General features: G+C 45.9%; 1 protein-coding gene across 1 annotated transcript; it reads left to right on the forward strand.

Annotated features, from left to right (window-relative positions):
- The first annotated feature begins 29,834 nt into the window (after positions 1 to 29,834).
- Positions 29,835 to 58,135, forward strand: NHP2 (NHP2 ribonucleoprotein). The gene is made up of 4 exons (XM_069244466.1): positions 29,835 to 30,066; positions 30,566 to 30,635; positions 32,608 to 32,713; positions 57,813 to 58,135. The coding sequence occupies exons 1-4, from the start codon at positions 29,916 to 29,918 to the stop codon at positions 57,936 to 57,938; spliced, it is 453 nt and encodes a 150-aa protein (XP_069100567.1). The 5' UTR covers positions 29,835 to 29,915; the 3' UTR covers positions 57,939 to 58,135.
- Positions 58,136 to 64,049: the final 5,914 nt, after the last annotated feature.

The following is a 64,049-nucleotide window of genomic DNA, read 5'->3' on the forward strand; positions in this document are numbered from 1 at the left end:
AGGCCATTGCTGCCTTTGTGCAGGGGTGTGAGATGGCCACATCCAGTGCTTAATTTGCGCCAGTGGTTTCCAGTGTGGGGCACCGGCACTCATTTGTGAGGGCTGGTACCTATTTTTCTGCCTCAAGCATCTCCTGTGAGCAAATGACACATATGGGAAAGACGGCGGAAGAGAAAAACTAAAAAGCGTCACAAAAGGAGAAAACAGAAAGCTGCAAGAGTGAGCTGAAGGGGCACGGAGTGGCTGTAAATGGATTATAGAGGCCCGAGATGACTTCAGGGTTATGCTGCATCAGTATTCTGTGCTCGCACATTTAATTGCAGCAGCCGCGACTTTCGGAGGAGGACTTTGGGCACTGGCACGTTTTTATTTACAAATTAATTAATCAATCCCACAGCCTTTTGAAATCAGTAGTGGCTCGTGGGGCACGGAAGGGGCAGGCGGTGCGCGGAGGGGGTTAGAGGGGAATAAACATTAAATAATTTGTTGTTTTTTTTAAAGCACTTACCTGAACCCCACCGCTCCGCTCCTCCGTCTCCTCTGCTTTGTCGCAGCAGGCACAGGCTCCCAGCCTGCCCTGTGACCAATCCTGACACTGCTCAGGCCAGCATCAGGCTTGGCTGGGAGCGCCCAGCCAGGGAGCTCACAGGCAGACTGGGAACAAGTGCATGCTCTCTCCAGCCCAGCAACTGTGTTGCTAGGCTGGAGAGACCCTACTGAACATGTGTGTTTGGCGCCCCCGAGACGGCCAGCCAAACACACATGCGCTCTGAGGGGGAATGCTGTGCACTCCCCCTCACTGCTCGTCACCCCCGTGGCCCAGCCCCTTTACAAGAAAACGATCATAAGCACAGTTTATTATCATTTTCTTGTAAAGGTTTTGCAGTGCTGGTGGGGGAGAGGCGACGCTCTTCCGCCCTAATGGAGGAGCCGCCTCTGTTTGAAATGTAATCACCTTCTAGTGGAAGAGAAGGTAGTTTGATGTCTTCAGCCAAGGGGATAATATAATAGGTGTTTAGCCCTAGGCGAGAGAGGCTGGTGAACAGTCCAAGCCTCTCCATCTGTCCCATTAACAACCTACAGCAGCACCCGCCGTCCACCAGGGATGTAAGCAGATCTTGGCCCATCCTCTTGCGGGGGATCATGTCCTAGGATTGCTAAACGTATACATCTTTGTATGATGTTATATTCAGAGTTTATAATAATGTGTAAAAAGCAGTGCCACCTGAATTGTAGAATGTAGGGAAAGAACTGGAAATTAGAATGTTATGATGTGAACAGTAAGTGACAGCAGGGCGTTTGGAAGCAGCACTGTCAAGTTCCTGTATTCAACAGCTTATATGGTTAAATTGACCTCTTAGAAGAAGTGCTCTTTCAAATGACAGTTGTGTACAGACTCCTGGAGTGCATGGCATGGTTTGTGATCTTCAGATATATGACCACTGCAGCCATCCTCATTCAGATTGCAAGGCCCCAGAGGACGGAGGTTTTAGCAGAGAAACCATGCTGTGACTGGTTGTCCTTTCATTGTTAGGTGTTTGCAATTAACGACAATCACCTGAAAGCGACTAGCTAGTGAAAAGAAAAACAGTTCTCTTTACCCAATACCTCAGTGGTCTCTAAACTGTGGGTCTCTTTCCACCCTTGAGAGCATAAAGGGGTTTTCAATGGGAGCGAGTCGCTGACAAGAAGTCAAACATTTGATATTTTATATATATTGATTTACAAAAAAAAAATTTTTCCTCAGAAAAAAGGTAAGGTGCTGGAAGTTGGGCTGAAGAAATATTTCTATAAAGAGTGCCAGGTAAGCAGTGGCAGCAGCTGAAAAGAAGGAGGGGGCTTCAAAAAGTTTGGATGAATAGTGTGGAGTCACACCCATGGAGTAAGGGTGGTATCACAGCTTAAATAAGAGGATGGCTAGTGGCAGGGAAAGGAGCCCCTATGTTTGACTTTGGATAAGAAGGGGGCACCAGTATGGCAAGAGGATGGAGGTGTGAAGAGAGGGTGGAGAAATCTGTGAAGGTGCCTGACATAGGGCATAGCTTTTTGCTGGATGCCAGCATCGGGTCAGAAGGATAGGGTACTGTCAAAGTCAGCAATACAAAGATGGGGCAGAGGAGGCGGACATTGGCATGGCACAGATGTTGGGGATGGGCAAGAACCTGGGACAAAGGCTGGGAGAGTGGCATCAGCATGAGAGTAGAGCAATAGGGCATTAAGGAGAGTACTACGGTAATAGGACATTGGAGGGGGGCATCGGTATAGGGAAGATATGGAATGGAAAATCCTGTGCATGCCTCTGCTCTCAGAGCATAGCATACTGTACTCTTATGCCTGTCTACCTCAGTCACTCTTATTGTATCTCTGCAAATGCCAACATTTCATTTCAAGAGAGCACAACCTCTTCTTCTTCAAAACCCTATCACCGCAACCTAACATTACCTAATCCGTTCTAGGTTACCTATCTGATAGACTTATAGCCACAGTTTCCTTACCTTTGAATATTCCCCAGGCATCAGACTGAATCCAGAAATTGTTCTGGAGAGGTACCCCTGCACGCCTGTAGGTGGCATCATCGGCGTCGCCCACGCGGGAAGTGACTTGTGTGGTACCTATAAGAGGCACCATCCCAGTGCGCTGATATCAGTTCTTTTCTTTCGGCACCTGTCAAAGAAGATCCGGACAGAGTCTTTTTTGAGTGCCCCTTTAAAATCTTTTTGTCAAGATTTTTTCGACTGTTGCCCAGAGCGAGTTGACAAATCGAGGTTCCAAAAAAGAAGAAGCCTATACAGGTCAGTGGCATTCTTCACGGCTAAGTAGCTCTATCTCGAAAGTCGTACTAATGCCAAAACGTATTTTATCAACACTAATACCACTCAAGGCCTACATGAGTGATCATACTGGTAGAATAACCCTAGGTTATAGGGGATTCTGGCTGCTGGTCTGGGAAGGGGACGGTGTCCTTTGTAGTCACACAGTGGTCAAAAGGCCCATCGTGTGCAGGTGCACCTATGAGAGACCGCTCCTAGCCACCTTTCCAGATAGGGATCCTTAGCCCCGAAGAATGTCCCTGACCTGTATAGGCTTTTTGTAGGGGCAGAAACATTTTAGCTAATTGAGACGGGCTGAGCCATTAACCTCAGCAGTACCGTCACACCCTGTTTTTAGACATACCTGTGGACACCACTATTAAAGGTGATATACCAGTTGTCCACAAGGTATTTTTAATTAATCTTGATCCTGCTTCTTTCCAATAGCTTTTATTTAAGAACTCCCTTCTGCCAGGTCCACCAGGAGGTTGAGTTTGTCCTGGTGGCATCATCCTACCAGGGTGGGGAGAGGTCGCTGATGAAGAAGCATGACACGAATAAGTGTGTGAAGCTTCTTCTTCCATAAGGAAAAACTTCCTTTGAGTTCCGTTAGGACAGTAATCCTGTTCACCCCTACTTAGAATCTCGATCTGTTGACCTACTCTGGGCAACAGTCTAGTATGTTTATGAGCTACCATGCCTGATGTGATAGTGATATTGTGACTTTGGAGGACATATGGTGGCCTAAACAACCTCCCCCTCTCTCTCAAGGGTTAAAGATATTTTTTGAGTCCTCTCCTGGTGCGTATGGAATGTCCACTAGGAAAGCTAGGTTTAAGTTGTGTGGCACCAGTCACTGACAGATGTCAGTGACAGATCCACATTTGGTGTGCCTCTGGTGCTTGGAGGGCAAACACCACACCAAGACCTGCGTTGGCTGCTGCACCATTCACCCTAAGGACTTTAGGGAGCAGTAACTCAAGCTTCTTGCAACTCGACGGCGCGAAGGTCAAGATCTTAGTCGAGAGGAAGGTCCCAAGATTGTATGCGAGGCCACACCAGGCACTCCTCGTCACATTTGTAGTCGTCAAGGAAATCGGGTTAGTCCCACAAGCACAAGAAGCTTAAGAGGTTGAAGAGATCTTTGACTTCATCACATCAGTCTAAGCCATCTGACAAGACGAGGGCGCATCGGCATCCGAGGCCTAGCTCTGTGGTGGACCCTGCACCTGAGGTGTCTCCATGCCTCCCAGAGTTTCTGGGAGCCAGAGCAACCCCCACCCAAGTTACATGAATTCTTTAAGGCCATGCACCTCATATTTGGGCGGCCCATTCCTGCTGGTGTGCCATGGGCCTCACGGGCTCAGTAGGGGCCCCTACTGGTCTTCCTGCTGGCAGGTTCGCCCCCCCGGCACCAGGCGGGCCCCTTGTACCCGTTGATGGATCGATCCAGAGAGGTGCCAGTTGAGACGCCTTTATTTTTTATTATTTTTTTATTAATAAGGTCGCAACATTCAACCCACCAATGCATAAGAAAATCACACCACCTTCTACACAGTACATTACTCTGAATCCGCTCTATAATCTCTTCTTCGTTGGTTTACGTCCCGGGGGATAAGCAGTCCAAGTGGACCCTAGAGCTATGCCTCCGGGAAGTTATCTCAACTAATGTTCCACAAACATTATTCCTATAAGTGTTCCAGGATGACCAAATTCTGTCCCAATGTTGTGGGCAACCCCATCCGTGATATACCATTCTTTCAGCCACCATGCACCAGTCCATATCTTTTTTCCATTCAATTAATCTAGGTTCATCTGCAGCACACCAGCATTTGGCAATGTTCCCCTTTCCAATGGTTAACCCAGTGTTGCCCAAATCTGGGCCCCATGCATGAGAGTCAAGTCCCCCCTAATATTCAGAAGACACCACTTCGGCAAAGAGGCAATGGCAGAACCCAACACACTCTTTATACAGTTGTTCAAGACCACTTGCCAGTAGGTCTGGATTTGTGGACATCCCCAAATTACATGGTAGAAAGTGCCTATCTGGTGACAATCTCTCATTTAGTTAGTTGTTGAAGTTCTCCCTATTTTTTGTAAAATCGTTGGGGAGTAGTAGGTGCGGTGCAGTATGTTCAATTGTATAAATCAAAGTCTAGATGTGATAGCAACTTACTAAGGGGAGGCCATGGCTTCCTCCCAGTCAGTGTAGTCCATGTCTCCCAGATCCTTAGTTCACTTGTCATGGAGCTGTAATAGGGTATCAGGTGAGTTAAAAAAGATTTTTCGGTATATTAAGTAGATAGCTTTACCTGGTATATATTCTTCAAGCAGATGATCTTCTAGGGGCAATGAATCAGGGAGTTCCGTGGCCTTGGGAATGATTGTGGTAAGTGCATGGTGTACCTGTAGAAATCTGAATAATTCTGTGGGGGCCATCTGATATTCCTGTCTCAATTCATCAAATGAGAGGCTCCCCTCTTGGGTCCATATATCTCCCGCCTTGGAAATATCCATGAGGTCCCACCAGGCAAAACCAGAAAGTTCTTCTAGGAAGCTGAGTTTCTCTGTGTCCCATAAGAGTGTAGCTAGTGTTATTTTCCCAGACCATCCTAAAAATCCATTGGCCCTATGCCAGACTATACCCGTTGTGGCTTTTGGGCCTTGGAATTTCAGGCGTTGTGGGGACCATAAAGAGCTTTCTGGTAGCCCCCTTGTTGGAGGTTAAGATGGTCCATGCAATATGATGGGTCTTCAGTTGAACCATAGGCCCAGTTGTTGATAGTGGACAATTGAGCAGCCCAATAATATTTCTGAATGTCCAGTAAAACCACCCCGCCCCCTACCAGCCACGTCGGACTTTCGATTGCCCTATCCGAGCCAGACCTCCATTTCACAACAGTAATCCTACTTCTTTATTTATAGCCTTGAAATATGTGAAAGAGACCGGGTATGGTGTATTCTGCAACACATAGAGGAAGCAGGGCAGCGACATCATTTTTAACAATGCCGCTCTGTCTAATGTTGTCAGGGGGAGTGTTCTTCAGTGTTGGATGTCACGCTGTAATCTGTCTGAGGAAGGTCATAGGTTTGTGTCGTAGAAGGAAGATTGGCCTCTTGTAATAAAAATCCCTAGATAGCGGAAACCATTGGTCACAATCGTCTTTCAAGGGGGGCAATCGTGGTTTCCCCCCTTGAAAGACATAAATTTGGGATTTTCCCCAATTGATGGCATAGCCCGACAGGCACCTATGGATGTTAAACATTTGCATCAATCAGAGTAGCGTAAGTTCTGAGACTGAGATATACAATAAGATGTCATCAGCATATAGGGAGATCCTGTCTTCCCAATGCTCAGTCCACTGGTTCCTGTCTCATTGAGGTCACCAGGGGCACTAATGTTAAGGCAAATATTGACAGGAACAGCCTTGTCTTGTGCCACAATGGAGTTGGAAAACATGTGATCGTCCCATTTACTTTCACCTGAGCCAGGGGTTCAGTAAACAGTAACCGTACCCAGGTGATGAATTCTGGGCTGAACCCCAATTTACGTAGCACCTCAAACATACAGTGCCACTCAATTGAGTCAAAGGCCATGCGGGCATCAAGGGCGAATAGAGCTGTATTCTCCCGATTCTGTGAGGCCTTACTAAGGACATTATGTACATGTCTCAGTTTAAAGTTGTACTACGATGAGGCATAAAGCCGATTGGTACTGGTGGACCAAAGTGTGGATGACTTTCAAAAGGTGGGTTGCTAGGACTTTGGTGAATACCTTGGCTTAGACATTAAGGAGTGAGATGGACGAATAGGATGCCACATACTCTGGAGGCTTCCTGGACTAGGGTATCACCGCAATTGTTGCCAATCTTTGGTCCTCCGGCATTGCTTACTTTCTAGAAACATTTCCAGAAGAGGAGGGGACAGTTTCTGCCCCAGTTGTTTATAAAACTCAGTTGAAATCCCATTAAGGCTTATCTCTTTACTTGAGGACAAATTCCTGATTGATATAGCTGTCTCCGCAGCTGTGATGTCCTCTTCTATGAGCTTCTTATCCTCTAAAGATAGTGTCTGCATATGAATGTCTGTCAGAAGCTCCCTGGCAAACTCCACTGAGGTGGTCCCAGCGAGGTGTATAGTGTTGCATAATAGGAAGCAAATGCGTCCGCTATTTGTTGATCTTCGTGAACTAAATCCCTGTGTTGTGCGCGTACCCCCAACACGCAGTTTCTGGATTGTCCCCTTTATCTAGCCAGGCCAGTAATACACTGGCCGTGTCATCCACTTCATATAGGTGATGTTGCATAGCCCTATTTTGGAGTTGCTTCATCTGTCACCAGTTTTGTATTGTTGCTGTTTTAGATGAAGCCTGTGGAGGAGGTTGTCCGTCACTCCCTGCCCTATAGTCTCTTCCAAAACGTGGAGCTCCTTCTCTAACATATCTATCAGTCCATGTTTTTCTTTTATGTATTCAGCTATGAGGGCTATTGCTTGCACTCTGATAACCACTTTATAAGCCTCCCATAGCGCCTGGGCAGAGTCTACCGACTTCTTGTTTTCAGTGAAGTAATATTGGCCTTTCGGAGCTCCTTTTTAATTTTGGGTTGAGTCAGGTACCAATGATCTAGTGGGATTGGCTGCTGTTGTGGGGACTGCTGGGTTCCCATCTTTGCTAATATGGGAGAGTTGTCTGAAATCTTCCCCGCCAAGTGTTACACCTCTGTAATGTGTGGGAGGTGACCTGCAGGGGTAAGGATGTAGACTAGGCATGATAGGCTACTGTGTGCTCTGGAGTGAAAAGGGAATTGCTTTTCATGAGGGTGATGTGCCCGGCAGACCTCTCGCATCCCAATCGCCCCCAAGAAATCTGCTAGGAGTGTGTGTTTGTTTCTGACCTCCTGGGCAGGTGCTGATCCTGTTCGTCACTTAGGGCCAAGTTAAAGTCGCCCCCTAGAAGTAAGTAGCCAGCGAGTAGCTTAAAGAGTAATGTCTCTAGGTCCACTAGGGCTGCATCATGGAGGTGGGGAGGGACATATATGGAGCGAATATTTATTTCCCAGGTTCTAGAGAGGACCACAAAGGGACCATGTAAATCAGTCCACATCTTGTGGGGCATGAATGGAAAGCACTTCCTAAGGAGAATCTCCACTCCTCTGGATCCCGTAGTGTATTGCGTGTGTGCCATCAATTTGTATCCCCACCTATTCAGGGCTTTACATGTATTGCCTTTTAAATGGGTCTCTTGCAGTAGAGCAATATCAGGGGTCTGCTGTTTAATATATTGAAGCACCACTCTATGCTTAATTCGTCGCCCAGATCATTGACATTCCAAGATAGGAAGGTCATCAGATGGAGGTTGTCAGTCATGTCTGGGTTAATGTGGTGGTCTGTAGCCCACCGGCCTCCCCCGGAGCCAGGCTATTTTAACTGGGGTCCTAATATGGGGTTCATGGTATGTGCGGTGAGGTGCAATAAGTGTGGTCGGAGTTGTACTCAATCTGTGGTGTAGAAACAATAAAAACAAGCAACTTTCCCTAATAAATCCCCTGCCTCCCTGAATAGTGGGTCATAAACCACCCACCACCCCAACTGCACAGAGTTCATGCCACCGTATAACCTACTATATATAACCAAACTCGAACAATGGGGATTGGTGGACAATCCAGAGAATAGCATCCTGGTCTCTAGTTCAAAATACGTGCAATAATTGTTTGTGTGGGTGCTCAGGGCTTCGGAGGAGTTACCAGGAACTCTATGTGCTCTTTCAGCTGAGAAATATTTTGTGACACCCTTGAGTTGCAGCTTGTTGATGATTATGTCCTCAACAAACAGGTCGACATCAGGGACCTTGGCACATTCAAGTACCCCGACCAAGCGGATATTGTTGCGCTTAGCCCATCCTTCAAAGTCTTCCAATTTAGCTTCTAGTGCGTGTATTGTGGTGCATAGCTCTTTGCCTTGATGTTTTAGACAAGTTGTGTCAACCTGCAGGGAGGTCACTGAGTCCTCAGTCACTTTCATCTGTTCAGTGATGTTGCACAGATCAGCCCTCACCAGAGTGAGTTCCGTGGTGACTGAATCTATTTTGAGTTCTAGGGAGGCCCTTCAGGCCAGCAGAGCAGGAATGTCTGTGCCTTGAACTTCCTTCAGGCAGGCCGCAATCTCCCCATTTCGCCACAGAGCCTACCTGTGTTGCTGTTTGTCACCACCTCACTGCACCGGGCTAAGGCTCTTAGTGAGTTTGCTCCTGACCTCGGTCACTCAGTCTGGCCCGTCCGGGTCGTTGTTCTGTATGCTCCGCTACCAGGTAGGTCTCCGTCATGCCAGCTGTTTTCACTGCTGGTCCCCAGACGGCCGCTGTTGTTGCTTCCAATGAGGCCAGTACGCCCCGCCCACCCTAATGGTTCACTCTCTGCTGCCACTTCCATGCCTTTGCCCCTCCTCGCGACACCGCTGCTCTCACCTCAGAAGGAAAGGGAGGGGGGGGAGTCTATTCCGCTCTGGAGCCATTTGTTAGGCTGTGTCTCAAGGTGAAGTCGGACACTTGGGTGGACTCTTGGCTCACACGGCTCTGACTCCACGTGGGTCGCCGTCTCCCTCCCAACAGTCGTCAAAGCCCGCAGTTGGGGCATTGGTGCCCTGGCAGTGCCAGGCGACTTTATGGAGGAGCCCGGGCTGCAAGAGGCGAATATTGGGATGATGCTGGGAGATGGGAGCTGCTCTACGAAGCATCCATGTTCAGCATCGGCTGGCCACACCCCCACCAGTTGAGCCACCTTGGCCTTCCCTAACACCCAATCCAGTGTTGACACCCCCAGCGGCACCATCTCCATTGTCATCTCCAACTCTGACATAGAGACGGACCGGTGTCATCTGACACCAGCGCTGATGGGGGGTAGACCTCTCATGTCAAAGCCAATGCCCTATTTTTTCAATAGGCCTGGGTTGGGTGATGATTTGGAGGGGTCTGTGGACCCTTATGGATACCAGTTAGAAGATCTCGAGGACAACTGTTATGAGCATCTGACGGATGCCAGTCAGCTAGACACCTTCCCAGACACTGGTGTGGTCTTTCTCTCTACCGTAGCTATGGAGGAGAGTGCATCATTTGCACTGGTGGTGTGAAGAGTGGCTGAGGTCCTAGACCAACGCTACCTTCAGTGGCAGTCAAGACAAATGTCTTGGCGGAGGTGCTTCAACTGGGAGTTGCCCCCACCAAACCATTACTCTCATTCAATGAAGCAGTTACTGACATTCTATTCGGGCCTGGTCCAAGCCCTGCACAGAGGCACCTCTGCATGGGACAATTGTCTGCTGCCATGGCGTCACCCCAGGGGTTCCCCAGTTTCCTCACCCTGCACCCCAACCCGGAGAGCTTGGTGGTCCAAGCCTCCACCTCCAAGGTTAACCTCAGCATATTCCCTACCACTCCACCAGATAGAGAATTCAAAAGGCTGGATACCTTTGGGAACAAGATGTTCTCTTCCGCCCAGCTGGCACTGAGGTCAGTGAACACCACATGCCTTTTGAGCTGATACTCCCATATTATTTGGGACTAGGTTGTGCAAGTGCTGCCCATGGTCTCAGAGGACGCCGAAGCCATACTTTCAAGTAGTTGTTGATGGAAGAAATGCAGCTACGTTCACAATACATTGCGGGCTTGACACAACTGACTTGCTGGTAGAGCGATTCCATCGTTGGTGGAGCTTTTACACCACGCCTGGCTCAGAACAATTGGCTGCTCGAGGGATGTCCAAGCTTTGCTCATGGACATACCCTATGATGACTCTTGGATGATTGGAGAGAAGTCAGAATCAGTGTTCAAGTGCTTTAAGGACAGCAGAGCTACAGCAAGGTCCTTGGGCCTTTCCATGGCCCCTTGCCAACCCTAGTCTGCCTTCCACCCCTTTCATGGCCACAGCAGGGACGTCCGACTGAGTCTTTACATGATGGCTAGCAAACCGTGCAATCTTTTTGTGGCAGAGAACTTAATACCCACAGACCAGGTGGGACAGGAAGCCAAAAGTTGAGCCAGTCCACCAACCCTCAGGCAGCCGCAGGCTCCAAATGCCTTCAGTATGCCCTCTGACCATTATCGGCATTCAGTGGGGGCAGGATACACCATTACCTGCACCATGGAGGTGAATAACATCAGATCGTTGGGTTTTGCAGTTCATCCAAAAGGGGCTCCTGCCTCCCCTATGTGACCACCCCTCCATTCATGCCACCTATGTACAACAAGCTGATAGAGGACCACTTCTCCTTGCTCCGTCAGGAAGTGTTAGCGCTCTTGGCCAAGGGAGATATAGAGAAGGTGCCTGCTTCAGAAGCATGTCATGGTTGCTATTCCTGCTGCTTTACGTGCCCAAGAAGGATGGAGGCCTTTGTCCAATTTTAGACTTGTGCCTACTCAATCTCTTCCTGAAAAAGGAGAAATTCAGTATGCTCACACTCACGCAAATCCTGTCTACCCTGGACCCAGGAGATTGAATAATATCACTGAGCTTTCAGGATGCATATTTTCATCCCCCATACTGTCTGCCAACAGGTGTTACCTGCGGTTCATGGTAGGCCAAGAACATTTTCAGTTTGCTGGACTTCCCTTCAGCCTTAATAGTGCCCCTCAGGTGTTCACGAAAGTGATGGCGGTGGTCGCAGTTCATCTGTGGAGGTCAGGAATTCCAGTCTTTCCCTACCTCAACAATCACTGTTGAAGGCGGGCTCAACCCAGGCAGTCATCTCCCACCTTCAGACTACAGCAAACCTTCTGCACTCGCTGGGGTTCACTATCAATGTGCCGAAGTCACACCTGACTCCTTCTTAAATGCTTTCTTTCTTCAGAGCTGTTCTGGACACTGTGCAGTTTTTGGCCTATCCTCCCAAGCGGCGAGCCTAGGATATTTAGGATGTGATACGGATGCTTCTTCCTCTGTCCTAGATTTCAGTGAGACTGGCTCTGAGGCTCATGGGCCTCATGGCCTACTCCATTCTTCTTGTGACACATGCCCCTTGGCATATGTGGGTTCTGCAGTGGAACCTGAAGTTCAGCATCAGGGAAATCTCTCTGACTTGGTCCAGATCTCGGAGAGAATTACAAAAGACCTGCAGTGGTGGCTAATGACCCATGATTGGGTCAGTGGCAGAGTTGTCTTCCTTCCCCAACCAGACTCTTCTCCCTTCCCCAACCAGAGCTAACTGTGGTGACAGATGTGTCACTTTGGGCTGGGGTGGCCATCTGGTAGAGGTGGAGATCAGAAGACTCTTCTCTCTGTCGGAATCTGGACTCCATATAAACCTACTGGAGCTCTGAGCAATCCGGCTGCCATTGAAGGCCTTTCTTCTTTCAGTTAGGGAAAGGCTTGTACAGATGTTCACAAACAACACCACTGCCATATGGTATTGCAACAAACAGGGCATGTTGGGACACGGACCCTTTAGCAACAGAAGAGGCACTGCGCCTCTGAACATGATTGAAACATCAGGGCAAAACCCTGGTGGTTCAACATCTTGCGGACTCTCTGAACACCAAGGCGGTCAAACCCAGCAGTCACTGCTTAATAGATTACGAATGGTGTCTCCATCCAGAGGTGACGCAAGGTCTCTTCCAAAAATGAGGACAGACTTGTTTGGATCTGTTTGTCTCCATTTAGAATGCGTAATGTCAGCAGTTTTGACCGCTGGATTTTCCAAAGCAGCTCTCACTCTGAGACGCTTTTCGTCTTGAGAGAAGCTCAGGGATCCTATAATCTTTTCCACCAATACCACTCCTGCCTACGGTTCCCAAGTAGATCAGGAACAACAGGGCCTGAGTCATGTGACTCTGGATTGGGCATGAAGAGTCTCGTATCCTAAGATGTTGAGCATGAGCATGGGTCCTCCATACAGGCTGCCTCTTTGGGAGGATCTTCTGTTGCAGTAACAGCCAGGGTCCTGCACCAGAACCCGAAAACTCTTTGCCTTTATGCGTGAAGATTGAGCGGTGACAGTTGACAACTTTCAGCTTTCTGCCTGAAGTCTGCAATGTTGCCTTGAAAGTCAGGCGAACCTCCACCAAGAAGGTATAGACCTGCTGTTGGAGCAAGTTTGTAGCATGGTATACAAATAAACAAGTTGAGCCTCTATCTGCATCCCTTTCCCCGATTTGTTTGTTCCTTCTTATCCTAGCCCAGCAGGGCTCCACTTTGGGCACACTGAAAGGTTTCTTGTCTGCCATATCAGCATTTTTGCGGTTGCCAGATCAGCAATCCCTTTTCAAATCCCCTATTGTAAATAGGTTTCTCAAAGATATTCAGTGCATTTCCACCAGCTCCTTTCATTATGCCGCAGTAGGACCTCAACTTAGTTCTCACATTTTTGATGTGTGCTCCCTTAGAGCTGCTACACAATTGTCCTTTCAGGCTCCTTACCATAAAAACGGCCTACCCAGTGACAATAAAATCTGCCTCGAGGATCAGTGAGCTACAAGCAGTCATCACAGCTTTCACACCTTTCCATCTACTCAAACTGGTCCTTTGGATTAGAACATCCTACAGTAGGTGGTGACTCCCTTCCATGTAGGCCAGTCCAACCTTTGCCTACCTTTTACGCTCCTCCTCACCCCTCCAAAGAACAAGAAAGACTCCATCTGCTCCACACAAAAAGAGCATAGTTGTTCTACCTTGACTGCACAAAAGGGTTCCAGGTGGATGATCAACTCTTTGTGGGGTACGTTGGGCCACAAAAGGAAAGGCGGTGCAGAAATGAACATCTCATGATGGCTAGTGCTCTGCATCAAAATCTGCTACACATTGGCCAAAAAGCAACCTCCTATGCGTTTGCAGCTCATTCTACCAGAGCCAAGGAAACAACAACTGCATTAGATTGCGGAGTACCTGTCCTGGATACTGTCAGGCAGCAACCCAGGCTTATTTGCGCACACGTTTACAAAGCACTACTGCCTGGACAGTCAGGTCTGGTGTGACGGTCACTATGTCCATTCGGTCCTACACAGCATTTTAGTCTAATCTGTATTGCAGCCCCACCTCCGAGGGCAGTATTAGTTGAGAATATATTTTAAGGTGAAGAATCTGCGACTAGAAGTCTGTATCAGATGAATCAGTATTTTTCGTACTGCCTTATCTGGTAGAGACTCTGTCTATCTGCAGATATCTTACCGACCCACCCGTCCTCTCTGTTATGGGAATGGATTTCAGAGTAAAGAGTTGCTTCCCTTTTAAGAAACCTAGGGCCAAATTTAAAAAAGAAGGGGTGCTGCATCCAATGCAGTGCCACTTTTCTTGCGCCCCTTAGCGCCTCCCTAATGCCACCCTGTTTGAGCTGTAATTAACATATGGCGCACTATGGCGGTAGTTAGGGAACTAGCATCAACATTTTTGATGCTAGTTTGGCGCTTTACAGGGATTAGCGCCCAAAATGTTGATGCTAATTGTAGGAAAGTCCTCCTTTTTGCCCTGGTCACCCCCACACTTTTTCAACAGATACTGGTGGTTACTGACTCTTGGCTGTGCCATGGGTACTGCTTACCAGCCCCAGAGCCAGTGCTCTGTGTAAAGTGGATATGCAAATTAGGATAATTATAATTGGCAATATTAATCTACCTATAAGTTCCTAGTATATGGTAGGGCATGTAGGTTTAGGGACCCCAGCATAGGTAGTGCACTGCTGAGGTGCCCAGTGTCATTTTTGAAGGCAGGCCTGTCTTGCTGGCTGCTTTTAAACTAAGGTTATATGCACATTTGACTTTGGAATTAAAATGACTTCCAAAGTCTTAAACTACCTTATTTTTAAATATAAGTCACCCTTAGGGGGTGACCTATGTGCCTCTAGAGTTATATGCCATGTACCTATAAGCAGGGACCTTATAAAATTGTTTTATAAGCCCTGGTGAGGTAAAATAACCACATTTGTTTTCCCTCACTGTAGTGAATGGCCTCTATAGGCTAAAATGGGGAGACTTTATTTTAATTAACAAGGTCCCCCTAAATGTCAGATACCTCAGGCCTGGTATTAAATTAATTGTTATAATATATCCCACAACTTACAATTGTTGGATTTAATATAACTAGATCAGGTAAAGAGTTTTAAAGTCTACCTGAAAAGTTGCCAACTTCAGCTCTGTAGTGCCGTTTTCCGATTGGCCAGCCTCTGGCAGCCTGGCCAGGCTGCCTTGATGAGGTGTGAAGTGGCCTGGGCTGGGGGAGGAGAACTACCTCAGCAGATGGGGAAGCAGAAAGGGGGGGGCTGCCAAACTGGTCTTCAAAGGCAGAGAAGGATATTTAGAGCAACCCAGCACCTCCCTCACATCCTGAAACCCCAGACAATTAGGTGCCCTCTTGATTAGATTAAGTGAGGGCAGGAAAGGGGTGTGTTTAGGATTTTTAGCCACACCAGTGGGTGGGCTCAGCCAGATGTAACCTCTAAAAATCACTTTCAGCCATAATGGATTTTTTTAAGAATGTTGCTTCCTGGGATTGATTTTTGCCACACTCCCCAGGAAGTGGTCATCACAAGGGGAAGGACCCTGCATCTGATTGGAGAACCAAGACCCCCCTGTTTTTCACCAAGGAGCAAGGATCGCTATGGCAGAGCTGCAGCCACACCTCAGATCCCTACCAGGAAGAACATTAGAAGAAGAAGGACTGTTCTTCCGGGCCGCTGACCTGCATCTGGACACTGCACTCTGAAGGACTGCACCAGCTGCACACTTGGGCTTCACCACAAGAAGGACTTTGCCTGGCTTCAACTGGTTCAAGGAGGGACTCCCTGTTTGCTACAGGTGAAAAATTGCTAACAAGAGTCCCCTGCCTTAACTCCTGAAGAAACTGACCAGCTGACCACTGTCTAGTGGCCAATTTGGGGTTTGGGCCAAGTGCATTCTGAGAGTTTTAGTCTGCACCCTCAAAGAGCAACTCAGAGCTTCTGGAACCTTGGGGTGAGCTGTGGAGTCCAAAAGAACCTTAAAAGACCTTCTGGAAGAAGATCCACAAGTTTGGAGAAGATTGGAGAACTTTTTGGAAAAACCTCTAAAAAGGGACCTACCCACAGCGGCAACTCTAGCTGGCTTGCCTTAACCACGGCCCGGCCTGACTTGCAGGTTCTCCAAATCTACAAAAAAATGACTATGTCCAAATGTAGACAGTTGACCGGGACCTCCCGCACAGTGTATCCGAAGAGGGCACCAGGGACGTCGGATCAAGATTCAGGTTTGTCTCGGTCGAAGGATTTTCATCTCGAAAAATCATCTAAGTCCGAATGTAGAAATCTTCACCTAGGGCTCCCGCGACACGCATCCGAGGAAGGGCTCCAGGGAGGTTGGATCGGACTGGCGACTTCATCCCACTGAAGAAAATCTTCAAGAAAACGACTAAGGCCGAAGGTCAACTTTTGACCGAGGCCTCCTGCTTGCTGGAGCCGAACAGGGCTCCATCGCGGTCAGCCTTAAAATTTGACTTTGCCACGGTCGAGCTGCGACCAGATGACCAGATTGGCGCTATTTGTTTTTAAGCACTAAAAAACACTAAGGGGGTAATTATGAACATTGGCAGTCTGGACCACCATGCTGGTGGTGGCGGATATTACCGCCACTGGCATGGCGGTCCGGGCTGCCATATAGTGTTCATGGTGTGACCACCACAGGCGGAACTCCGCCACTGCCAGGCTACTGCCGCCAGGCAGCCTGACGAGGGTGGAGTTGCTTATCTGACAGGGCAGCGCTGCAAGCAGCGCTGTCCCCCGGGTAAAGAACCTGTGTCCACCAGCCTTTCCCTGGCGGTGTCCCCTGCCAGGAAAAGGCTGGCAGAATGGGGGCCCTGGGGCCCCCTTGCACAGCCCCTTCGCTAATGTCACTGCCCAATTTACGGACAGTGATATGCGCTACGGGTGCTGCTTCACCCGCCGCACTGCGACACTGACGACGGCTACATGTGGAGCTGTCAGCAATGGCCAGGCCCAGGATTCCACTGGGCCGGCTGGCCGAAAAACTGTTTCCGCCCGCCAGCCCAGCGGAATGTTCTTTATTGGGGTCTTCAACGGGCTGGCGTTCTGTTTTTAGACCGCCAGCATGAACCCGGCGGGGTCCATAATGCGGGCCTAAATCTTTCAAAATGCATATCTCTGGTTCACCTTATCTTATTTTATTCATTTTGGTGTCATTTGTAAGCTAAAAATATTTCCTATATTTGTAAATTGGTTTTGGATTTTTAAACTGTTTCCTGTGTTTTATTTCATTACTGTTTTGTGATACTTGAATGCTTTCCACTTTGTCTCCTAAGTTAAGCCTTGTCGCTAGTTGACAAGCTACCAATGGTTGAGCGGGGGTTAATTTATTGAGACCTAACTGAACCTCGTGGGGGTAAGTGGCCTATTGCTAAGTGTAGGTAATTCCCTGCTCTTACAATAATCCACTTTCCAACACTAATCCTGCAAAGCACATTGAGGCCCATTGAAAACAATGTGTTAAAAATGCAGCTAGAAGTGGCGCAAGGACATCTTTTAGATTTCATTGCACCATTTTTGCATGCCCCCCTAACAGGAAAACGTTCCCTTGCATACATTATGCATGAAGCAGGAGTTACAAAGCACGCATTGCACCACTTTGTAAATATGGTGCGGCGTTTTTGCCATAATTTCACCACATTAGCGTAAAAAAATATGCTAATGTGGCGATATATGGTGCTAGGCCCTTCTCAAATATGGGCCCTAGTTCTAACACACCAGTGGTCAGTGTTCTTTGTGGCCCTCCGCATCAGATGTGGAAAGTTGTGAAATGAAATTGACATCAGCGAGATGGGGTTGAGCCTATATATGCACCGTGCTTGTCACTGCGCAGGGCACTACTCACGAAACAATTCTGAATTCACTCTGATGCCTTCAAAATATTCTGAGGTGAGGATTCTGTGGTAGATAAGAGTGTCTACCAGATAAGGCATTACCAAAGGTAGGTAACTTGTTAATTCATGCCACCAACCATATGGATGAACTTTTGTAGTCCCACTAATGATCGCACCTAACTCCTTAATGCATGGAATGATTTCTTTGAGAGCACAAAACAAATCCAAATAACCAACAGTAACTACTGGATTAACCACAAACCTAAGGGTCTTGAGTAGAAGGCTACTGGCTATAAACCACTTCAAAAGCCTCATCAGGTGTAGTAAGTGCTACTTAAATGCAATTACAATACAATCCATCAAGCTGCACTCCACTGGTGAGACCAAGAAGACTGAAAATGTGCTGTGACTATTGAAAGAAACATGCTCACCTAGCATAAATCTGTGTCCAAGATTGGTTTATTGACGAGATACGGCTGCATGCGGCTTCCCTTCACCAGCCAGTCCGAGCAACTGCCAGGAAAGGGAACCCTGCGCACACCGACACTCTAAATTCCACATTCCGAGTCAAACCATTACTACACATCTTTCCTCTTTAAACAACAACAAAAAACAAAACACCACCCCAAAAGAAATACAAAAATAAATGATAATAATATAAAGATAACACTAAACAATGTGAGATGAACATTAGGAACAACACCATATATAGAGAAATATCATCTTACATAGTCCCCCCAAATAGACAAGAGTTCTGCGATTCCTTTGAGTTCTTCATAATAACGTATAGTTTTCATCTTCTCTCTCTCCTAAACAACAAGCACGCCTTTCATCAACTCTACCATCCACATTATTATGAATCAACAATTCATCATCCATTAACATATAACTACTACAGCCATATTCCTCACTACTGCTCTGAACATTTGCAAAACAATCTTTCTCTCTCACCTGTATAGAATGTGCATCACTATATTTAGCCACTTTCCTCAAGTTCCACTTTTCACCATTCTCCAACACTACAAAGAAACAATGCACCTCTTTTACTTTGAACGGGCCACAAAACTTCTTCCACATACCTACCTTGACTTTAATTTTCACCCAATCACCTTTCTGGATCCTGTTAGGATTACTCACCCCAGACCAACCATTGTTGTTTTTGTTATACTTTCTTTCCACGTCCCCATTCTCAACACCATCCTTTCCAGCAAGTAAACAATTGTCCAACACAGTCCTCATCCATGCCGGAAACACTCTTGTCCCAGCCTTTCTTCCTCTCATTAATTCGTAAGGGACTTCACCCGTCACTCTGTTCCTCGTAGTGCGATACGCCCAAACCATGTCCGATACCATTGATTCAACACTGTTACCGCTAACCAAAGCCATTTGAATCGCCCCCTTTACCAAACGATTTGCCCTCTCCACAATACCATTGGCACGGGGATTATACAAACCTGTGCGAGAGTGCTTGATTCCTGCCTTCAACAAGAAATCTTTCATTTCTGTTGAAACCAATTGGGTACCATTATCCGTGATAATCTTGTAAGGATAGCCCTCATCCCTAAAAATTGTTTCCAAAACTTTGATAGTAGATCTTGTGGTAATCTCCTTCATAAATTTCACCACCAACCACTTGGAATAGACATCCACCAACACCATTGCAAACCTCGATGGACCGCCCATTTGTGCTATTGGTCCTATAAAATCAACACACACACTATGCACACCGTACCAGGATTCTCAATAACACCACCAAAGGATTGATTGGCGATCTTCAACCTTTTCTCACTGTCCTTGCACACCCTGCACTTCTCCACCCAAGTTTCAACGTCACCGTCCATGCCTGGCCACCAAAAATGTTCTCTCAACCTTTTCTTAGTTAATGTCTGACCCAAATATCCTTCATGTGTTAACCTGAACAAGTCCAAGCGCAGACACAACGGAGAAATACATTTTTTACCTCTCATTAATATCTCCTCACACAGAGTTAGTTTATCCAATACCTTCAAATAAGGTCTCGCAGATGTGCTTACACAACTCTCCATTTTAGCACCGCACTTCACTAAATCAACTACTTCACCCAAAACTACATCATCCTTTAAACTTGTCAACCACTTATCCTGCGAAAGGGCCCCCGCATACTCTCAAAAACATCTTCAACACTTGAGACAACAACATCTACTCTAACACTCTCTACATCTGTTTCACTCAAATCCTGAACCGGCAACCGAGACAAACAATCAGCTTGCACATTACGCTAACCCGAAATGTGTTCCACCACATACATGTGTTCTTGCAATCTTTAGGCCAATCTAGTTAACCTAGCTGAACCTTTTCCCGCACCACCAGGTGCTAACACCTTCACTAATGGTTTATGATCTGTGCGTAGTACAATTGTTGTTCCCCAGATAAAGGTGCGAAAGTACTCCAACGCCCAAGCAGCTGCCAAAGCGTCTCTCTCAATGACAGAATAATTTCTTTCACTGGGGGATAGAGTTCTGGGAACAAACGCTACTGTCTTTTCTCCACCAGCATGATGTTGGGATAGTACAGCACCCAAACCTACAGCACTTGCATCCACCCTGATGATAGATCTACGAGTCACATCAAAAGGCACCAGGACACCAGCAGTGTACAATTCATTTTTCATAGAATTGAAACATCTACCTTGTTCAACACCCCAAAGGAAACTTATGTTTTTCTTCAGTAATTTTCTCAAAACATCCGTTTTATCTGCAAATTTCTGAATGAATTTCGAATAGTACTCTATAAGGCCCATAAACAACCTCAACTGATCTTTGTTGTTTGGTGGAGGAGCATCTCTGATGGATCTTAACAAATCTTTCTTTGGTTTCACACCCTCCTTTGATAGAGTATGTCCCAAATATTCAACCTCGTCCACCAAAAACTTACACTTCTCTTTCTTGAGGGTTAGTCCCGCAGATTTAAGTTTATCCAATACACATTTTAATGCAACATTATGGCCATGTATGGTGTCTCCAAAAACAAGAATATCATCTTGAAAGAATACAACAATTTTTACCCCTTTAAACCCAACTGACATCATCCTCTGGAATACACTTGCAGCCGAAGACAATCCAAAAGGCATCCTGTTGAATTGGAAAGTCCCTTCCGAAGTTATAAAGGCTGTGAGTTTTCTTGAATCTGGATGCGACTTAATTTGATGATATGCACTTTTGAGGTCAAGTTTGCTAAAAGAAATCCCCCCTTCAACAACAACAACATCTCATTGATATTTGGTAGAGGAAAGGTATCTGCTACGATGTTGTGTTTGACACTGCGTAATTCCACACAGAATCTCAGACTTCCATCTGGTTTCTTTGTAATGACCACCTGAGAGATCCACTCAGAGCTTTCTATGGGCTCAATAATACCTTTGGAAATCTTATCATCAATCAGTTGCTTTACTTCCCCTCTAACTGTTAAGAGGAATTTCCTTAATGCATGTTGCACTGGGACTGCATTCTCTTTCAACACAATTTTATGCATGTAACCTTTCAAAGTTCCAATGTTTTCAGAAAAAAATTCACTCGCCCCTTCAATGATATCGTTAATGGACATATCCTCAACCAGCATAACTTGAGATGGGGTTCTCGGATTGATCACTATGTGAAGGTCATACTGGTGTTGCCACTCCAAAATGGGTGGCCCTGACTCAGCCACATACACTTTGCCTTCAACCGATCTGCCTGTAAACATTGTGTCCGCTAGCATATAGCCCATGATGTCAATTTGCTCTCCTTGGTACCCCCAGGATTTATGTCCTTAGGCAGTAATGTAACACCCAGCCATTTCCGATCCACCATACTCTTGGGTACGATGGTATACAAAGATCCTGAATCCACCATAAGCTGGACCATTTTACCATCAATCAAGAACTTTGCCTTGGTTCGAGAACATCTCCCCACACTGGTGTTTTGTACGCACAAAATCTTGTCTTCTTCAGATTCTTCATGAGTGTCCAGATTGAACTGATCTTACACCATTGCTGCTTTGCTCGGAGACGCTCTACATACTTTAGCAAAATGGCCTTTCTTTCCACACTTCATGCACTCCTTTTCCCACACAACACAACCCTTGAAGTCAGCACTGTGCGCAGTGCTCCCACACCTGAAACATCTTAGAGTTGGACTTGTGAGTGCGCACTGATTTGTCACGACTCCTAGGGTATCCTCCCTCAAGTGATTTTTTTTTGTTTTCGATAACAGTGACATCACTGTTACACACGTCCTTCTTCGTCATTTTTTTCATATAATACTCAGATTGCTCAACTACCTTAGCAATCTCAATTGCATCACTAAGGGAAGGATTCTTCGTTGCCCATAAATGTTCCTGTATCTTCTTGCTTTTGCACTGGACAATGAGTTGATCTCTAATCATCTCGTCTGTCATGCTTCCAAACTGACATTTAGTGGAGAGTTGTCTCAAACGTGAAACAAAGTCATCAATGGACTCATCCCTTATCTGAGGTTGTGTATAAAATTTATACCTACACATCACAACACTAGTTTCCTTTGAAAACCTTTTTTTAAGCCTGGGTTTAGCTTCAAGAAACACATCTTCGATGTGTGTCCCATCTTCATTTAGAAATTCGGGTAAGTACTTAAACACATGTTGGCCTTCTTTATCTAACACAGTCATTAGAATAGCTTTGTTTCTCGTAGGTCTAAATTCTTGGCCATCCAAAGCTTCCAAGTAATTCTCGAACATATCAATCCACTCTTCCCATTCAATGTCAGGTGAGCCCACCTCTTGTAAGAACATTGGTGGCGCTATAATAGCTGAATTGTTCATTTTTGTAAACCAGTGTATGGGAACCAATTTGTAAAAGAAGGGAAAGAAACACACAAAAAAAACAACTAAAAAAACACAGTAATCCTTATATATTAATAATATATATCTTCCTACACATGCCAAAGCACAATAGTCCTCTTTCTATGTTGCTGGCAAAAGAAGTACTCAGAAAACGTAGCCCTTCCTCAGTTTCGTTGTTCCACAGCGTGTAGTCCTATTTCTGTTTTCAGAGCTCCTGAAATCCTAGTCCCTTCTCAAATTCGTTGGTAGCACAGCAATCGGGAGGAAAGAACAGCTACAATTATCAGGTGAGAGTCCACACGCTGTCAGTTTCGATCACAGGCACAAAAGAGCTCCAGTACGCCTTTTTTTACTATCTGCTGTGGGCGCCGATAGAGTGCGTGTCACCTGGCACCATGGCAACTTGCTTGACGAAAGCGCTCAGATGCGCAACAGAGGAAGCTCCCAACACGCGTCCAAAAATTAGTACTAGCACGCAAACCTGGCAACACGAACCTTCACATTTAGAGAGGGGAAATGAATACAGCCTCGTCCCCAATCCGCCACCAAGTGAAGAAAGGCGCCGCTCCAATGCCGAAATCAACCCGCGTAAATCGATGGCACGAGCCGTACCTCGAAACTGGTGCCTCGTCGACAAATTTATGCTGTGACTGTTGAAAGAAACAAGCTCACCCAGCAAAAATCTGTGTCCAAGATTGGTTTATTGATGAGATACGGCTGCGTGCGGCTTCCCTTCACCAGCCAGTCCGAGCAACTGCCAGGAAAGGGAACCCTGCGCACACCGACACTCTAAATTCTGCATTCCCTGAGGCAAACTAGTGTGTGGCTGTTTGTGTTCCCATTAAGACGGGAAGTAGTTTAGCAGTTTGGGCTGGACTGTGTGTAAAACGGCAAGTTGGTTTCTTTAAAATAAATCCTCCGACAACGAGCTCTGTTAACGTAGTTTGTCAGATTTAATAAGGGTCCACGACAGTCATCAGAAACCACCGTGCAGTTTGAGCATCAAAACAGGAATGAGAGACACACGGATCTAGAACCCAGGAATAGGTTCTATTCCAACAGTATGGAACCTACTACACTTAAAAGTAAATACTACTATGGATAAATATTAATGAACGGTTAAAACAGAATAACAAAATACACTACTAAAATACTAACATAACTAAGTATTTAAAGATAACTTAAAAGATAATAAAAGTAATAAGTATTACATATTACTTCATCTACTACATCATCTTCCCCCTTAACAACCAAAATAAATAGTGACATTATATAAACTTAGCCTAATATGTAATCATCAAACTTTGAGGGAACTCTGACAAGTCTGTGACTACGCGTATATACAGAATCAGCTGCAGGACACGGAGAATTAATAAGTTCATGTTCGTCACAAGAGTTCTCCAGTTGGCAAGAATTGCTTCTACTTTCTTGAGTTTTCCGTGCAGGATCCTCTATAAAAGTGCTACTAGAGCTGTCATCCTCTTCTCGCCCAGCATAAACACGTTTAAAAATTTCTGCTTGTGGCAAGGATATGGGAACAACACAATTTCTGTTCCACCATCCTTTACCTTCCAGGAGGACAGAATACTTAGTAACCTTAGTCACTTTAGCAGGTAGAGAAAATCTTGATATACCTTTAGACACTTTGTATGGTTTTTTAATTAAAACCCAGTCATTCACATTAATTTGAATATCATGCACACCTCTTCTTGATTCATAGTCATGTTTCTGCACCATCTGTTTTTCGTAAACTCTCTGTCTCAACTCACTCAAATCCACATTTGTAGCTTTATTACACAAATAAGACATCCATCTTGGACATAAGCGGGATCTAGATTCCCTACCTCTAAGTAGCACAAAAGGAGAAAGACCAGTAGTAGAATGTGGTGTATTTAAATATGCCCATATTTTTTCATTCAAAAACTCAACCACATTGCAATTAGTCGCTATGGCTGTCTGAATACCTTCTTTCAAAATGCGGTTGGCCCTTTCCACTAAGCCATTTGAAGCTGGACTATATAAAGATACACGTGAATGTTTAATGTGAAAACTAGTCATAAAATTTCCAATCTTGGAAGAAGTAAATTGTACCCCATTATCGGTAATAATAACAGAAGGTGGGCCTTCTACAGAGAATAAGTACGATAAAAACGATATGACTGATTCTGTGTCAGCATGTGCAACAAAAGTATAATAAATCCACTTCGAAAAATAATCTATGGCAACTATCATATAACTCATGTTCTTGGGTAGCATGTGAAACGGACCTGAAAAATCAATAGCAATATTTTCCCAAGGAGCACTAGGAAAAGGAACGGTATATAATGGTTTGGTGTAACATTTCCAATGTTTATCAGACACCACACAAAAAGAACACTGATTTACAAAATCTGCTACTTGTTTGTCAAGACCCGGCCACCAGTACTTTTCCTTGAGCCTCCTGCAGGTGGCTGATATGCCCAGATGACCTTCGTGTGCAGCTTTTATCAGACGAGGTTTTAATTCATACGGTGGAATGCAAACTGAACCCCTCATGCAGACTCCATTTTCACATGACAACTCTGAAGCCAGCTGACAAAATGTGTTGAGCTCCCCACTAAACTTCCTGTTGTTAGGCCAACCATGTTTAATATGAAACATTACTTCAGACAATAAAGTATCCTTGGACATACTCAAATTCCACTCCTGCTCAGAGAAAAGACCTTCCGAAGCGGAAACAATGTCTAAAGTTCCAACTACACATTCTATATCATCATCCTCAGTATTAGATTGAGACAAAGGCAGAGGGAAACGAGAAAGACAATCTGCCCTAACATTTTTACCACCAGGAAGATACTTGACATCCAAATTGTATTCTTGTAATCTGGAAAGTAGCCTAACTAATCTAGCAGATGCCTTTCCTAAACCTTTTTCCATCCATAAGATATACCAGAGGTTTATGATCTGTGTATAAAGTACAACTCGTGCCCCAGATATAAGTTTTAAATTTATGAACTGCCCAGACACAAGCTAACGCTTCTCTCTCAATGGTACTATAATTGCTTTCAGCTTCAGTGAGCGATCTAGATGCAAAAGCAATAGTATGTTCTTGATCTCTGACCCACTGTCCAAACACTGCCCCAAGACCTTTAAGACTAGCGTCAACAGTAATAAATGACTTAGCAGAAGGTATGAAAGATTTTAACGCTGGGGCTGATACAACAATTCTTTTGATGGCAGCAAACGCATCAAGTGCTTGCTCACCCCAATCAAATTTACTGCCTTTCTTCAACAAAGACCTGAGCGGTTGAACAATCATGGCATAACCTTCAACAAATCTAGAATAGTATTCACACAAACCCAAAAATGAGCGAAGCTCATCTTTGTTGGTGGGGCAAGGTGCATTGGTAATTGCTTCCAAGTTCCCTTGTTTGGGTCTGATCCCTTCTGCAGAAATGGTGTGACCTAAATATTCCACATTCTTCACCAAGAACTTACACTTTTCGCTTTTAATGGTCATGCCACATGCACTGAGAATAGTAAACACTTTATCCAAAAGAATTCTATGTTCCGCTATGTTCTCAGTGTGAATTAAAATGTCATCCTGAAAAGCACACACATTAGTAACATTGCCAAATAAAGAGTCCATTATTTTCTGGAAGACACTGGCTGCAGACGCTAAGCCAAAAGGTAATCTGAGGTATTTGAAAGCACCAAATGGTGTTACAAATGTAGTAAGATTTTGAGAACCTTCACTGAGAGCAATTTGATGATACGCCGAATGTAAGTCTATTGTAGAAAAAACTTTTGAAGTGCCTAAGCTAGAGATCATTTCTTGAATGCGAGGAAGGGGATGGCAGTCTACAAGTATATTTTTGTTAAGAGATCTTAAGTCTACACATAATCTCAAATCCCCATTCTTTTTTTTCGTGAGTACAACTGGCGAAACCCATTCTGACGAATCAGTGGAAGTTATAATGCCCTCCTTAACAAGTTTCTCTAAGAGACTTTTTAATTGTCCCCTCACCGAAACAGGAACTGGCCTTACTTTGTGTGCAATAGGAACAGCACCGTCTTTCAGCTTAATGCAATGTTCAAAACCTCTAACCATGCCAACATGATCATCAAATACCTGAGGAAACTTATCCATAAACGATTTAGGAAGGATGTTACATGATTCTCTTAAAGTGTCATTGTCAGAATTAAGTAATGTAATCTCTGACACTTCTACAGGTGGGTCTCCTAATGAAATAGGGTTGTCACATCCAGAACGAAGTATAATTCCCAATTTCGCCAAATCCTTCCACCCCACAATGTCTCTACCATTCACTGCCACATAAATTTTCGTTACTGTACTTCTTTCTAAAATAGTCAGATTGGCCAAGAAGTAACCTAAAAGATCAATGTCATGATCCCCAAAAGCTTTGGGACTAATGTCAGCATCATGTAAAATTTTTGTAGACTGCCAAAACTTGCGGTATGTCACATCTGCAAGTATAGTGATAGGTGAACCTGAGTCAGCCATGACAAATATCTCTATTGAATCAATACTTGCCTTACAAATAGGTCCTTTGACCTTCTTGGAAAAAGGAATGTCTACTGTTAACACCATATTGGATAACTTATTCGTGCAATCCTTCATCATACAAGTTTTATCTGGCTGATCTTCAGAAGTGTATACATTATTCACTTTCATTCGCATACTATTGAAAGAAGGTCTGTGTGTACGATTGATTTGTTTGCAAACAGCTTGAAAGTGGCCAACTCTGTTACATTTCAAGCACTTTTTGCCCAATGCTGGACAGAATTGTCTATTGCCAAAATGACCACGTGAACCACAACGGAAACATAGAGCAGTATTTCTAATTTGTTTCACATTTCTATCCTTAATGTAACAGATTTCAGAATCTTCTGTCACTTGATTAAGATTTATATGTTCAGACTGTCCACCAATCACCTTGGATGTAACAATAGATCTCTCTACAGCTTTGGCTATGTCAACTGTTTCATCTAGAGAGGGATTGCGACAAGCTAATAAACGTTCTTGAATTTTCTTAGAGTAGCAATGAAATACAAATTGATCTCTAATATGCATATCCACATTGCTACCAAAGTCACATTTTGCAGCAAGCACACGTAAATTTGCCACATATTCATCAACGGACTCATCCATAGCTTGTTTGCACATTGCAAAATTAAATCTCTCAAGTAAGACATTGGACTCATCTGAAAATTGTTTCCTAATCCTTTCTTTACCTTCTATGTATACATTCCACGCAGCATTATCTCCACTACTTCCACTGGGTAAAGGAATGGCAGGTAGATTATCAAACACGCGTTGTCCGGCCACACCAAGATGATTGAAAAGTAGTGCTAATTTTCTAGTAGGAGAAAAATCATTAGCATCAATGGCAACTAAATAATTTTCAAAAATTCTTATCCACTCACACCACTTAATGTCAGGTTTACCACCCCTGGATAAAAATGACGGTGGTTGAACCACTGTATGACTGGAAGCCATATTACACAATTACCAGTTCCCTACTTATCAATAACTTACTTATACTCTATAATATGTATATATGTATTTTTTTATTTTTTTATATCATAGTGAGAAGTTATAACTGAAACCTGAAACCTTGTTTACAATCTGAGACTAATATAACAATTAATCAAAACTTAGAAGTTCCTTTGAATCCCAACAGTCCTAATAAACTCGAAGATTTATCCAGAAACGACGAGTGATCGCAAATTAAAACACTCGATTCGTATTCCTCAAGTAACTAAAACAATGTCAGAATCAAAATAAAGCTGTCCGTAATGAGTCACGTAACCAAACAACTAAAAGCTCGTGAGAGACGCATTCCGTATGCAACAGGTAACTAGGCAACGCTTGTAAACAAGTTCCCAGAATACCGGAAATAGAAGAAGGATTCCGTGTATCCACCTTGCGACGTCACAGTAGGACAGTTCACACGAATAGTTGAACTCGCGCATCCACGCTGCAACGTCTTCGAACGAATTACTGCCCAAATCAAAACAGTTCACGCGCGATGAAACCGACCCTTGAAGATCAATGCCAGACGGAAAAAAATGCGTATAGGCAGGATTGTAGAACCAAAACTGTCGCTCTCCGACAAACGCAAGACCTCTCCGGTGACTTAGCCGCTGAACGCTGGTCGGTGAACCCTTCCAAATCGACGACTCACGAAAACAAGGAATTTTCTTTAACACCCCACTCCTGGTACCAATGTAAAACAGCAAGTTGTTTTTTTTTAAATAAATCCTCCGACAACCAGCTCTGTTAACGTAGTTTGTCAGATTTAATAAGGGTCCACGACAGTCATCAGAAACCACCGTGCAGTTTGAGCATCAAAACAGGAATGAGACACACACGGATCTAGAACCCAGGAATAGGTTCTATTCCAACAGTATGGAACCTACTACACTTAAAAGTAAATACTACTATGGATAAATATTAATGAACGGTTAAAACAGAATAACAAAATACACTACTAAAATACTAACATAACTAAGTATTTAAAGATAACTTAAAAGATGATAAAAGTAATAAGTATTACATATTACTTCATCTACTACACTGTGCCCTTCTGTAACAACAGATAGGCTAAAAAAACGGTGGGATGGAATGTGCTCACATTAATTACCAACCTTCATCAACAGATTCATAGTAGTACATGCACCAGTCATGTTTATGATTCTCAGGGGCTGCCTGCAAAGGCCTCTTCCATATTTGGATTTGGGCAGGTTAGTTTAGGGAATAACAGACAGTAACTGTATGGTGCTCTGTCTGAGTATGCCAATAAAAGATGTGCGATATTAATCGGATACCTCCTAGTACTACCACTGCATTTCCCGGTGAAAACAGGACCGAAGGAAATCATGAACGTTATCACCGAGTTTGTAAAAAACATAATATACATGTAGACTGTGACGGACTATGCCTGTCCCGGAGAAGTATTTTTCCTTTTCTAGCTCTGAAATGGAGATACGAGTGATTGACAGAAATGCACAGAGGTGCTGCAGGTAGGTCTGTCACTTCCTCCCAAGTCTTGAGAACACTCGAGTTACAGCCTTGCGATTTTCTGTGCTCCAAAAAAATCTTAGATGGCCACTTTCAGGCTCCAAGCATTTCTGGTTCTTTCAGGTTTAACGCCCAGAGTGCACCCTTTAGATAATTTTTGTGCATGATTGCGCTAGCAACAAGGCCTATTAGAGCTTTTATGACTTCAGGTTGTTCCTTATATTTTGCAACCTGTTTTGTCGTTTGGCAGGTTAGCGTTCAATCGGCGTTATTTCTAAATATTATAGTGCTTGTTTTTCTTTTACCTGATCTGTGGAGTGCCTCTGATCCGGAAGTGGACTTGAGTTGTTCTTCCGGTAGATAAACGTGCGTGGTATTTGGTGCTGTTCACTGTCTCTGTAGCCCCCTGTTTGCGCCATGGTGAAGGTAAAGGTGGAACCGGGAGAGGATGTTGCTCCGGAGACGCCCTCTAAAAACTACTACGAGTTGGTGGCCCACCTGAATCCAATAGCGAAGCCCCTGGCGCCCCGTAAACTCTGCAAAAGAGTGTACAAGCTCATTAAGAAAGGTGAGGAAAACACTGCTCCGCCATTGAGCAAAACCCGAAATAGTGGACAAGCAAGTTAACAAATGTAAGTCCGAGGCGGTGTTTTAGGAGGGGCGCGCATGGAGGCTTCCCACCGCCCAGTGTACAAGGAGCAAAGGGCTCCGGATTAACCGAAACAACTCTTGGTCTTTGGGAGCGGGAGGGCGTGTGGAACAGACCATTGTGTAATATATTTGGTAGGAAGGTTGAGAACAGGTAATTGTGGCATTACTAACCACATCCTACTAACGGGGGTTGTTTTTGTTTACATCCCATAGTTAGACATTTCAGTTGGATTCACTAAAATATCGAATTTATGAAATTTACGACTTTTGTGAAGAATTCTCGGGCAGGGTTTGAGCTCAAACCTACTGATTTCAACCAGTCCAAAGGGGGGGGGGAGACGAGATGACCATTTACTGCGTCTCGCAGTCGAAGCAAAGATTTGTGATGCATCTAAACTTGAGTTCTTTCTTTTTAGCTTCTAAACAGAAGCAGATCAGGAGGGGAGTCAAAGAGGTCCAGAAATTCATCAACAAAGGAGAGAAGGGGTAAGAATTTTAAATGTTAACTGCACGCCTTGTGTAGTTGAAAAAGCCCTGTCACCCATATGGTGAAATAACTAGTCACCTAGCAGTGTACAAGTGGGATCAAAGCAAGCTCCCAAAAGTCTAATACGAGCATTCCTTTCCACTATGCATAAAGAGCTAGTCATGTTGGCGCGTTCTCTTGAACCTTGTTGTGTTGAACGCTTGTAAAGCATGTTTACGTTGTTGGGATTAACGCACCTTCACAACACTGGGGGTCCATGGACCTGAAGAAGGGTTGTCGTCTTCTTTGGCTGTCAGATTCCTTCTGACAGTGGTGTGTTTTGGATACTGAGGCTATTATTCAATAATATAATAAAATATACATTTTTAAGCCGCCGTTTTGTTTTCTTATCGATCTGTGACACTTTGGCACTGGTGAAGTTGGTTCACATAGTCAGCGCTGTGATGGGCCGCGGGTACCGGAAAAGGGGTTTTCAGAAATGTCAGCAAGTTTCTTGATCTACGAAGATGGTCATCCCACATCTCAACGCCTCGATCTCTGTGGAGGTCTGCTGTTCTTGTGAAGCAAGAAGCACCTCCTGCAATCTGTAAGGCCTTGTTGTGTAGTGTCTGCAGAGGCTTCTAATACTAGGTTGGCAACTGCTCCACACCAGTGAAGCATGTCATTGTTGGTTGAATAATTGCATAGACTGCGAGCACCTTGCTATACAAAGGCATCAAATTAGTGCTCTGAATCGGGTGCAATGCAGCCAGTTTTGTTCATGCTTTCTGGCTAGTCAGCAGGCTATTAGGTGCTTGTTAGAGAAGCCTGGAGTATAGTTGTCTGTCGACTTACAGCTTGAATGCGGGTTTACGAGAGGAGCTGTTGGCTTAAAAAAAACACTGCACTTCATTTTCGTCTGGTTCCGAGGAGGACAGTGACAAGAGTCAAGAAGAAGTCTGTGCCCCTGTGCCGTGAAGACCATTCCATGGCACTTGTTAATATTTTCTTAAGTGTCCCATTCTAGGTCGGCTAGGTGGGTTCCCCGTTGAAGCCCATATGCCCCTGACACAATTAAGACCACACCTAACTGGGGCACGAACTCATTTTGTTCATGTTTGGATTTAGTAGAGTGTGCAGAGCATTGAATTCCGATGTTTTTGTCCTAGAGGCAGTACTCTAAGACTGTTTTTAGAGAATATCCCTTAAAGTGGTGCAAGAGCATTTGTTCTATGCTGAGGGGGCGTGGGACAGTCGAAATGTCACTTCTGAGAGTGGTAGCAATGCTGTAATCACGAGGACGGTGTCAGAACGCTGGGAAGATGGGCCCGTTCTAGAAAAGTATCTTGAAGGTGCAAGGCGTGTGTTTTGCAAAATATGAAGGATTGCAATCTCAAAAAGCTTTTTTTATAAGTGGGAAAGCCCATTCCTGTGGGGAGTGGTACGTAATTTGCAGCACTTTCTTTGAAAATCTTTTTGGAAGGTCTCTGGGAGTGGGAGTTGTTAGTGAAGAGCAGATGGTGGTTCTGGTGATCACTGCACACGCGCTCCCATGCCTTCCCAGTAGGACTTATTTTTTTAGTTTTAAAGAATGCCCGTTTCTTTAAGGGAAATAAGCTGCTTTAAAATGTGGACATACTTGAAATCCGAATTCAGGGATGGAAAAATGGTGCCCCTCGGAGGCCTCCACCCCAGTGTTTGCAGTAATTTATAAAGAGTTGAAAAATGTAACCTGCCTCATTAATATTCATGAGGCAGGATGTTTTTGCGATACGACTGACTATGATATCAGTTGCATAGCAGAATGATGGCCAAGCCACAATCTGTATGCAGTTTGACCCCTCTATATGCTACCTGCGAAATGATGCAAGTGACCCCTTGTATAGTTGGTTCTGTCCAGATGCATTCCGCTGCTGTTGTTTCGGAGCGTGTTTGTTTTCAGGGATGGAGAAACACAATGTTCCTCAGTCTTCTTGCATCTGTTTATTTCAGAATTGTGATCCTTGCTGGGGACACTCAGCCCATTGAAGTTTACTGCCACTTCCCGGTGATGTGCGAGGACCGGAGCATTCCATATGTCTACATACCATCCAAATTGGTGAGTATTACAAGCGGCTCATATTTCTGCTGACATAGTTCATTAATTATTGTGTTGCTGTATTCACCCAAGGCGTAGAGACTATCACATCAGAAAGTAATTTGAATTGGTGACAAAGGTTACATTTGCCGGCCACATTTTTGAGTATCTTCAAGCCGCAAAGACGATAATGGTAGGTAACTTCTTTATTCTTAAAATAATTTAGAGAATACAAATACATTCCATAATATGAAGCCCCGACCGCATACAAAGCCGCCGCCCTTCGTCCTGTCTCCTCCCCGCTCAACCGTCACTGAATCGCACACTCATACACAAACATTCCCCCCCAACATTCTACCCTTCCCCGGCTCGCGCTACCAGCGCGAGCCATTACATTCACAATACAACACATCTTCCCCTTTACACAATATTTCCTTTCTATAACAATAACATAAAGAACATACACTACTATATTTCTATCGCTACGTGAAATGATAAAAATACAATATCCTAACGTTATATGAAGCATAGAACTACAACGTAATATCTACTAAATAAATCCTACGAATATTTCATAAGTATCTAAATGTTATTCATTCTCTATAATTTCTTAATTTGGTTCCTGAATCCTTACAGTGACTCAGTCGCATACATAGTCATTGAGTTTTCCCGGTTTTATAATCCTCCTACCACATCTGCTAATATTGTTCCTCAAACTTGTCATGTCACCATTCCGAGCATTGTCACCTTCAGCCATCGTTTCGGTTCTGTGTTCCACAATAGCATGACTAACACTGTTTCTTCCGCCCAGCGCAGTCTGTGCAACATTGGCACTTTGCAAACCCCTTTTTTTCCCTGTATCGTCATGCATAAGCCAGTCAGTTCCAATCAATTTTTCTCCACCTGAACCTTTGTATGGGGAAACTCTGCTTAAGTGCCATATTTTCCCGTTTTCAAGTTGTACAGCATTACACAAAATTTTTGTGACTTTCAAAGGAGGATAGAACCTTCCCTTCTCACATTTTTTAAAACCTGGAACCTTCACCCTAACTAAATCACCCACCTGTATATTTACACTTTTGCATTTATGTTTTGCATCATAAAATTCCTTCGAACGGATTTGCGCCCTCTTTATATTTTTCCTAACACTCTCACTTGTCCAGCAACTTTCCCTACCATCAATCATCCAACCAACATTCTTTCCTCAGTGGAACCCTCCCTCTCATAATCTCAAATGGACTGTGACCTGTAGAGCTACACAGTGTTGTTCTGTATGACGAAACTGTTTTCCAAATTTCCTTTTCCCAATCTAACTTTGCACATACAGCCAATTGTATACTGTTTTTTAACACTCTGTTGAAGCGTTCCACAGCACCATTGCCAGCTGGATGATAGTTGGAAGTCGTAATGTGTTTAATACCCCACCTCATTAAGAAAGCTTTAAATTTGTCAGATGTGAATTGTACCCCATTGTCAGTGATAATGGTCTTGGGTAGACCCTCTCTCAAAAAACATTATCCAAAAATTCTACAATGGCCAAGGAATCCACCTTAGACACTATTCCAATTTCAGGCCATTTAGAGAAATGATCAAACATTACCACAATATATCTATAACCGTCTTCCACTTGTATTGGTCCAGTAATGTCCAGACCAATCTTCTCCCAGGGCATGTCTGGACATCCTATAGGAACTAACGGTGGTCTGAACGTGGATAATGTTTTTTCTGACTCATTACATAGGACACAATTCCTTACTGTCCTTTCCACAGCTAAATCAATTCCTGGCCACCAATATAGTTGTTTAACTTTACTTTTCGTTTTAGATATGCCCAAATGTCCATCATGGCATAAATTAAGAATTTTCCATCTGAGTGTCTCTGGAGGAATTACTCTACCATTGCGCAATAATCTATTATGCTCCACAGACAACTCCTTCTTAACCTCCCAAAACCTCTTCACATCTTCATCTAAAAATTTTTTAAGAGGCCAACCTTCCCTTAACAAAATTTGAACCTTATTTAATGTTTCGTCTTCCCCCATTGCTTTATCCCAATCACCTTCTGAGATGCCCTGAAAAGTTGTGGGTATAACTTCAGCTACACAACAATCCTCCAACTCCTTCTTACCCTCCACAGTATTTACCAACGGCATTCTACTTAAGAAATCAGCAACCTTATTCTTAATCCCGGGTACATATTGTATTTCATACTTGTAGTCCAACAGTCTTATGGATAACCGAGCAATACGTGGGGAGGCTTTAAATAATCCTTTTGTTGTAAGCACTTTGGTAAGCGGTTTGTGATCGCTACGCAAGATGACATTCATACCCCAAACGAATGATCTGAAATGTTCCAAACCCCACACGCATGCAAGGGCCTCCCTTTCAATTACTGAGTATTTTGCTTCAGCGTTGGTAATAGAACGAGAAGCAAATGCAATTACACATTCCTTATCATTCATATCCAATTGTGTAAGAACAGCTCCTAAACCCTTATTACTTGCATCAGTTGTAATTATACATTGTAAATTTGGGTCAAAACCTTGTAAGGCTGGTGCATTAATAATATAATTCTTAATCAATTTGAATGCTGCTTCACATTCTTCACACCACTTAGAAATGCACTTCCCTTTTAACAATTGTCTAATAGGAAACGTTTTGTGAGAAAAGTTATGCACGAACTTAGCATAATATTCTGCTAGACCCAAAAAAGCTCTAACTTCGTCCTTGTTAGTAGGGGCTGGTGAATTCTTAATAGCTTCAACAAGACTAGCCTTTGGTTCAACACCCTGGCCACTTATTTCGTGTCCCAAATAAGTGACGCTTTTCATGGCTATTTTAAACTTGCTATGCTCAGCCGTAAGTCCATTATTTTCTAATATCTGAAGAACATTCTTAACTCTAATGTCATGGTCATATCTCGTATCCCCCATAATTAAAATATCATCTTGAAAAAACAACACATCCTGCATTTTACTAAAAAGCTTATACATCAGCCTTTGAAACAAAGCCGCTGCAGAAGCCAAACCAAATGGAACTCTAACAAATTGGTAACAACCAAAGGGCGTAATAAATGCGGTTAATCTACAACTATCAGGATGTAACTGAACTTGATGATAAGCAGAAGTAAGGTCTATCGTGGTAAACCATTCCTTGCCTTTAGTTAGTGCTACAACCTCATTGATCTTTGGCAAAGGAAATTGATCCACCAAAATATTCTTATTAAGGTCCCTTAGGTCTACACACAGCCTCAATCTGCCATTAGAACGTCTGGCTACCACCAGGGGAGAAATCCAATCTGATGACTCAACCTGTTCAATGATACCAGTTTGTAATAACTTGTCCAACTCGTTTGAAACTTCATTCCTGATGCTAAAAGGAATATTCCTTGCCTTATGAACAACAGGAATGGCGTCCTTTTCAAGTATTATCTTATGCTGGAAACTTTTTAACTTTCCTACAGTTCCTGAAAATACCAAAGGATACATGTCCTTCATGGTAGCATCACACACACAATCTTCCTGAACCACCGATACAGGTTCTGAACCATTGGGATTTAAAACCATTCCTAGTGCACCTTGGTCCCACCAACCTAAAACTGATGGTCCTGATTTTGACACATACATCTTACATTCAGCTTTACGATCCTTAAATGCAAATGACAATTTTTTGTAGCCAAGAAGCTGGATTGTTTCCCCCGTAAAGCTTTTAGGTGAGATATCAGGTGTGTCCAAACCCCCACCAACAGTACGTTTCAAGTTCTTTAACCAAACTTGTTCATTAACGATTGTATAAGGTGACCCTGAATCTGCGGTAATCGTAATAGTAACACCTTCTATAGATATGTCACACTTTGGTCTTTTCCGCAGTCCATCTGGCGTTCCTGTTCCAGCATTCCTTATGTTAAGCACCCACATATTCTTGTCTTCACTGTCTGAGGATGAAGCTGATTCAGAAGCATCCTCTAACAACTTTATTGCCATGCCTTTCTTTTTCCTGCAAACCTTAATAAAATGGCCAACAGTACCACAACTGGAACATTTCTGATTGCGTGCTGGACAGCTTTTATCATTTGCATAATGGCCCAGTAAACCACATCTGAAACAAGTAACTTCCGCCTTAGAAGTATTTCTTTTTGACTTCTTGTTCCTGTAAGAACTGGTCTTCCTCGAAAACTCATTTGGTGGACATTTTTTTGACTCTATAACTCTATTCACCAACTTATGTGCTTCTCCAATCGAATCATCTATTTTAGAATTCCCCAGTAGAACAGCTTTTGCACACCTTCCTGTAAGTTCTGCTTTCTTGACCACTTCAATTACTTCTTGTAAGGGCGATTCTCCTTTAGTCCATAAGCAGTCCTGTATATTCTGGTTGGCAGCGTGCATAACTATCTGGTCCCTAATGAACTCGTCATGTAAGGTACCAAATCTACACGTTAAGGCCAATTTTTTAAAGGCTGAAACGTATTCCTCAATCGTTTCCTCTTTGTTTTGTTTCCTGTGAAAAAACTTATAGCGATCAATTCCCACACACACCGTTGGAGAATAGTATCTGTCTATATCCTCTAATGCATGAACAAAAATATCTCCCTGGTCTCTTTGTTTCTTTTCAATTCTGTTGTAAATTTTAAGACCGTGCGGCCCTAAACAATGCAATAAAATGTTCTTCTTCTTTTCTCCTGAAAAGTCATTGTCTTTATCGCATGCAGAGATGTAGTTCATAAAATACTCTCGCCATTCTTGCCATTTGATAGAAACATCACTGCTACCAGGAATAAAAGGTTGAGGAGGTGGAAGATTCAAGTTATTAGAAGCCATAAATGCGTACCTCAACTTAAAAAATATATAACATCAATGTCTAAATATTCGTAACGAAGTGAAAATTCACTTAAACCTCCTTAAAACCACAAGAAATTCAATTGCCGGTATATTTCCTTAGTTCTAAAGGTTATTCAGGCCGTAAGAAGGTCAGCGGTATAGTTATTGAAAAAGCAATTGAACGTTGCTAAGAGACGCTGTAGGAAGTTGGCTCTGTATGTGCTATTTCAAAGTAAGGAATAGCATGCACAGAGTCCAAGGGTTCCCCTTAGAGGTAAAATAGTGGTAAAAATAGATAATACTAATGCTCTATTTTGTGGTAGTGTGGTCGAGCAGTAGGCTTATCCAAGGAGTAGTGTTAAGCATTTGTTGTACATACACATAGACAATAAATGAGATACACACACTGTAGGAAGTTGGCTCTGTATGTGCTATTTCAAAGTAAGGAATAGCATGCACAGAGTCCAAGGGTTCCCCTTAGAGGTAAAATAGTGGTAAAAATAGATAATACTAATGCTCTATTTTGTGGTAGTGTGGTCGAGCAGTAGGCTTATCCAAGGAGTAGTGTTAAGCATTTGTTGTACATACACATAGACAATAAATGAGGTACACACACTCAGAGACAAATCCAGCCAATAGGTTTTTATATAGAAAAATATCTTTTCTTAGTTTATTTTAAGAACCACAGGTTCAAATTCTACATGTAATATCTCCTTCGAAAGGTATTGCAGGTAAGTACTTTAGGAACTTCAAATCATCAAAATTGCATGTATACTTTTCAAGTTATTCACAAATAGCTGTTTTAAAAGTGGACACTTAGTGCAATTTTCACAGTTCCTAGGGGAGGTAAGTATTTGTTAGGTTAACCAGGTAAGTAAGACACTTACAGGGCTTAGTTCTTGGTCCAAGGTAGCCCACCGTTGGGGGTTCAGAGCAACCCCAAAGTCACCACACCAGCAGCTCAGGGCCGGTCAGGTGCAGAGTTCAAAGTGGTGCCCAAAACACATAGGCTAGAATGGAGAGAAGGGGGTGCCCCGGTTCCGGTCGGCTTGCAGGTAAGTACCCGCGTCTTCGGAGGGCAGACCAGGGGGGGTTTTGTAGGGCACCGGGGGGGACACAAGTCCACACAGAAATTTCACCCTCAGCGGCGCGGGGGCGGCCGGGTGCAGTGTAGAAACAAGCGTCGGGTTCGCAATGTTAGTCTATGAGAGATCTCGGGATCTCTTCAGCGCTGCAGGCAGGCAAGGGGGGGGTTCCTCGGGGACACCTCCACTTGGGCAAGGGAGAGGGACTCCTGGGGGTCACTTCCCCAGTGAAAGTCCGGTCCTTCAGGTCCTGGGGGCTGCGGGTGCAGGGTCTCTCCCAGGCGTCGGGACTTTAGGTTCAAAGAGTCGCGGTCAGGGGAAGCCTCGGGATTCCCTCTGCAGGCGGCGCTGTGGGGGCTCAGGGGGGACAGGTTTTGGTACTCACAGTATCAGAGTAGTCCTGGGGTCCCTCCTGAGGCGTCGGATCTCCACCAGTCGAGTCGGGGTCGCCGGGTGCAGTGTTGCAAGTCTCACGCTTCTTGCGGGGAGCTTGCAGGGTTCTTTAAAGTTGCTGGAAACAAAGTTGCAGCTTTTCTTGGAGCAGGTCCGCTGTCCTCGGGAGTTTCTTGTCTTTTCGAAGCAGGGGCAGTCCTCAGAGGATGTCGAGGTCGCTGGTCCCTTTGGAAGGCGTCGCTGGAGCAGGATCTTTGGAAGGCAGGAGACAGGCCGGTGAGTTTCTGGAGCCAAGGCAGTTGTCGTCTTCTGGTCTTCCTCTGCAGGGGTTTTCAGCTAGGCAGTCCTTCTTCTTGTAGTTGCAGGAATCTAATTTGCTAGGGTTCAGGGTAGCCCTTAAATACTAAATTTAAGGGCGTGTTTAGGTCTGGGGGGTTAGTAGCCAATGGCTACTAGCCCTGAGGGTGGGTACACCCTCTTTGTGCCTCCTCCCAAGGGGAGGGGGTCACAATCCTAACCCTATTGGGGGAATCCTCCATCTGCAAGATGGAGGATTTCTAAAAGTTAGTCACCTCAGCTCAGGACACCTTAGGGGCTGTCCTGACTGGCCAGTGACTCCTCCTTGTTTTTCTCATTATTTTCTCCGGCCTTGCCGCCAAAAGTGGGGCCTGGCCGGAGGGGGCGGGCAACTCCACTAGCTGGAGTGTCCTGCTGGGTTGGCACAAAGGAGGTGAGCCTTTGAGGCTCACCGCCAGGTGTGACAATTCCTGCCTGGGAGAGGTGTTAGCATCTCCACCCAGTGCAGGCTTTGTTACTGGCCTCAGAGTGACAAAGGCACTCTCCCCATGGGGCCAGCAACATGTCTCGGTTTGTGGCAGGCTGCTAAAACTAGTCAGCCTACACAGATAGTCGGTTAAGTTTCAGGGGGCACCTCTAAGGTGCCCTCTGTGGTGTATTTTACAATAAAATGTACACTGGCATCAGTGTGCATTTATTGTGCTGAGAAGTTTGATACCAAACTTCCCAGTTTTCAGTGTAGCCATTATGGTGCTGTGGAGTTCGTGTTTGACAGACTCCCAGACCATATACTCTTATGGCTACCCTGCACTTACAATGTCTAAGGTTTTGTTTAGACACTGTAGGGGTACCATGCTCATGCACTGGTACCCTCACCTATGGTATAGTGCACCCTGCCTTAGGGCTGTAAGGCCTGCTAGAGGGGTGTCTTACCTATACTGCATAGGCAGTGAGAGGCTGGCATGGCACCCTGAGGGGAGTGCCATGTCGACTTACTCGTTTTGTCCTCACTAGCACACACAAGCTGGCAAGCAGTGTGTCTGTGCTGAGTGAGAGGTCTCCAGGGTGGCATAAGACATGCTGCAGCCCTTAGAGACCTTCCTTGGCATCAGGGCCCTTGGTACTAGAAGTACCAGTTACAAGGGACTTATCTGGATGCCAGGGTCTGCCAATTGTGGATACAAAAGTACAGGTTAGGGAAAGAACACTGGTGCTGGGGCCTGGTTAGCAGGCCTCAGCACACTTTCAATTGTAAACATAGCATCAGCAAAGGCAAAAAGTCAGGGGGCAACCATGCCAAGGAGGCATTTCCTTACACAACCCCCCCCCCCAAACGAAAGAGGATGAGACTAACCTTTCCCAAGAGAGTCTTCATTTTCTAAGTGGAAGAACCTGGAAAGGCCATCTGCATTGGCATGGGCAGTCCCAGGTCTGTGTTCCACTATAAAGTCCATTCCCTGTAGGGAGATGGACCACCTCAACAGTTTAGGATTGTCACCTTTCATTTGCATCAGCCATTTGAGAGGTCTGTGGTCAGTTTGAACTAGGAAGTGAGTCCCAAAGAGGTATGGTCTCAGCTTCTTCAGGGACCAAACCACAGCAAAGGCCTCCCTCTCAATGGCACTCCAACGCTGCTCCCTGGGGAGTAACCTCCTGCTAATGAAAGCAACAGGCTGGTCAAGGCCATCATCATTTGTTTGGGACAAAACTGCCCCTATCCCATGTTCAGAGGCATCAGTCTGCACAATGAACTGCTTAGAATAATCTGGAGCTTTGAGAACTGGTGCTGAGCACATTGCCTGTTTCAGGGTGTCAAAGGCCTGTTGGCATTCCACAGTCCAGTTTACTTTCTTGGGCATTTTCTTGGAGGTGAGTTCAGTGAGGGCTGTCACAATGGATCCATATCCCTTCACAAACCTCCTGTAGTACCCAGTCAAGCCAAGGAATGCCCTGACTTGAGTCTGGGTTTTTGGAGCTACCCAGTCCAGAATAGTCTGGATCTTGGGTTGGAGTGGCTGAACTTGGCCTCCACCTACAAGGTGTCCCAAGTAAACCACAGTTCCCTGCCCTATCTGGCATTTGGATGCCTTGATAGAGAGGCCTGCAGATTGCAGAGCCTTCAAAACCTTCTTCAGGTGGACCAGGTGATCCTGCCAGGTGGAGCTAAAGACAGCAATATCATCTAGATAAGCTGTGCTAAAGGACTCCAAGCCAGCAAGGACTTGATTCACCAACCTTTGGAAGGTGGCAGGGGCATTCTTTAAACCAAAGGGCATAACAGTAAACTGATAATGCCCATCAGGTGTGGAGAATGCTGTTTTCTCTTTTGCTCCAGGTGCCATTTTTATTTGCCAGTACCCTGCTGTCAAGTCAAAAGTACTTAAGAATTTGGCAGCACCTAATTTGTCTATGAGCTCATCAGCTCTTGGAATTGGATGAGCATCTGTCTTGGTGACAGAATTGAGCCCTCTGTAGTCCACACAAAACCTCATCTCTTTCTTTCCATCTTTGGTGTGAGGTTTGGGGACTAAGACCACTGGGCTAGCCCAGGGGCTGTCAGAGCGCTCAATTACTCCCAATTCCAGCATCTTGTGGACTTCCACCTTGATGCTTTCCTTAACATGGTCAGATTGTCTAAAGATTTTGTTCTTGACAGGCATGCTGTCTCCTGTGTCCACATCATGGGTACACAGGTGTGTCTGACCAGGGGTTAAGGAGAAGAGTTCAGGAAACTGTTGTAGGACTCTCCTACAATCAGCTTGTTGTTGGCCAGAGAGGGTGTCTGAGTAGATCACTCCATCTACTGTGCCATCTTTTGGGTCTGATGACAGAAGATCAGGGAGAGGTTCACTCTCTGCCTCCTGATCCTCATCTGTTACCATCAACAGATTGACATCAGCCCTGTCGTGGAAGAGCTTAAGGCGGTTTACATGGATCACCCTCTTGGGGCTCCTGCTTGTGCCCAGGTCCACCAGGTAGGTGACCTGACTCTTCCTTTCTAGTACTGGGTAAGGGCCACTCCATTTGTCCTGGAGTGCCCTGGGAGCCACAGGCTCCAGAACCCAGACTTTCTGCCCTGGTTGGAACTCAACCAGTGCAGCCTTTTGGTCATACCAAAACTTCTGGAGCTGTTGGCTGGCCTCAAGGTTTTTGGTTGCCTTTTCCATGTACTCTGCCATTCTAGAGCGAAGGCCAAGTACATAGTCCACTATGTCCTGTTTAGGCTCATGGAGAGGTCTCTCCCAGCCTTCTTTAACAAGGGCAAGTGGTCCCCTTACAGGATGACCAAACAGGAGTTCAAAGGGTGAGAATCCTACTCCCTTCTGTGGCACCTCTCTGTAAGCGAAAAGCAGACATGGCAAGAGGACATCCCATCTCCTTTTGAGCTTTTCTGGGAGCCCCATGATCATGCCTTTTAATGTCTTGTTGAATCTCTCAACCAAGCCATTAGTTTGTGGATGGTATGGTGTAGTGAATTTATAAGTCACTCCACACTCATTCCACATGTGCTTTAGGTATGCTGACATGAAGTTGGTACCTCTGTCAGACACCACCTCCTTAGGGAAACCCACTCTGGTAAAGATACCAATGAGGGCCTTGGCTACTGCAGGGGCAGTAGTCGACCTAAGGGGAATAGCTTCAGGATACCTGGTAGCATGATCCACTACTACCAGGATATACATATTTCCTGAGGCTGTGGGAGGTTCCAGTGGACCAACTATGTCCACACCCACTCTTTCAAAGGGAACCCCCACCACTGGAAGTGGAATGAGGGGGGCCTTTGGATGCCCACCTGTCTTACCACTGGCTTGACAGGTGGGGCAGGAGAGGCAAAACTCCTTAACCATGTTGGACATATTGGGCCAGTAGAAGTGGTTGACTAACCTCTCCCACGTCTTGGTTTGTCCCAAATGTCCAGCAAGGGGAATGTCATGGGCCAATGTTAGGATGAACTCTCTGAACAGCTGAGGCACTACCACTCTCCTAGTGGCACCAGGTTTGGGGTCTCTGGCCTCAGTGTACAGGAGTCCATCTTCCCAATAGACCCTATGCGTTCCATTTTTCTTGCCTTTGGACTCTTCAGCAGCTTGCTGCCTAAGGCCTTCAAGAGAGGGACAGGTTTCTTGTCCCTTACACAGCTCCTCCCTTGAGGGTCCCCCTGGGCCTAAGAGCTCAACCTGATAAGGTTCAAGCTCCAAAGGCTCAGTTCCCTCAGAGGGCAGAACTTCTTCCTGAGAAGAGAGGTTCCCTTTCTTTCGCTGTGTTGCAGTTGGTTTCCCAACTGACTTTCCTTTCCTCTTGGTAGGCTGGGCCATTCTTCCAGACTCCAGCTCTACTTGTTCACCCTGTGCCTTGCACTGTGCTCTGGTTTTCACACACACCAGTTCAGGGATACCCAGCATTGCTGCATGGGTTTTTAGTTCTACCTCAGCCCATGCTGAGGACTCCAGGTCATTTCCAAGCAGACAGTCCACTGGGATATTTGAGGAGACCACCACCTGTTTCAGGCCATTGACCCCTCCCCATTCTAAAGTAACCATTGCCATGGGATGTACTTTTCTCTGATTGTCAGCGTTGGTGACTGTGTAGGTTTTTCCAGTCAGGTATTGGCCAGGGGAAACCAGTTTCTCTGTCACCATGGTGACACTGGCACCTGTATCCCTCAGGCCCTCTATTCTAGTCCCATTAATTAAGAGTTGCTGTCTGTATTTTTGCATGTTAGGCGGCCAGACAGCTAGTGTGGCTAAATCCACCCCACCCTCAGAAACTAGAGTAGCTTCAGTGTGGACCCTGATTTGCTCTGGGCACACTGTTGATCCCACTTGGAGACTAGCCATACCAGTGTTACCTGGATGGGAGTTTGGAGTGGAACCTTTCTTGGGACAGGCCTTGTCTCCAGTTTGGTGTCCATGCTGTTTACAGCTATGACACCAGGCCTTTTTGGGATCAAAGTTTTTACCCTTGTACCCATTGTTTTGTGAAGAGGCTCTGGGCCCACCCTCCTGTGCAGGTTTTTGGGGGCCTGTAGAAGACTCTTTACTATTTTTAGTTTTGGTTGTCTCATCACCCTTCCCCTGGGGAGTCTTTGTGACCCCTTTCTTTTGGTCACCCCCTGTTGAAGTCTTGGACACCCTTGTCTTGACCCAATGGTCCGCCTTCTTTCCCAATTCTTGGGGAGAAATTGGTCCTAGGTCTACCAGATGCTGATGCAGTTTATCATTGAAACAATTACTTAACAGGTGTTCTTTCACAAATAAATTGTACAGCCCATCATAATTACTTACACCACTGCCTTGAATCCAACCATCTAGTGTTTTCACTGAGTAGTCTACAAAGTCAACCCAGGTCTGGCTCGAGGATTTTTGAGCCCCCCTGAATCTAATCCTATACTCCTCAGTGGAGAATCCAAAGCCCTCAATCAGGGTACCCTTCATGAGGTCATAAGATTCTGCATCTTGTCCAGAGAGTGTGAGGAGTCTATCCCTACACTTTCCTGTGAACATTTCCCAAAGGAGAGCACCCCAGTGAGATCTGTTCACTTTTCTGGTTACACAAGCCCTCTCAAAAGCTGTGAACCATTTGGTGATGTCATCACCATCTTCATATTTAGTTACAATCCCTTTAGGGATTTTCAACATGTCAGGAGAATCTCTGACCCTATTTATGTTGCTGCCACCATTGATGGGTCCTAGGCCCATCTCTTGTCTTTCCCTCTCTATGGCTAGGATCTGTCTTTCCAAAGCCAATCTTTTGGCCATCCTGGCTAACTGGATGTCCTCTTCACTGGGGCTATCCTCAGTGATTTCAGAGGTGTTGGTCTCTCCTGTGAGGGAACCAGCATCTCTGACTATTATTTTTGGAGTCAGGGTTTGAGGGACCCTGTTCTCCCTAGATAGGATTGGTAGGGGGGAATTGTCCTCCAAGTCACTATCCTCTTCCTCTGAGTTGCCACCCTCAGAGGGGTTGGCCTTTTCAAACTCTGCCAAAAGCTCCTGGAGCTGTATTTTGGTAGGTTTGGGGCCCATTGTTATTTTCTTTATTTTACAGAGTGACCTTAGCTCCCTCATCTTAAGATGGAGGTAAGGTGTGGTGTCGAGTTCCACCACAGTCACATCTGTGCTAGACATTTTGCTTCTAAAAGTTGGAATACTTTTTAAGAATCTACAACTGGTTCTAGAATCTAATTCAAACTTTTACAAACTTTTAAACTCTAAAAGAAATGCTAAACAGGATCTAACACAAGGCCCTAGCAGGTCTTTTAAGAATTTAGAAAACTTTTCAAATTGCAAAAATCAATTTCTAATGACAATTTTGGAATTTGTCGTGTGATCAGGTATTGGCTGAGTAGTCCAGCAAATGCAAAGTCTTGTACCCCACCGCTGATCCACCAATGTAGGAAGTTGGCTCTGTATGTGCTATTTCAAAGTAAGGAATAGCATGCACAGAGTCCAAGGGTTCCCCTTAGAGGTAAAATAGTGGTAAAAATAGATAATACTAATGCTCTATTTTGTGGTAGTGTGGTCGAGCAGTAGGCTTATCCAAGGAGTAGTGTTAAGCATTTGTTGTACATACACATAGACAATAAATGAGATACACACACTCAGAGACAAATCCAGCCAATAGGTTTTGTTATAGAAAAATATCTTTTCTTAGTTTATTTTAAGAACCACAGGTTCAAATTTAACATGTAATATCTTGTTTGAAAGGTATTGCAGGTAAGTACTTTAGGAACTTCAAATCATCAAAATTGCATGTATACTTTTCAAGTTATTCACAAATAGCTGTTTTAAAAGTGGACACTTAGTGCAATTTTCACAGTTCCTAGGGGAGGTAAGTATTTGTTAGGTTAACCAGGTAAGTAAGACACTTACAGGGCTTAGTTCTTGGTCCAAGGTAGCCCACCGTTGGGGGTTCAGAGCAACCCCAAAGTCACCACACCAGCAGCTCAGGGCCGGTCAGGTGCAGAGTTCAAAGTGGTGCCCAAAACACATAGGCTAGAATGGAGAGAAGGGGGTGCCCCGGTTCCGGTCTGCTTGCAGGTAAGTACCCGCGTCTTCGGAGGGCAGACCAGGGGGGTTTTGTAGGGCACCGGGGGGGACACAAGTCCACACAGAAATTTCACCCTCAGCGGCGCGGGGGCGGCCGGGTGCAGTGTAGAAACAAGCGTCGGGTTCGCAATGTTAGTCTATGAGAGATCTCGGGATCTCTTCAGCGCTGCAGGCAGGCAAGGGGGGGATTCCTCGGGGAAACCTCCACTTGGGCAAGGGAGAGGGACTCCTGGGGGTCACTTCTCCAGTGAAAGTCCGGTCCTTCAGGTCCTGGGGGCTGCGGGTGCAGGGTCTCTCCCAGGCGTCGGGACTTTAGGTTCAAAGAGTCGCGGTCAGGGGAAGCCTCGGGATTCCCTCTGCAGGCGGCGCTGTGGGGGTTCAGGGGGGACAGGTTTTGGTACTCACAGTATCAGAGTAGTCCTGGGGTCCCTCCTGAGGTGTTGGATCGCCACCAGCTGCGTCGGGGTCGCCGGGTGCAGTGTTGCAAGTCTCACGCTTCTTGCGGGGAGCTTGCAGGGTTCTTTCAAAGCTGCTGGAAACAAAGTTGCAGCCTTTCTTGGAGCAGGTCCGCTGTCCTCGGGAGTTTCTTGTCTTTTCGAAGCAGGGGCAGTCCTCCGAGGATGTCGAGGTCGCTGGTCCCTTTGGAAGGCGTCGCTGGAGCAGGATCTTTGGAAGGCAGGAGACAGGCCGGTGAGTTTCTGGAGCCAAGGCAGTTGTCGTCTTCTGGTCTTCCGCTGCAGGGGTTTTCAGCTAGGCAGTCCTTCTTCTTGTAGTTGCAGGAATCTAATTTTCTAGGGTTCAGGGTAGCCCTTAAATACTAAATTTAAGGGCGTGTTTAGGTCTGGGGGGTTAGTAGCCAATGGCTACTAGCCCTGAGGGTGGGTACACCCTCTTTGTGCCTCCTCCCAAGGGGAGGGGGTCACAATCCTAACCCTATTGGGGGAATCCTCCATCTGCAAGATGGAGGATTTCTAAAAGTTAGAGTCACTTCAGCTCAGGACACCTTAGGGGCTGTCCTGACTGGCCAGTGACTCCTCCTTGTTTTTCTCATTATTTTCTCCGGCCTTGCCGCCAAAAGTGGGGCCTGGCCGGAGGGGGCGGGCAACTCCACTAGCTGGAGTGTCCTGCTGGGTTGGCACAAAGGAGGTGAGCCTTTGAGGCTCACCGCCAGGTGTGACAATTCCTGCCTGGGAGAGGTGTTAGCACCTCCACCCAGTGCAGGCTTTGTTACTGGCCTCAGAGTGACAAAGGCACTCTCCCCATGGGGCCAGCAACATGTCTCGGTTTGTGGCAGGCTGCTAAAACTAGTCAGCCTACACAGATAGTCGGTTAAGTTTCAGGGGGCACCTCTAAGGTGCCCTCTGTGGTGTATTTTTCAATAAAATGTACACTGGCATCAGTGTGCATTTATTGTGCTGAGAAGTTTGATACCAAACTTCCCAGTTTTCAGTGTAGCCATTATGGTGCTGTGGAGTTCGTGTTTGACAAACTCCCAGACCATATACTCTTATGGCTACCCTGCACTTACAATGTCTAAGGTTTTGTTTAGACACTGTAGGGGTACCATGCTCATGCACTGGTACCCTCACCTATGGTATAGTGCACCCTGCCTTAGGGCTGTAAGGCCTGCTAGAGGGGTGTCTTACCTATACTGCATAGGCAGTGAGAGGCTGGCATGGCACCCTGAGGGGAGTGCCATGTCGACTTACTCGTTTTGTCCTCACTAGCACACACAAGCTGGCAAGCAGTGTGTCTGTGCTGAGTGAGAGGTCTCCAGGGTGGCATAAGACATGCTGCAGCCCTTAGAGACCTTCCTTGGCATCAGGGCCCTTGGTACTAGAAGTACCAGTTACAAGGGACTTATCTGGATGCCAGGGTCTGCCAATTGTGGATACAAAAGTACAGGTTAGGGAAAGAACACTGGTGCTGGGGCCTGGTTAGCAGGCCTCAGCACACTTTCAATTGTAAACATAGCATCAGCAAAGGCAAAAAGTCAGGGGGCAACCATGCCAAGGAGGCATTTCCTTACACAACCCCCCCCCCAAACGAAAGAGGATGAGACTAACCTTTCCCAAGAGAGTCTTCATTTTCTAAGTGGAAGAACCTGGAAAGGCCATCTGCATTGGCATGGGCAGTCCCAGGTCTGTGTTCCACTATAAAGTCCATTCCCTGTAGGGAGATGGACCACCTCAACAGTTTAGGATTGTCACCTTTCATTTGCATCAGCCATTTGAGAGGTCTGTGGTCAGTTTGAACTAGGAAGTGAGTCCCAAAGAGGTATGGTCTCAGCTTCTTCAGGGACCAAACCACAGCAAAGGCCTCCCTCTCAATGGCACTCCAACGCTGCTCCCTGGGGAGTAACCTCCTGCTAATGAAAGCAACAGGCTGGTCAAGGCCATCATCATTTGTTTGGGACAAAACTGCCCCTATCCCATGTTCAGAGGCATCAGTCTGCACAATGAACTGCTTAGAATAATCTGGAGCTTTGAGAACTGGTGCTGAGCACATTGCCTGTTTCAGGGTGTCAAAGGCCTGTTGGCATTCCACAGTCCAGTTTACTTTCTTGGGCATTTTCTTGGAGGTGAGTTCAGTGAGGGCTGTCACAATGGATCCATATCCCTTCACAAACCTCCTGTAGTACCCAGTCAAGCCAAGGAATGCCCTGACTTGAGTCTGGGTTTTTGGAGCTACCCAGTCCAGAATAGTCTGGATCTTGGGTTGGAGTGGCTGAACTTGGCCTCCACCTACAAGGTGTCCCAAGTAAACCACAGTTCCCTGCCCTATCTGGCATTTGGATGCCTTGATAGAGAGGCCTGCAGATTGCAGAGCCTTCAAAACCTTCTTCAGGTGGACCAGGTGATCCTGCCAGGTGGAGCTAAAGACAGCAATATCATCTAGATAAGCTGTGCTAAAGGACTCCAAGCCAGCAAGGACTTGATTCACCAACCTTTGGAAGGTGGCAGGGGCATTCTTTAAACCAAAGGGCATAACAGTAAACTGATAATGCCCATCAGGTGTGGAGAATGCTGTTTTCTCTTTTGCTCCAGGTGCCATTTTTATTTGCCAGTACCCTGCTGTCAAGTCAAAAGTACTTAAGAATTTGGCAGCACCTAATTTGTCTATGAGCTCATCAGCTCTTGGAATTGGATGAGCATCTGTCTTGGTGACAGAATTGAGCCCTCTGTAGTCCACACAAAACCTCATCTCTTTCTTTCCATCTTTGGTGTGAGGTTTGGGGACTAAGACCACTGGGCTAGCCCAGGGGCTGTCAGAGCGCTCAATTACTCCCAATTCCAGCATCTTGTGGACTTCCACCTTGATGCTTTCCTTAACATGGTCAGATTGTCTAAAGATTTTGTTCTTGACAGGCATGCTGTCTCCTGTGTCCACATCATGGGTACACAGGTGTGTCTGACCAGGGGTTAAGGAGAAGAGTTCAGGAAACTGTTGTAGGACTCTCCTACAATCAGCTTGTTGTTGGCCAGAGAGGGTGTCTGAGTAGATCACTCCATCTACTGTGCCATCTTTTGGGTCTGATGACAGAAGATCAGGGAGAGGTTCACTCTCTGCCTCCTGATCCTCATCTGTTACCATCAACAGATTGACATCAGCCCTGTCGTGGAAGAGCTTAAGGCGGTTTACATGGATCACCCTCTTGGGGCTCCTGCTTGTGCCCAGGTCCACCAGGTAGGTGACCTGACTCTTCCTTTCTAGTACTGGGTAAGGGCCACTCCATTTGTCCTGGAGTGCCCTGGGAGCCACAGGCTCCAGAACCCAGACTTTCTGCCCTGGTTGGAACTCAACCAGTGCAGCCTTTTGGTCATACCAAAACTTCTGGAGCTGTTGGCTGGCCTCAAGGTTTTTGGTTGCCTTTTCCATGTACTCTGCCATTCTAGAGCGAAGGCCAAGTACATAGTCCACTATGTCCTGTTTAGGCTCATGGAGAGGTCTCTCCCAGCCTTCTTTAACAAGGGCAAGTGGTCCCCTTACAGGATGACCAAACAGGAGTTCAAAGGGTGAGAATCCTACTCCCTTCTGTGGCACCTCTCTGTAAGCGAAAAGCAGACATGGCAAGAGGACATCCCATCTCCTTTTGAGCTTTTCTGGGAGCCCCATGATCATGCCTTTTAATGTCTTGTTGAATCTCTCAACCAAGCCATTAGTTTGTGGATGGTATGGTGTAGTGAATTTATAAGTCACTCCACACTCATTCCACATGTGCTTTAGGTATGCTGACATGAAGTTGGTACCTCTGTCAGACACCACCTCCTTAGGGAAACCCACTCTGGTAAAGATACCAATGAGGGCCTTGGCTACTGCAGGGGCAGTAGTCGACCTAAGGGGAATAGCTTCAGGATACCTGGTAGCATGATCCACTACTACCAGGATATACATATTTCCTGAGGCTGTGGGAGGTTCCAGTGGACCAACTATGTCCACACCCACTCTTTCAAAGGGAACCCCCACCACTGGAAGTGGAATGAGGGGGGCCTTTGGATGCCCACCTGTCTTACCACTGGCTTGACAGGTGGGGCAGGAGAGGCAAAACTCCTTAACCATGTTGGACATATTGGGCCAGTAGAAGTGGTTGACTAACCTCTCCCACGTCTTGGTTTGTCCCAAATGTCCAGCAAGGGGAATGTCATGGGCCAATGTTAGGATGAACTCTCTGAACAGCTGAGGCACTACCACTCTCCTAGTGGCACCAGGTTTGGGGTCTCTGGCCTCAGTGTACAGGAGTCCATCTTCCCAATAGACCCTATGCGTTCCATTTTTCTTGCCTTTGGACTCTTCAGCAGCTTGCTGCCTAAGGCCTTCAAGAGAGGGACAGGTTTCTTGTCCCTTACACAGCTCCTCCCTTGAGGGTCCCCCTGGGCCTAAGAGCTCAACCTGATAAGGTTCAAGCTCCAAAGGCTCAGTTCCCTCAGAGGGCAGAACTTCTTCCTGAGAAGAGAGGTTCCCTTTCTTTCGCTGTGTTGCAGTTGGTTTCCCAACTGACTTTCCTTTCCTCTTGGTAGGCTGGGCCATTCTTCCAGACTCCAGCTCTACTTGTTCACCCTGTGCCTTGCACTGTGCTCTGGTTTTCACACACACCAGTTCAGGGATACCCAGCATTGCTGCATGGGTTTTTAGTTCTACCTCAGCCCATGCTGAGGACTCCAGGTCATTTCCAAGCAGACAGTCCACTGGGATATTTGAGGAGACCACCACCTGTTTCAGGCCATTGACCCCTCCCCATTCTAAAGTAACCATTGCCATGGGATGTACTTTTCTCTGATTGTCAGCGTTGGTGACTGTGTAGGTTTTTCCAGTCAGGTATTGGCCAGGGGAAACCAGTTTCTCTGTCACCATGGTGACACTGGCACCTGTATCCCTCAGGCCCTCTATTCTAGTCCCATTAATTAAGAGTTGCTGTCTGTATTTTTGCATGTTAGGCGGCCAGACAGCTAGTGTGGCTAAATCCACCCCACCCTCAGAAACTAGAGTAGCTTCAGTGTGGACCCTGATTTGCTCTGGGCACACTGTTGATCCCACTTGGAGACTAGCCATACCAGTGTTACCTGGATGGGAGTTTGGAGTGGAACCTTTCTTGGGACAGGCCTTGTCTCCAGTTTGGTGTCCATGCTGTTTACAGCTATGACACCAGGCCTTTTTGGGATCAAAGTTTTTACCCTTGTACCCATTGTTTTGTGAAGAGGCTCTGGGCCCACCCTCCTGTGCAGGTTTTTGGGGGCCTGTAGAAGACTCTTTACTATTTTTAGTTTTGGTTGTCTCATCACCCTTCCCCTGGGGAGTCTTTGTGACCCCTTTCTTTTGGTCACCCCCTGTTGAAGTCTTGGACACCCTTGTCTTGACCCAATGGTCCGCCTTCTTTCCCAATTCTTGGGGAGAAATTGGTCCTAGGTCTACCAGATGCTGATGCAGTTTATCATTGAAACAATTACTTAACAGGTGTTCTTTCACAAATAAATTGTACAGCCCATCATAATTACTTACACCACTGCCTTGAATCCAACCATCTAGTGTTTTCACTGAGTAGTCTACAAAGTCAACCCAGGTCTGGCTCGAGGATTTTTGAGCCCCCCTGAATCTAATCCTATACTCCTCAGTGGAGAATCCAAAGCCCTCAATCAGGGTACCCTTCATGAGGTCATAAGATTCTGCATCTTGTCCAGAGAGTGTGAGGAGTCTATCCCTACACTTTCCTGTGAACATTTCCCAAAGGAGAGCACCCCAGTGAGATCTGTTCACTTTTCTGGTTACACAAGCCCTCTCAAAAGCTGTGAACCATTTGGTGATGTCATCACCATCTTCATATTTAGTTACAATCCCTTTAGGGATTTTCAACATGTCAGGAGAATCTCTGACCCTATTTATGTTTCTGCCACCATTGATGGGTCCTAGGCCCATCTCTTGTCTTTCCCTCTCTATGGCTAGGATCTGTCTTTCCAAAGCCAATCTTTTGGCCATCCTGGCTAACTGGATGTCCTCTTCACTGGGGCTATCCTCAGTGATTTCAGAGGTGTTGGTCTCTCCTGTGAGGGAACCAGCATCTCTGACTATTATTTTTGGAGTCAGGGTTTGAGGGACCCTGTTCTCCCTAGATAGGATTGGTAGGGGGGAATTGTCCTCCAAGTCACTATCCTCTTCCTCTGAGTTGCCACCCTCAGAGGGGTTGGCCTTTTCAAACTCTGCCAAAAGCTCCTGGAGCTGTATTTTGGTAGGTTTGGGGCCCATTGTTATTTTCTTTATTTTACAGAGTGACCTTAGCTCCCTCATCTTAAGATGGAGGTAAGGTGTGGTGTCGAGTTCCACCACAGTCACATCTGTGCTAGACATTTTGCTTCTAAAAGTTGGAATACTTTTTAAGAATCTACAACTGGTTCTAGAATCTAATTCAAACTTTTACAAACTTTTAAACTCTAAAAGAAATGCTAAACAGGATCTAACACAAGGCCCTAGCAGGTCTTTTAAGAATTTAGAAAACTTTTCAAATTGCAAAAATCAATTTCTAATGACAATTTTGGAATTTGTCGTGTGATCAGGTATTGGCTGAGTAGTCCAGCAAATGCAAAGTCTTGTACCCCACCGCTGATCCACCAATGTAGGAAGTTGGCTCTGTATGTGCTATTTCAAAGTAAGGAATAGCATGCACAGAGTCCAAGGGTTCCCCTTAGAGGTAAAATAGTGGTAAAAATAGATAATACTAATGCTCTATTTTGTGGTAGTGTGGTCGAGCAGTAGGCTTATCCAAGGAGTAGTGTTAAGCATTTGTTGTACATACACATAGACAATAAATGAGATACACACACTCAGAGACAAATCCAGCCAATAGGTTTTGTTATAGAAAAATATCTTTTCTTAGTTTATTTTAAGAACCACAGGTTCAAATTTAACATGTAATATCTTGTTTGAAAGGTATTGCAGGTAAGTACTTTAGGAACTTCAAATCATCAAAATTGCATGTATACTTCAAGTTATTCACAAATAGCTGTTTTAAAAGTGGACACTTAGTGCAATTTTCACAGTTCCTAGGGGAGGTAAGTATTTGTTAGGTTAACCAGGTAAGTAAGACACTTACAGGGCTTAGTTCTTGGTCCAAGGTAGCCCACCGTTGGGGGTTCAGAGCAACCCCAAAGTCACCACACCAGCAGCTCAGGGCCGGTCAGGTGCAGAGTTCAAAGTGGTGCCCAAAACACATAGGCTAGAATGGAGAGAAGGGGGTGCCCCGGTTCCGGTCTGCTTGCAGGTAAGTACCCGCGTCTTCGGAGGGCAGACCAGGGGGGTTTTGTAGGGCACCGGGGGGGACACAAGTCCACACAGAAATTTCACCCTCAGCGGCGCGGGGGCGGCCGGGTGCAGTGTAGAAACAAGCGTCGGGTTCGCAATGTTAGTCTATGAGAGATCTCGGGATCTCTTCAGCGCTGCAGGCAGGCAAGGGGGGGATTCCTCGGGGAAACCTCCACTTGGGCAAGGGAGAGGGACTCCTGGGGGTCACTTCTCCAGTGAAAGTCCGGTCCTTCAGGTCCTGGGGGCTGCGGGTGCAGGGTCTCTCCCAGGCGTCGGGACTTTAGGTTCAAAGAGTCGCGGTCAGGGGAAGCCTCGGGATTCCCTCTGCAGGCGGCGCTGTGGGGGCTCAGGGGGGACAGGTTTTGGTACTCACAGTATCAGAGTAGTCCTGGGGTCCCTCCTGAGGTGTTGGATCGCCACCAGCCGCGTCGGGGTCGCCGGGTGCAGTGTTGCAAGTCTCACGCTTCTTGCGGGGAGCTTGCAGGGTTCTTTCAAAGCTGCTTGAAACAAAGTTGCAGCCTTTCTTGGAGCAGGTCCGCTGTCCTCGGGAGTTTCTTGTCTTTTCGAAGCAGGGGCAGTCCTCCGAGGATGTCGAGGTCGCTGGTCCCTTTGGAAGGCGTCGCTGGAGCAGGATCTTTGGAAGGCAGGAGACAGGCCGGTGAGTTTCTGGAGCCAAGGCAGTTGTCGTCTTCTGGTCTTCCGCTGCAGGGGTTTTCAGCTAGGCAGTCCTTCTTCTTGTAGTTGCAGGAATCTAATTTTCTAGGGTTCAGGGTAGCCCTTAAATACTAAATTTAAGGGCGTGTTTAGGTCTGGGGGGTTAGTAGCCAATGGCTACTAGCCCTGAGGGTGGGTACACCCTCTTTGTGCCTCCTCCCAAGGGGAGGGGGTCACAATCCTAACCCTATTGGGGGAATCCTCCATCTGCAAGATGGAGGATTTCTAAAAGTTAGAGTCACTTCAGCTCAGGACACCTTAGGGGCTGTCCTGACTGGCCAGTGACTCCTCCTTGTTTTTCTCATTATTTTCTCCGGCCTTGCCGCCAAAAGTGGGGCCTGGCCGGAGGGGGCGGGCAACTCCACTAGCTGGAGTGTCCTGCTGGGTTGGCACAAAGGAGGTGAGCCTTTGAGGCTCACCGCCAGGTGTGACAATTCCTGCCTGGGAGAGGTGTTAGCACCTCCACCCAGTGCAGGCTTTGTTACTGGCCTCAGAGTGACAAAGGCACTCTCCCCATGGGGCCAGCAACATGTCTCGGTTTGTGGCAGGCTGCTAAAACTAGTCAGCCTACACAGATAATCGGTTAAGTTTCAGGGGGCACCTCTAAGGTGCCCTCTGTGGTGTATTTTTCAATAAAATGTACACTGGCATCAGTGTGCATTTATTGTGCTGAGAAGTTTGATACCAAACTTCCCAGTTTTCAGTGTAGCCATTATGGTGCTGTGGAGTTCGTGTTTGACAAACTCCCAGACCATATACTCTTATGGCTACCCTGCACTTACAATGTCTAAGGTTTTGTTTAGACACTGTAGGGGTACCATGCTCATGCACTGGTACCCTCACCTATGGTATAGTGCACCCTGCCTTAGGGCTGTAAGGCCTGCTAGAGGGGTGTCTTACCTATACTGCATAGGCAGTGAGAGGCTGGCATGGCACCCTGAGGGGAGTGCCATGTCGACTTACTCGTTTTGTCCTCACTAGCACACACAAGCTGGCAAGCAGTGTGTCTGTGCTGAGTGAGAGGTCTCCAGGGTGGCATAAGACATGCTGCAGCCCTTAGAGACCTTCCTTGGCATCAGGGCCCTTGGTACTAGAAGTACCAGTTACAAGGGACTTATCTGGATGCCAGGGTCTGCCAATTGTGGATACAAAAGTACAGGTTAGGGAAAGAACACTGGTGCTGGGGCCTGGTTAGCAGGCCTCAGCACACTTTCAATTGTAAACATAGCATCAGCAAAGGCAAAAAGTCAGGGGGCAACCATGCCAAGGAGGCATTTCCTTACAGACGCCCAAAGAAACGAGCACAACGCAAGTTGCAAAAACAATGTTTCAGCACTTTAGGCTGAAAAAAAAACACTCACAAGCGTTCGCAGGTCGAGTTGCGTGGGCACGTAGGAGTGCGATAGTGAAGTAGAGGATCACAACCGGATGCAGACGGGGCAAACTTGTCAACTCGTCGCCAATTTTGTTGAGTATCTTCAAGCCGCAAAGACGATAATGGTAGGTAACTTCTTTATTCTTAAAATAATTTAGAGAATACAAATACATTCCATAATATGAAGCCCCGACTGCATACAAAGCCGCCGCCCTTCGTCCTGTCTCCTCCCCGCTCAACCGTCACTGAATCGCACACTCATACACAAACATTCCCCCACAACATTCTACCCTTCCCCGGCTCGCGCTACCAGCGCGAGCCATTACATTCACAATACAACACACATCCAACTCAGTCCATGAAGATCGTGCAAGATCTCCAGCTTTGTCCCTCTTTTCCTTGTGTAGTGGCTTTAGATGAGAAAATTCTCAATTGTTGCTAATTTGTTTTCTTCACTGCTTGTTATGTGTTTGGTTTGTCTTTTCGGTGCCTTTCACGAAAAAAAAACACGTTTTTTAAATGATAGTGTATTCAACTTGCCTCCTACAGTTTCACATTGTGGTGTCTAGTTCTCAGAGTTCACTTTTAAAGGAAACTTAAATGATCTTCCTTTGAGAAGTTTAAATATCCGGCGCTGTCTTTATAAACTGTATAAAGCACCTCTTTGCTAGTTTATGCTTATTAAACGATACGACTGATAAAAATGGACTGTGCAATATGTACAGTGTACTGAATATAGGACCTCTATTTTCTTATTAAATAAAACTCTGTTGTAAGACAACCTGGAGCTCACTTCAAATGTTAAGTTAGAGGCGTGGTGGGGGTCTATTGATATACGTTTCTATTATTAAATGTAGGGTGATCATCTGGTAGGGACTTCTGAATATGATGTGGGCTGTTGATCTGATTTTTTTTTTTTTTTTTTTCATGTAGTCCACACACGTGAAAACCAATAAATGCTTTCACTAGAAGCAAGTGATGTAGGGGGTTGACTGCATTGACACGAGTCCTGCAGATAGATAGAGGCCAAGGAAGTAAGATCAAGAGTACTGTACAGAAAGGGAGAGTTGTTTAATTGATTCTAGTGTCTATAGCGTTTGGGACTCAAACCATACACCTGTGAGGCTGTGCATATCTCTTAGCTGTCACACAAATAAAGACCCAGGAGTAATATAGGCTATGTTACCTCTCTGTCCGTGGTCTTTGGATGTCAAGCTATTTCCCCCTGAGGTATATGCTCTCTACAGTTTTAGGATGTGACATGACATCCTGTATATTGCTTTCCAGTGATGTCTGCTGTTGACCCATGTCCCTTGCATCTGACCTTTTGCTCCTTAAGTCGCTACCCAGGATATGAAGTTGGACCTCTTTTGGGTGGGGTTCTTTGTAGTACTACTGTAAGAAAAAACAAAGAAAAGTGTCATTGTCGCTTTTGACTACTAAGTACATTTATTACAGCACTGTGTTAGCATAACCTCAAGGCCTTCGTGACTTGTGCAGTATACAGGTGCAGAGATTGCTTAGTTCCTTTTACACCTTGTCAAGTATCACCACTTCCTTATTTAACCCTTGTAACACGTTTTTCTTTTTTCTGCAGGATCTGGGTATGGCTGCAGGGTCCAAGCGTCCCACTTGCGTGTTACTGGTGAAAGCACATGAAGATTATCAAGAGGCATTTGACGAGTGCATGGAGGAGGTGCGTGATCTCCCAACGCCCTTGTAACCATTGATCCTAAACACATTCTCTTGTGCATCTGGAGGACTTTGCTGTGACACAGAACTATCTTGTAGCGTTGGACAGCTTCCCATTCACACCATGCATACTGCCTAAATGGTTCTGTCACTCTCCTGGAGTTTATTTTTTATATATTTTTTTTGCTTTGATAATGGACTGAAATAAATGCCTCAAGGCGTTTTATATTTGCTGCTCTTCATAGTTACCATGGCGAAGTTTTTGTTGCTTTGTGCAGTCTCTGTATTAAACCTCTGCTTTGATTGTAAGCATGTGGAAAAGAGAGGGTTGTCACCTGAAAATGTACACTGAACAAAAACGGTGAACTGGATTTCTCACCCTGCCCACCAAATAAGTTTCAGGAGAGACCGATTAGGTGAGGCTGGAAGCAGGGGTGTTCAAGACAAACATGCCTAGCTTAACGCAAAAGAGAACTCAATCTTGTGCAGTACCTCAACATGGGATCGAAGAGACCCTGCAATACACCAGTTGACTCATGACGCACAATGGACATCCTTCTTACATATGCCAAGTTTTATGATGGGGAGGGGAAAAAAAACACAGCTCTGAGTGCTAATACCTTCTTACTGAGGAGAGCTGCTGGACAGCTTTTCCCCCAGGAGTACACTTATGAAGAGCTTTGCCCCTACACTAGAATCTTGCTGCCACTGCTGGCAGTCACAACAGAGGCTGGAGGTGAGGTAGCTAGTCTTACTCAAGGGCACATAGGGTGAGGATGGGTATCCCCTAAATAGAGAATTATGCCTTTCTGTGGACACTTGTGATTGGGTGGGGCACACTGGAGGACATAACTGGTTTTCAAAGCCATTCAGAGGACCTTTGTAGCAGCACAGCCATTGACTGTTCAGTTGTTGCCAAGATTGGTGGTCTGTACAATGGTGGCAAATAATTCTGATTGGCAAACATTACTTTTTCCAAAGTGAGGGTCAGACAGAACTGAGTCAACTCTGATACAGTATAAAGGGAGGAAAATGTTACTCAGCTGTGAGCATCTGATTGTATTGTATAGTGTTGTAGATTCACATGCTCTGTATATTTCAGCAATCTAGTGTTGGGTTTAAAAGTGTCTTTCTTCAGAGAAGTCTTTTGAGTCACAAGGTAGATGGTGACTCCTCCATTAGGTGGCAATGCACACAGGGACTATCCTCAATGTTGGATTGTTTTCTACACAGCATGTGACAGTAGTATGTGGCACATAAGGATTGAAAAAAAATAATATATATAGTAAAAGCAGAGATCTGTGATCAGGGCTACTTGCTTCCGGGGTGGAGACTGATCTTGTGTGAATCTACAGCGCTATGAACAGATGCTTACACTGTAACACTTTCTGTTCGTAGCATGTGTTGCTGTAGATACACATACTCTGCATTGACTGTAAAGCAGTATCAGCCAGCTTGCAGGTGGATGATGCAGATATCAGGACAAAGTTGCATAGGACAGTCTGGCCATCCATAGCATGTTGCCTAGCTAACATGTCAACACAGAAATGATAGAGAAGGTGTGTGGGGTTGGCCAAGTGGCAGCTTTACCTATGTCACCTAGGGGAATATTTCCCAAGAAAGCTGTGGTTGCACCCTGGGTGTGACAGGGAGGATTTTTTTTAGCTTTGTGATAACCAGTTGGGGAACACCTGGCCAACAATCTTGCAATGCTGGCTTTGGAAATAGGGTAGTCATTGTGAAGTTTAGCAAAGAAAATGGAGTTGGCCTGGTTTGCGAAAAGGTTTGGTTCTATTGATGTCATACATGAGAGCGCGTCTGACATCTAAAGTGTGCAGGGCTCTCTGCTACCAAGTCTGAAGCCTTGCATGAAAGCCTTGACAGCAAGAATGCGGAACAAGGAAGTATATTCCCCGTTTTGCCTGTAAGCAGCTATGCCTGCTAAGTGTAGACATGTTAAAGTTTAGACAAGGCTAGACTTCTGGAGTTGAAGCAAGTACCGTTTGGTATCCTCGACTGTTGGTTTAAAGGGGTCCAGATATTTGGAACTGCAGTAATCGGCAAAGCTTGTCTATTTTGCTGCATAGGATGTTTGTGTAGTACACTTTTGAGAATCTCTAGGAATGTTCCTGTATTCCTATGAGTGACGCAGGCTGCCAAACCTCTAGATTGAGCTGCTTCAGACAAGGATGCCTGATATGACCTTCGCTTCCTTGTAGAAGGTCTGTCCTGTTTTGAAGCTGCTTGTTGTGGTGGATTGACATCTCCACGTGCTGAATACCAGGGGATTCTGGTCCAGCTGGGGGCGACCAAAGTCTGAGAGGATTGCTTCATCGTCCAGTCCATGTAGGGAAGGAGAGGAGTAAGAAAAGCACAGGTAAAGATTCCTGACCAGTTCATCTGTAGTGCTTCATCCGGAGGTGAAGTTGGGGCATTTTGAGTTCTTGAGAGGGACAAATAGGTCTGTTTGAGTGCCCCAGCACATAAAGTATTGAGGAAGTTGTGGTTGGAGTTCACTGCAGGGACTTGTTGATGTGTCCTGCTGAGCTGGTCCGCAAGGTTACTGTCCATCCCAGGATGATACTCTGCCATCAAGTGGCTGTAGTGGTAAAGTGCCCAGTACTGGGTGTTCTGTCGCAAAAGGGAGTGGGTGCTGCCGTTTCTGTAGATAATACATGGCAGTCATGTTGTTTGTTCTGATAAGGACTACTTTGCCCTTAATATGGGTAAGAAAGGCTTTGAGTGCAAGACTTATGGCTAGGACCTCGAGTGGTGCCCCTGGTAATGAGAGGCCCACACACACCTTGGATCTGGCATGACAGTACTGCACCACCAGCTGGCTTGAGAGGTCTCCATTGTAATGAATGGGGGTCTGAGAAAAGCCTCCCTTGTAACAGATTGGTGCTGTTCCACCACTGCAGACGACTAAGTATACTGACTTTCACCAACACTAGATCCTTGCTTGTGACCTTTGGATTGAGAGCCACTGTTGCAGCAGGCACATATGAAGCGGGTGTGGGGTACTGTGGAGATGTATGAGGCCTTCATGCCTAACCAACACATGAAAGTCTTTACTGTGATGTGCCGGTTTGGCTGAATAAGAGGCACGCGTTGCTGAAAGTACAGAAAACTTTGCGGGCTGGGCCAGTCTTTGCCTGTGACCAAATTCAATTTCGCCCCTCAGAAGGGTTGTATCTGCAGCAGCTGCAGGTGGACTTTTCTGGCACTGATGGAGACCCCAAGGTTATGGAGGAAGGGTCCTGTGTGTGCACTAGGGATTAGCTTGCGCTCTTGAACAGCCAATCGTCTAGGTATGGTAAGACATTGATGCCTCCCCTTCTTACATATGCAGCAACCACTGCCAGGTACTTAGTGAAGACCCTTGGGGCTTGTTAACATGTAATGGTTGAATTTTGAACTGATATTGACAGCCACCATGATTGCGGGTAGCAGTATTAAAAGGAATGTGAAAGTAGGCATACTTGTGGTGTAATGCCGTCATGTAGTTACCTTGTTGCAGCAGAGGGATGACATCCTTTAAAGTTACTGTGTGGAAGTCTTCGGAGAGGGTGTACCAGTTGGGCCTGAGGGAGCCATCCTTTGGAATGAGGAAATGGAGTAAACCCTTTTGCCCAGGTGTTGGCGTAGCACTGGTTTTATGGCCCCTTTTTGAAGAAGTGTTAGGACTTCCTCCAGAAGGCTGAGATGCTGTTTTGTGAGATGATGGGAGGGGATGTTGTAGGAGGCTGGCCTAGCTAATAGTGGGTACCTTGTGGTACTTACACCTTTTGCCAGGTTCAGTTATCCCTTATTAGTAGATTAGAGGTGTTCTAGCAGCTTAGGCTGATAGAGGTAGCTATAGCAGAGCAGCTTAGGCTGAACTAGGAGACATGTAAAGCTCCTAATATACCACTTATATCACTTAGCACTATAATCATAAGAAAACACCATGCTCAGAGTTACTAAAAATAAAGGTACTTTATTTTAGTGGCAATATGCCAAACGTATCTCAGAGGATATACTCCCTTAGGAGGTAAGTAATATACACACACAACCAAAATCAGGAAAGTAAACAGAAAAGTAGTGCAAACACTGTAGAACACAATGGAATGCAATAGGAGAAAATAGGCCTAGGGGCAACACAAACCATATACTCCAAAAGTGGAATGCGAACCACGAATGGACCCCAGACCTAGTGTAGTGTGTAGAGGGTCGCTGGGAGTGTAAGAAAACACTAAGGGTGTCCAAGGTACCCCACCCAAAGACCCTGAAAAGTAGGAGTAAAGTTACCCTACTACCCCAGAAAGACAGTAAAGTCTAGATAGGGGATTCTGCAAGGACAACAACTGACTGCAAAACACTGAAGACGGATTCCTGGACCTGAGGATCTGCAAAGGAAGGGGACCAAGTCCAAGAGTCACAAAAGTGTCCGGGGGGGGGGGGGGGGGGGCAGGAGCCCACTAAACCCCCGGATGAAGGTGCAAAAGGGCTGCCTCCGGGTGGAAGAAGCCGGAGATTCTGCAACAACAGAAGGTGCCAGGAACTTCTCCTTTGGTCAGAAGATGTCCCACGGCCTGCTGGAGGATGCAGAGTTGTTTCCACGCAAAAAGACCGCAAACTAGCCTTGCTACCTGCAAGAGTCGCGGTTGAGGATTTTGGGTGCTGCCAGGGCCCAGGAAGGACCAGGAGGTTGCCCCTTGGAGGAGACGACAGAGGGGGCGATCAACAACACAGAGAGCCCACACAGAAGCAGGCAGCACCCGCAGAAGCACCTGAACAGGCGTTCAGAAGATCTGAGGACTACGGTTGACTCAGAACAACAAACAAGGGTCCCACCTAATCGGAGTCCAACTCAGCAAGTTGGGCAATGCAGGACGGAGTGCTAGGGACCTGGTCTAGGCTGTGCACAAAGGAAGTCTTGCAAAAGTGCACAGAAGCCCGAGCAGCTGCAGTTCAAGCAGTACACAGGATTACTGTCTGGCGTGGGGAGGCAAGGACTTACCTCCACCAAATTTGGACAGAAGTGCCACTGGACTGTTGGGGACACTTGGATCCAGCTCCTGTGTTCCAGGGACCACACTTGTCAAGATGAGAGGGGACCCAGAGGACCGGTGATGCAGAAGTTTGGTGCCTGCGGTGGCAGGGGGGAGATTCCGTCAACCCACAGGAGATTTCTTCTTGGCTTCCAGCGCAGGGTGAAGGCAGACAGCCCTCAGAGCATGCACCACCAGGAAACAGTCAAGAAAGCTGGCAGGATGAGGCGCTACAATGTTGCTGGCAGTCTTCTTGCTACTTTATTGTGGTTTTGCAGGCGTCTGGAGCAGTCGGCGGTCGATCCTTGGCAGAAGTTGAAGAGGGAAGTGCAGAGGAACTCTGGTGAGCTCTTGCATTCGTTATCTGGTGAGATACCCACAGGAGAGACCCTAAATAGCCCTCAGAGGAGGATTGGCTACAGAGAAAGGTAAGCACCTATCAGGAGGGGTCTCTGATGTCACCTGCTGGCACTGGCCACTCCGAGGTGTCCATTGTGCCCTCACACCTCTGCATCCAAGATGGCAGAGGTCTGGGACACACTGGAGGAGCTCTGGGCACCTCCACTGGGATGTGCTGGTCAGGGGGAGTGGTCACTCCCCTTTTCCTTTGTCCTGTTTAATGCCAGAGCAGGGCTGGGGGGGGAATCCCTGAACTGGTGTAGACTGGCTTATGCAAGGAGGGCACCATCTGTGCCCTTCAAAGCATTTCCAGAGGCCAGGAGAGGCTACTCCTCTCAGGCCCTTTGCACCTATTTCCAAAGGGAGAGGGTGTAACACCCTTTCTCAGAGGAAATCCTTTGTTCTACCTTCCTGGGACTGGGCTGCCCAGGCCCCAGGGGGAAGAAACCTGTCTGAGGGTTGGCAGCAGCGGTAGCTGCAGAGAGAACCCCAGAGAGTTAGTTTGGCAGTACCCAGGCTCTATGCTGGAGCCCCGGGGATGCATGGAATTATCCCCCCCCCCCCCCCCCCCCCCCCCCCCCAATACCAGAATGGTATTGGGGTGACAATTCCATGATCCTAGACATGTTACATGATCATGTCGAAGTTACCATTGTGACGCTACATATAGGTATTGACCTATTTGTAGTGCATGCGTGTAATGGTGTCCC

Source organism: Pleurodeles waltl, chromosome 7 (genome assembly GCF_031143425.1).
Source record: "Pleurodeles waltl isolate 20211129_DDA chromosome 7, aPleWal1.hap1.20221129, whole genome shotgun sequence".
In the NCBI taxonomy this organism is placed as follows: domain Eukaryota; kingdom Metazoa; phylum Chordata; class Amphibia; order Caudata; family Salamandridae; genus Pleurodeles; species Pleurodeles waltl.

What these genes read in the sequence shown, in the direction of transcription:
- NHP2 (XM_069244466.1), top strand. Translation starts at nt 29,916, where the DNA reads ATGGTGAAGGTAAAGGTGGAACCGGGAGAGGATGTTGCTCCGGAGACG. An exon ending in GTACAAGCTCATTAAGAAAG is followed by an intron (nt 30,067 to 30,565) that starts GTGAGGAAAACA and finishes CTTTCTTTTTAG; the next exon opens with CTTCTAAACAGAAGCAGATC. An exon ending in TCTACATACCATCCAAATTG is followed by an intron (nt 32,714 to 57,812) that starts GTGAGTATTACA and finishes TTTTTTCTGCAG; the next exon opens with GATCTGGGTATGGCTGCAGG.